The sequence below is a fragment of the Alosa alosa genome, chromosome 13 (genome assembly GCF_017589495.1).
Source record: "Alosa alosa isolate M-15738 ecotype Scorff River chromosome 13, AALO_Geno_1.1, whole genome shotgun sequence".
NCBI classification, from domain to species: domain Eukaryota; kingdom Metazoa; phylum Chordata; class Actinopteri; order Clupeiformes; family Clupeidae; genus Alosa; species Alosa alosa.
In genome coordinates, this window is record NC_063201.1 from 5,820,565 (window position 1) to 5,888,039 (window position 67,475).

Consider the following 67,475-nt stretch of genomic DNA (forward strand, 5'->3'; position numbering starts at 1 on the left):
CCAATTATCACCACTTTTGTTCAGAAATTCTAAAACAACAATGTTTTTTAACACTTCAAAATAACATTTGTTAAATGAACCTTACATTTTTCAGTAGCCGTGTAGATTTGACCAAAATCTGGTTTGGTTCTTAACGGGAGCATTTACTGCCTGAAATATCCGATTTTGTTTGCCACGCTCGGAGTTATAGTGCTGGCCTGATGGGTCGCCTATTTACACCGTTTCAACGGCACATGAACGGTTAGACCGAGAATTCTCGTCATGAAATTAAAATTCCACTGGAGCTCCAAGCAGTTATGTACACGCAGCCTTACAACACTGTTTACAGCTCTTCGAGTAACGATAAAGTGTCATTTTTGGTACATAGCTAATTTAGATACACCTATGGTGTGGGTGGTAGCGTTTCTTTAGGAGTCCGCCATCTTGGTTTGTATAGAAATGGTTATTACGTGACACATACACGCAAGACGGCGGGAATACGGGACCGACGGTAATAGGGGGAGTTCCGATATATACAAACCAAGACGACGGATTCTTAAATAAACGCAAGCACCCAAACCATAGGAGTCTCTCATAGACTGTATATATAGAACTGGACAGTTTGGTTGCATTCAGCAGTGTACTATGGAATTGAAGCCGCCGAGGCGACGCCATCTTGGAAAATTTGCAACCAATTTAAAGTGCGGCTGCGCAGCAGAAGTTGAAGCAAGCGCAGTGAAGAGGCGTCATGCGGTCAGGCACGCCCATTCGGCGAAGTTAAACACGCCTTTGTCGAAAGTGAAACCCGCCCCCTTCTCCTTTCCACAACGCAGGTCGATAATGAGGTCGACTCGGCGCCGAAGGCTAGCTGGCTGGATGAATTTTGCGGCTGTGAGTTAGCTAAACAGTACAAACAACAATCTTCGGTATGTTCTTGTCTGGTAAGTGTTGCGTATCAACTGAAACGTTTTTTTTTGTCTATTGTTGTTCTTAAATACGTCTAAGAGGGCTTATTATGTTGATTATAGACTGTGACAATTTAGTATGGTGAATACTAATGAGCTAACAACAGAAATACGGACAGCAAATTACATGCTAACGTTACAGCTACATTAACGTTACCGTCAACGGTAGGCTAAGTTAGTCGTTGAAGTGATGATTAGCACACAGCTCCCGTCGATGCATGATTTACTCGGTTTTATTAGTTTTTGCTGTTTTCAAATATCTCAATCTTAATGTATGCCATTAGCCTGGCTAGCGCCACCACTTCTCAATGAGACGTGGTCTGGGAACCAAACGTTAATTTTCTCGTATTTGAAAAAAATGCCCAGATCCGTTTATTGGGTGCCACGGATGTCTATCAAATGCGTCTGTGCATAGCTCATCATTGTCTTGCTTTGTCCCTTGTTCTGTGATTGGTCCCCTATCTCAGGCGAAAATTTGCTCCATGGTCTCCAGGCTGCCTTAGCAGCGTGAATCAAATCACGCGCAAGGCAGCATGGGAACACCCAGGCTAGTATGCCATCTCAACATGGAGTAACCATTGACTGTACATGGGGATTACTTACACTAGACAGTCAGTATAGTTATGATGTGATAAAGCAACGTAAGTTAACGTAATGTGAAGCATGGACCTTATCAACCTGTCATGTTAATGTGCCAGCGTTGCATTTTTTCTAACGTTAACGATAAAGACACCTCCGTTAGAGCTACTTCTGTGATGGTAGGTCGGTAGCATAGACTGTAAAAAATAGATCGGCAGGTCGGTAGTTGTAGACCGCATAAGTGAATGATCAATAAATGAAACGCCTGCATTTAACACTACGTCAAGAACCAGTCACTTCCCAGCGATATCGGTGAACATTTAAGAAACACCTTAGTTTGTCATCTAACGTCCATGATCAGTCATACTGATAACGTTATTTTTCAAGCTGACGCAAGTTAATAACATTCACGCCGCATATTTAAATGTGTAGTTAACATTAGGTGGGCTGTGAAGTTTATTGCACACATATATTTAATTAATTGGTATTACTAGTGGTGTTGAGTGCTTGATTAGATGCTTTGTAATGTTGTAAAATTGTCTGACTAACTTTATTGTAACTTTCCTTTTTTGCAGATGAGGTATGGGTGATGGCTGAATACACTGAATGTACTGTGTTTAGGGGGCAGCCGTGGCCCACTGGTTAGCACTCTGGACTTGTAACCGGAGGGTTGCCGGTTCGAGCCCCGACCAGTGGGCCGCGGCTGAAGTGCCCTTGAGCAAGGCACCTAACACTGCTCCCCACTGCTCCCCGAGCGCCGCCATTGTAGCAGGCAGCTCACTGCGCCGGGATTAGTGTGTGCTTCACCTCACTGTGTGTTCACTGTTCACTGTGTGCTGTTTGTGTTTCACTAATTCATGATTGGGTTAAATGCAGTGACCAAATTTCCCTCACGGGATCAAAAAAGTATATATACACTATACTTATACTGGAGGTGGCGGCAAGGTGGTCTCCATGGTCTACATCGGTATGCCTACGTGAAGTGGTTTGGCTGGGGTGGTCTGAGGTGGCATGTCCTCCCCCTTTCTCCAAGTCCCCTGACATCCATCTCCCTGACATCATCACCCACTGTCACTCAATCAACCTGAAGCCCCTTATACATGGGACATGGCACAGCACCACTACGCTCTGAAAACACATGGCTTTCAATAACTTACACCACTTGGCACCAAGAAAGGTCTGCCACTGTTCTTAACCTTCTGTTAACGTGACATTATTCATACTTGAGGCTGTACACATCACTTTGTTTCTATTTTCTTTATTGATGTCACCCAAACTTCAACTTTCTGTATGCCCCTGAACTCACACAAATTGTAAATTGCAATGCGCCATTTAACCAGTGGTGTAGTCTAGTTAGCTGTAGTGGTGAGTATACTGTGAGCAACCCCAAATGTTATTTAATATGTATCCTTGCCTATTTTAAATGGGTACACTGAGATGATGATGCTTTTTAAATGGGTTTACTGTGTAGTCCTGTGTATCACGTAGACTATACGACTGCATTTAACTGCTTTGGTATTTAAAAGTCAGAGGCCATTGCTTAGTATTTAACAGTAGCCTTCACAAAGATGTAGAAGTTAGAAGAATATTAATATCAGAATAATTATTGGTTATTAATTCAATGATCAAGATGTAAATCCCCCTCATTATCATTGTTTATTTCATTAGGCTTTTGATTGATCTCTGTTTTAAGTATTATATTGTTTTGTATTTCTATGTCGCTTTGGACAAAAGCGTAACCATAACCATCATCATCATAATGTGGTATTTTCTTGTGCACTTGAAAAAAAGAATAAAAATAAGTTTCTTTAAATGTAGTACAACTTTAACACATCACACACTGAACAGCAAGTACCTTCCTGATTATGTGTAAAATGTTTACAGAGTATCCTGATGTAGTAGGTCCATGTTCTCATATTTTTACATGACATGAAGGCTGCAATATTACATTTTTGATTTATAATGGAGCACCCTCTCTGGTAAAAGACTAGCAAGCCTGTGGTAGAGGCATATGATTACAGACATATTTAGAGAGCCTATCAATGAGTTGTCACAGTTTTCAATTTAGACGTATTTTGAAATGGAGTACGTCTACCTACCATCACAAGACCTGATCAAATCATACCAATGCAAAATGCTTCTCCAGCAGTGCAATTGCAGGTAACAACGATACCTTAACTCAGCATTTTCAGATACCGCTGTTCTGAGCATACTGTAACGATTTGATAGCGACACACAGTTGTCCAATCAAAAGGTTTATTAGCTGAGAACGAGAGTAAGGACACAGACACACCAAGGCCAAGATACAGAACACAATACACACGGGGCATGATGGCAGATCTGAATAGCCTAGACTCTGCTGAAAAAAACAATATATAATATGTGTGTGTGGAACTTACAATGACCAGAATAAATCCTTATGAATAAAGGTAGTAGTGGGGTACGAATTGTATTTCCGTAGGATTTTTTTGCTAAAATTGATTTTTTTGTTTTATTTGCTTTATGTGGGGTCCTACTGTTGAAAAATGACGGGGTGCAAATTTTCTGACCCCGTTTTGCCCCTCACTCGGGGCTTTCACCTTGGCCAGGATACTGACCACACATGACATCTACTAATAATGATCACATTTTCACAATCTTGGTGTCAATTTAGGGGTTATTGAGGATGCTGAGTCCATTTATGACAGTTTCATTGTGATCAGAAGTTGTTATGACTCATTTATTGCAGTAATAAAGGCAAATCCAATGGGGCAAAGTCGCCAAACAGTAAGTGAGCTCATATCTTGGGAACACTTTGATGTATGTTAACGAAACTTGGTCACATGACAACTGACCCCCTCCCAAGGGTACACAACAAATTTGGTGTAATTCGGCCACTGGGGGCGCTATAATTAGCAAACCTGCATTTAGGGGTTATAGTATATCATGATGACGTAGGGTTAGCAAAAAAATTCCAATGGCTAGTCATACTCTTCATACTCATATTAATGATCATTGCAAATTTTCCCCACTCATTATAAACAATTGGCCATTTTGGATTTTCCTTAAAGAGAAACTAAATCATCAACAGTCACAACTTTATTTGGCCCCCTCATTGCTGCTTGCCAATTTTTCTCAAAGATAACTATTTCAACACAAGATATATGTGTTTTAATTCTGTCTAATGACACAAAGCTGAGAATCACATTGCTAAGATACAGACAGAAGATACAAGAAGACAAAATTATCAAATGATGCCATTTGTAATGGATGCCAGCTAAAAATCGGTATATAAAAATCGATGAAAATCAATATCGGATGAAATGAGAAAATATGATCTTTTTTTGTAAACAATTTAAGTGTGACAAGCAGTATGACACATAAATACACCAGAAATGTTTTGTGGGCGTCAGCAAAAAGACCTGGGTTGATGCCTACATGAAACTTGATGATGATGATCCTGTCATCAGTTGCTTTAAGAAGCTTGGTGAAGGTCCATTGCCATCTAATCTCATCAATGGTGAACTTCCCCAACAAGTCAGAGGTCTAGAGCAGTTTGTCTGCAAAAAAATCCTACGGGACCATTATTTCATGACAATTCGTACCCCACTATAGTGAAAATGCCCTAAAAACAGCTTAGGGTTCTAAGGGTTAAGCTATGGTCTAATATGTGTTCACTACAAACCAAATAACGTTATTTGTCAGCTAATTAATAAGTGGTAAAACCGAGGATGTCGACCTAGCAGGCTAGGTGACGTTTGTTGCCATTCCTGCAAAACTAAGCAAGAGTTAACATTAATGAAACTTAACATCGCCTTCTCCCAGTGACTTAAGTGTATTCAAATGAAGTTGCAACGATGATGGCGGCAATCACTAGTTACGTTAAACCATTTTAAACAAGTAGGCCTAGGACTGTAGCCTAAATGATGGTGAGTATGGCTAACGTAACTTCGGATCAATATAGCAGAGCCCTTTTACTTTACCTATCAACTGGCTAATGCTAGCATGATTTAGCATGCTTTGAGCTAATATACTTAGCATCTATGAAAGAACAGCACATATCTTTTTTTCACAAAGAATCTGTCACAACTAACAACGATGTCTCTTACAAACAACTACACAATGTATGACTATCAATATGTATTTAGTCAGACTCTGATAAGATATAGCCTAATGATAATAACAGCAACACTTAGATGCAACAGGTTAGATTATGTGTCGAAATCTGGTGTCGTTAAAATAAGGGAGTGATGACGTGGTCGTGTCTGCAGCCAGCCGTCAATCATAGGTGTAAACACGGCCTTTTTAGATTTGTTAATATAACATTAAAAAAAAATATTTCAGCGAGAAAAGAAAAATTGTGTGTATTGAAGCATCTTGAAAACTATTTTTTCGAATAAAAAGTTGTAGATACAAAAATAGTTTTAGGTGAGAAAAGTGAAACGGAAAGTTGGCTTCTTGCACTACATGGGGATGGGCGGAGTTACACATTGTACTGCAGCCAGCCACCAGGGGGCTCTGGACTAACGCTCGCATCACTCTTAACAGACGGCACACTATCCAGTTCTATATACAGCAGGGGTCAACACCCGGCCCGCGGGCCAAATCCGGCCCAATTCCGGCCCGCGACGTATGTCAAAATAATCCGGCCCTTGAGGCTATTTTTAATTGCGACAAACAACGATACTGATTAAAGTAGACGATAGATCCAAGTACGGTGACAAATCTCATTTGTAGCCTACTCTGCTCCACTATGTGCTAGACATCCAGAGCTTGATTCAAACCCAAAATCGCCAAGCGCAAAAGTTTTCAGGAAAAACTTGTATTACACGCCGAAAAACACAAAGACGCAGCATTTGTAATGACGCCAAAGCGATGCAGGCCATAGTTTTGCACAAATTGAAGCAGAAATAGGCCTACACCTAATGTTGAAAAACGTTCACGTGTGATGAAGTCTTAGGTAGGCTATGTTATTCACCTATTCTGATTCTGAAGGAGATTTTGATCGATCGTCTATTGACAGTGATAGTCACAGTGCGTCTGTGAATGGAGGTGCGTCTTTGCGTGTATACGACTGTGTCCACTAAGCATACCATGCTTATTTCGACCCTCTGCCCAACGCTTGGAGGTTGCAGTGGTAATCGTGATGAAAGTGTCCGTAATGGACGGGGTACAGACAGCAGGGCTAGTAGAAACAGGGCTCTAAAGAACTGCAAAGTCACCCGCAATATGATGCGAACTTCTGGGTACTCAGATTACCCGCGATAGGAACTGATTTGACCAGAATACTTTATTGTAGGCCTTGTGGTTTAGTAATACATCACTAAACCATATACATCTTAGGTGTTGGTATACATCTTAGGTGTTTTCCTGTTAATTTGTTATGTGGGTAATATGAAAAAAGGAAAGTAAACCTGCTCAAATATGTTCATCCAGTATTTACTGAAATGTGCATAATTTGAGGTGCTTGCCATCCAGTGATGGGTACATTTACCCCCTTCATAAACTTTTGTTTATACTCAAAGATTTTTTCATTTACAGTAGGACTTTATCTCTGACCACTTTCAAGCCATGGCCTTTTGAAATTTTGATATAAAAATCCAATGGTGTTGCTTTCTTAACCCTGATGCCTAGTTTGCCAGGTTTAAAAAAGTTATGAGAGGAAAATATTTTTATTTGGTGTGAAACACACACATACCTGTTTTTATGCTTTTGTTTTTTATGCGTTTATGCGTTTGTTTTATAATTTGTATTAATATTTATTTTATCATTATTTTATTTATAAGCTAAGGATGCTAGCACAGGTGTCTAAAACTAGATAAAAACACTTGCACTTTCCGTTTGCAGTTTTGTGTGGTATTTGAAAAAATCATCTCCAATCAGATGACGTTGGCAGAAGTGGCCCCCAGCTCATTTGAGTTTGAGACCCCTGATATACAGTCTATGGAGTATCTAAATTAGCTATGTACAAAAATGACATTTTACCGTGACTCGAAGAGCTGTAAAGAGTGTTGTAAGGCACAACACAGTCTATGGTACACAACCACTTGGAGCTCCAGTGGAATTTTAATTTCATGACGAGAATTCTCGGTCTAACCGTTCATGTGCTGTTGAAACGGCGTAAATAGGCGACCCATCAGGCCAGCACTATAACGCCGAGCGTGGTAAATAAAATAGGATATTGCAGGTAGTAAATGCTCCCGTTAAGAACCAAACCAGATTTTGTTCAAATCTACACACCTATGGCTACTGAAAAATGTAAGGTTCCTTTACCAAATGTTATTTTGACGTGTTAAAAAACATTGTTGTTTTAGAATTTCACAAAAGTGGTGATAATTGGGGGTGTTACGATAGCCTACTGAGAGGCAGCTGCAGACAACGATGTTCAATGGGTTCAACTCCTCCCTTGCCTACCAGGTGGATGTAAACAAAGCTATAGAACCTAGAATACGTCACATGAAAAACGTTAATAATAGAATATCTTACAGTATTCTATTTTATTTTATTTCTTTCCTTCACTTCTCTATCACCTCCACCCATCTTGTGCAGTCACTCCACATGCAGTGCTCTTGCAGTAATTTCCACACAATGTTTTCTTTCCACTATGCCCTGTGTCTGTGGATCCTTGTCCTCTGGTGTGCAGTGTCCTCTGTGTGTAGTGTATAACATCCTTGAACTTGCAATTGTACAGTGTCCTCTGTTTTTGTGCCCCTATTTGTATGTGATGTATAACGACCATGGATATTTTTAAGTGTTCAATGTCCTTAGGTGACTTAAAGGGCGCCGCTAATAAATAAATTAATAAGTATTATTATTATTATTATTATTAGTAGTAGTAGTAGTAGTAGGCTAGTACTGTAGTAGTAGTATTGTTGTTGTTGTTGTTATTATTGTTATCATTGATGCTGTAGGTGTCTGATTGTATTTCATTTATTGCACTCAGTGACATAAGTATTCACTAAACAATTGGGATTGACGTCCATTCTTCATTTTCATTTTCATTTTCAGGGTTTGTTACTCCGCAGGATTCCAGAGTTCCAAGCATAGCAGAGTTGCATAATAGGGAATGGCAAAGCATCTCCTTATCCCCATGAATCTTGGTGCTTTATTTCATGTCTGTGTTGACATGTTACAGCTATACATAAAACAGCTCAAAATAGAAGTGTACATGGAATGCCGAGGTATGTTTCTATTGGTGTCTCCATTATTTTTATTTTATTTTATGTATCCTTTCTTTATCCAGGAAGGTCCCATTGAGATACAATATATTTTTGCCAGGGAGTCCTAGCCAATTAGATCTCTCTGCATTACATCATCAATTCTGGTTTCACCTTTAATTGAATGCCATTAAATGAATTGCACTTTGAAAGAACAGGGCATAAATCATCAGACTGGATCCCTTATCTCAGTGAAATATATGGATGGCCTGTGGTCTACCTTGCCTACAGACAGACAGTCAGATATCCTGTGGTTGCTACGGTGACGTGTCTGAGGTGCAATAGACTTAGGACGGCCTTAGGAAACGTCCTAAGGTCCACTGTTCAGTCCACATTGCGCAACGCTGGGCGGATGCTTATCTGTTTTGGAGCAGGGGTAGACTAATGAGTAAAAGTTACTGAAGTATGGCCAAAGGCATGACACACCTATCGAACTCAACAAATCCAAATGTGGATTCCAGTCAAAAAGAACAAACACACATGATCAACAAACAAAAAAGAGAAAGAAAAATAACCAAAGCCCGGATAATATTTTTTTCAAAGCTGTTTTTTTTCCACCCATTGAGTCACTCACACATAAACAACTGGCTCACTTTTCTTCTCTGAGCCATTATCACTGTGGACTGCACTTTGACATCAGAGCTGACGAGTCAACACCTTGTGTTTGTATATATATCAGGTAAGCCAGTGATAGCCACCGCTCAATCTACCAGACGCATTAAACTGTGAAGGAGAGACAGTAAGTACTGACAGTTTAATGCTTCTATGCTTTATGTCTTTATTAGATCCAAAAACACAATTACACAAAAGATCTTTAGAAAAAAAGAAAAACAAAAGATTTTTAAAGATGCTCTTGGGTAATTTCTCAGTGATTTGTATCTGTACCTGCAGATGAGATAGGCACACTGAACCTTTCCATCTTAGGGTCATTTATATTTTCAGTCAGTGATTCAATCAAGTAACAGTGTTATTTCAAAAACAGGATTACAGAGCAGTGAAGGTGTAGTGTCTAAGAAGGGCATATCTATATACATATGATTACATATGATTTAATCTGCACAGTCCAGGGGGAACAGTGTTACTTGTTTATGTTGTGCTCTTATGCATCCGTCAGTATGAGAGAATATCTATATACTCTGACTTAATTCTTCCCACAATGTTTGGATAAATCTTCTTCACTGGAGAAACAACAGCGTGAGGAAATGCTGCCATCTTCTGGACGCTCTTGCTCGCTCTCACTATCGTCTCATTGAGTCAAATCTCTTGTTCCACAGATTGTGCAGTCATCTCATCATGAGGAACGTCTTGGTTTTTGCTGTGCTCATTGCACTTCTCGCCGTCGGTAGGTCAAGATGTCCATCCCATCCCAAAATCACCACGACATAACACCTGTCTCACTTCAATACTTTCGCCTACTATTTACTTTCAACTATTTACTTTCGAGTACACTATGGAATTGAATTAATAATCAGTGGACCCTAATTTCATGTGTGTATATAACGATATGTATCATGATAGACTTATTTGATAAGTAATATCAGGAAGAGTAGGAACCTGGTGAACCTATAAAGTCCATAAGGGTCCAGAGACGGCGTTTGAATAGACAGGAGATAAATAATTTGTAGTATTTTTTAATACTATTTTAATTAAAGTATTAAAATGTTGGAGTGTTTTAGCCTTTATTTAATAGGGCAGATAAGAGGAAATGAGAGATTGTGAGTGGGTTTGGGAAATGACCTCAGGTCGTTGACCTCGCACTAAGCCCCTATAGACCTCTGAAGTTCGCCTACAAAAAAAGCAGCCATCTTTTGTCCTATGGGGATTTTGAATTATCGCACCTGTTAAAGTCTCGCAGGAATGAAACTGGATCTCCTTATATGGGCAAAGATGGCCGTTTTGGTTCTTTTTTGTAGGCGAACTTCAGAGGTCTATGGGACACCAACACTACCACTGTGTTACGGCCCAGACATGTTGCCAAATTTTGAGAGGAGGCCTGCAAATCCATTCAACAAATTGTCAAAAAGAAAGTCAGCTACAATAGACCTCTCCAGAATAAGTCCCGCCTCCTAACTTCCGTATCCATCCAACCTTTGGTAGTCAAATGTCTATGGGAAATAACATGGCGTTTTGAAAGATCGTACCTGTCAAACTCTGTAGGTGACAAAGTAGAAAAAGCTGCTGGGCAGATTGGCCTACACACTTCTGCCATCTAGTTTAGTAGTATAGTCTATAGTATACTACTTAAACGGCACCGACAATAAAAAAATCCAGTGGAAACTAGATGGCAGAAGTGTGTAGGCCAATCTGCCCACCAGCTTTTTCAACTTCGCTACCTACAGATGTTTTACCGGTATGATATTTCGAAACGCCATGTTATTTCCCATAGACAATCCAAAGATTGTTAAGGCAGAGCAAGATAATTTGTCGTAGTTCATGTCTATGGGCGCGAAATGGGGATCGAATCCTGTCTGCATAAAGAGGCGTGTCGATGACGTATTGACGAGCGTAAGTTGCAACCGGCCAACAGCAGCGGCAGAAATAACCGGCGCACACCTGATATAAGGTTGATTTTCTCCAGACTGGAATGCTCAAAAATGCTAAAAATGTACCTGAAATGTTCAGAAGGGTTTGAGGATCATGAAAATGTGCCCGAAATTCACATTCCTAACTCTATAGAACCAAGACTTTAGCATATGTGGTGAAATTCTGAGCTATGCCCATAGACTTCAATGGAGCAGTCGCTGCCTCTGCTCTGCATAAAGGGGGATTTTGACCCCCCCCCCCCTCGTGCGATCCGGGTTCCCGGAAGTGGCTCCTGATGAAATATCTTGCTCCGCCTTAACAATCTTTGGACAATCCACGCCCGGAAGTTGGATGGATACGGAAGTTACGGAGGCGGGACTTATTCTGGAGAGGTCAATATTCAAAGGGAAAAAAGACTTAGTCTGCATTCCTGCTGACCTCCTGTCTGATACTGCCCCCTACAGGTGCGGAGAGCTTCCGCATGCCTAGGCAGGCCGAGGAGGAGGAGGGCACTGTGGCAACAGTGCTGGTCACCCTAAAGTCCTACTATGACAAGGGCATCACCAGCGCCTCTGGATACCTGGACAGCATCAAGGGGATGAAGCTGGAGGAGAAAGCCAAGTAAGTCCAAATGGAACCAACTCAGATGCTGAACACATATGACTATTTACAGTACCCTCCAGAATTATTGGCACCTCTGCTAAAGTTGACTAAAAACCTGTATATAAAAAAAAATCTGTTGGTCATTTATTGTAATCTCACAATTTAAAAAATAAGGAAAAATCCAACCCTGAAGGGAAGCAAATTTATTTTGAGAAAAAGGAAAATAAATATTTTTAACTAAAACACGTTGCTCACATAGGTGTACATATAGACGATACATAACACCAAATTCGCAACACCAAGTCCAAATCACCAATACAAATCTTAGGCTCCTATGGCTTCAACAAATCCGCATTTTCACCAAGAGGTTGAGAGATTTCTTTGTATTTTATTTTTTATTTTATATAAATCCAGCACACTGACTCATAACTGACTTCACCCTTTCACAGGAACTTGTTTGGGGAGACCACCGCTGCCGTGAAGACCTATGCCGGTATCATGCAGGACCAGCTGTACCACATGTTCGGGTCCCAGTAAATATCCCAGACCTTCAGACCCTCAACACCCATGGCCCACTCCTGTTTCATGAGACCGGACCTCTGATGCTGCTAGCTGGCTTGTTAGCTTGGCTTGGCTCTTGACGTCCAGAACCATACTTGAGGCCTTTCTTTCGGCACACCCATTTTCGACAAACTCAGCAAACTCTCACTGCGACGGCAAACTTTCAACAAACTATTGATAAGATTTCAACTTCAACGTAATCGACTTCAAACTCACAACAAAACATTACTCCACACAGGACTCACTGACACTGACTTGAAGTAAATCCACAGCGCCACCCTGTGGTGAGCCGGTCTATAGAGACGATTGGCCACTTCTTCATGTGAACTGTCCACTCACAACTTGCAATAAAAAAAACATGTGTTTGTTATTAAAAAAAAAGCCCATCTTGTCTCACTCGGTTCTGTCAACCCGGACCCACACCAGCTTTTTATACAAGTGTAACTAATATTTGATTGATTCAATGAGTGTTTCCACATTAGCACAATTACCTCAAGTCATTTATATGGCATGTCTTGATGGTACGGACCAACCTGTTTCGAGGCCACTGCAAAAAAAAGGAAAACAAGGCTGAATTGTTCACATATATTTATTTATTGAAAAGGAATATGATTGAATTATTAATTATTCTCTCTAAATAATCTCAAAATCAGGCCTTGGTTTCAGGATATGAAGAATGGTGGTCTAATAAGAATATTATGCAGTTTGCTCAGATTAACCCCTCATCGGCCGAACAGTTAGCTAAGATTAACCCCTCATCTGCCGAACAGTTTGCTCAGATTAACCCCTTATCTACTGAACCAGTTAGGTTCCATGTTTCTGTTCTCATGTTAAGTTAAAGTATTTGTTCTGAAGGATATTTTCCGTGCACATGCATGCACACACACACACACACACACACACACACACAGTAACTAGTTTTGCTATTCAGCCAAGACATGGACATAACTCAACTTTGTCATAAAGTTCTATGGAGCCAATAACTCTTTACATGACATATTGAAAACCTCAGGGCAGATCTGAACAAAGAGGTCAAATATTCAGTCTTATGGACAATAGACATGGGCTCTTAACTTGAAGCCATGCCCTAAAAATCTACATCTGGACAAAGACTATCCAAGATTATGGAGATATACTAACAAGACAATCATGGAACCTCCTAAATCTACATTTAGCAATGTATGTATATAAAATGAGAAAACAATAATAAAGAGGCACAATATAATAGTGCTAATAGACCACTAACAGCCCACTTAAATTCACTTGCCTAAATGGTCACTTGCCAACAGATGGTCAGAACGCTACTCTGCATAAATGATGAAAATTTTCCGATCCAAATTTTTTTCCTGTACCTACTTGTCATTGAACAGTGCTCTGGTGGTTGAACTACCATGCAAACAACCAACTGTACAACCAACTGTACTTAGTAGTCCTAGTCATTTAAAGAGCTGAACTTCATAAGGTTGACTTCAATATGGTTGAGTGCTGTTGACCTTGTATCTAACTAATTAATTTGTATAGCATTATGGTATTGCACATGGCTATTGTTAATATTCTGTTCGATTTGATTTAGTCTCTTACCAACAATTGATTTTTTTTTTTTCATTTTATAATTTTATTATAATATTTTATTTTATTTTGATTTAATTTTATAATTGTATATATATATATTTTGTTCATTTTGTGATGTTTATTGATTTTAGTGTAAGTCGCTTTGGACAAAAGTGTCTGCTAAGAACCATAAACATGAATATAAACACATACTGTCATACCTATAAAATGTAAAAGAAAATATAATAATAATAATAATAATAATAATAATAACAATAATAATAATAATGTTACTATTTGTATTATTATTATTATAAAAACTAAGTTCTGATGGAAGTGCACAACCCAGCTCAAGCACTCTAAATAACCAGAGTATGTCCTCAAGTGAAGATGGTCTCACCTGGATCTCTGCAAGTCTATGATCCTGTTTGTAGTTATCTAAATGTTGTTACAGAGATATGTTCTCTAAAGAGCTGGGTTTTCAGGAGTTTTTTAAAAATGGAGAGGGATGACCCTGCCCTTGTAGGAACTGGCAGTGTGTTCCACCAATGAGGAACAACAGATGAGAAAAGTTTGGATTGGCCTGAGCGTATCTGTTGCAATATCTGTGTGCATTCCTATATTAGGTATATTTCTTTGATAGTCCTTTGCTACCACATAACAAATACCAAATAACAATACAAAAGTTTCTTACAAACTTTTCTGCATACTTCTTTATTGTGCTGCAGTCAGATGGGTGCCCTAAAGACATAACTAGATCTTGAGCATCTATAACCAGTGTTGAATGAGTAGTATTTGTAGTGATCACTACTGGACATTCCACATTGCTAGACAGCACTTGAGTGAGGATGACTTATTTCTACTTCACAAATAACCATAGCTATCTGCAATAGCTACAGTACAGGGACATTAATCAGTTCATAGCTGAGGATTTGTTCTAGGTCCACTTCCCTTTCAGCATCATATGCAGTAATGATGCACTGGAGAATGTTTCTTTTTGTTGCACTAAAAAGGATATCTTGTCTAAATTTTATTTTTATTTGCAAATAATGCAATCTCCATAGCACTCTTCAGCAACCCTCAAACATGCACACTCTTCCATTTTTTTGCATGGCTGGGATTTGAATGATAGGAAAGAGCACCAGTGATGTTTTAACTAGGCAAGCACAGTCGCCTTTACAGTAAAAAAAATACAGTGTAAATCCTCTGTAAAGCCTGACAACTCTTCATAATAGTTAGTGACAAAATACTTTCTACAGAAAAATGAGCAGTCACCTACTATTCTATCAATTTATTGTCAAGGAATCTATTTTGCTTCTAAACGTCATACTGAATTTTAGCTATTATTTCAATTTATATTTTAATTTAATTTAATTTTCATTTGCTACTTGAGGGTCATTGGGGTAATTCCTGTCCTGTCCTACAACATATCTGATACATAAAGAGTATATTAATGCCTTATTTTTTGCAATTCCTACGATATCTGATGGCAAAACCAAAAAGTATGTGAATTTTGCTAACTATACTCAAATTATGCTAACTATACTCAAAACCTGCATAGCAAGCTTAAAACTAAAAATTGAGCTGGTAAACAAAATTTTGTTTAAATTTGAATTAAATTTGAATTCAGCACCCTCAAATTGTGTGAAATAGCCCCTTTACCGACTTTTCCTCAAATTTGCCAACAGGACTTTTTCTAAACGTTTGTTAGCTAACTGCTCTCCCTCTATTATGGACCCACGCCCTGTCCCGGCTGCACTGAGTCAATAGTAACTTGGACCAACCTGTCTATGCACTGATATAGAAAGGCCTGAAGGGGGCGCAACAAGATGTAACGATGCAAAACACACCATGAGATGAAAAGATGTGTGTGTGTCAGTACATTAATTGGCTGATTACATGAGAAGCGGTCTTAATAAATCACAAGCATTTTCAGTTTGTATTGATTGAAAATGGAGAAAAACTCTGATAAAATAGGTCAATGTAATGTGGTTTCTAATAGACTGGTTTTTATCTCTCCTAAATTAAATCCCAAAGGCCCTCTTAATAATCATTCCTACCCAAACCGAAATGTATCACAAAAATGTCTTTCCTGTCTCACAAGAAGTAAACATCTACTTTTGTTGAGATCTCCTGATACTTCCAAACCCTTCTTTTACAAATGAAGAGCAAACTGAAAAATAGCCCTTCTCTTGTCTCAGCCCAAGAACAATTCAAGTTCAATTTAACATCTTAGGATACTCTGGATTTTTCTCCTCAATCTATCCATATAGCTCCTAATGTCTCCTACAGGGGGTTAGGAGAAATAGGTTCTCATAGAGATCTCATTAAGTTTCACTTTTCTTTGGGTTAATAATCAACCGGAATAATGGCAAGCTGAATCGGACGTACCTCTAACATGCTGTCTGTGCGCTGGCACACCTAGGCTACTGCAAGGTGAATAGAATGGCGTGGTGCTTTGATGTCTTTAAAAGAATGAGAAAATAATTGAGGGACATATATGAAAATACTTTTTATGAAACAGCACAAGTGAACGTTTTTAAACTTAGTTTTTCAATTGTTTACTTGTAAATCCGCATAATCCAAAATATAAATGGTGATAGCAGGGTGTGGGCCATTCGGTCCACTTTTGCTGATTATACCCACGGCAAAATCTTTTGCAACTGCAGTACTTTGGGACTTTGCAGTACTATGGGACACACCCAGGAAATGCAAAAATAACACATTTTCAACACCTAACATTAGAGTCCTGGTTGGGTAAGACGAAACATTAGAATGCTTTTTCACATCAAGGTCTGATTAAAATGGAGGTGAATAGAGTTTATTGCACTCAAGTTGGATTTATTACCATTTTATTTGTTACTTAATATACTCCTAAACATACTGTAAAGTGTCTATAAGCATATGATTGTTTTGCTGGTTTCACTGTAAAGGTAATATTGTTGTGAAAGGTCAATTGCACCTTTCAGAGTTTCAGAGATTGACAGAAAGCAATAACTGCACTAACAATCATGAAAAGATTTCATCAGTGGTGAGTTATGGGATGGACTGTGGTCCCTTTCCCAGATCATGCCTCCCCTCTGTCTGACCCCTGCCCCGTGCCTTACCCTGTCCCCCTCCCCATTTGCACATGACCATTTAACGCCGTCAGCAGCTGTCTTTCCTCCGTCTCCCCTGGCAACGGAGCACAGAATGTTCAGCGTGCACTGCTGATAGCAACAGCAGGGCACAGGCCATGGATCATATTGTACTGTAAGATGCGTTCAGGGTCGACATGAGAGATGTAGAGATGGGGGACAGCTAGGCTGACAGTGGAGATGGTGCTGATAGCTAGGCTGACATGCCCCTATAATGTTCTTTATTTATAGTGTTGATAAGTAATAGATGGAAACTGATTTTCTATTCATCATTTTCAGAGAGGAAAGTATAAAGTGGAAACTGCTTCTAATTCAAAGTATGTTGCACATCAACAAGAATCCGTTACATTCTCCGCCACAAACTGTAAAGCTAGATCTTCTGAACATTTGCTCCCATAAACTTGACTTTTCACTTGAAGCATGGTTGGATCAAGCAAGAAGTGACAATACCCTCGACTCTCACAAAATTAACTTTTATGAATGCTACCTGATGAGAACTACCAGCTCTTCCATATTTTGTTTGTTACTACTTAAAACCAAGAATCTTGGTTAAAGGTTATCCCGATGAGGCAATCTCTCGTTGACCATTTGTACAGGTTTTGACTGGATGTCTTATTATTTGGGGGTTACAATTTGAGCCCAGATATCCAGAAAGCAGTTATGAAAAGGAACAAAATGCACAACCTGATCCTTTCAGTGAGTACAGGGTCCAACGGACAGTGTGTACAAGAGCCCAGCAAGAGTTACTGTATCCCAAACAGTGGAAATATCTATCCAACTGTAAAATGACTCCGCTGCCTTATCTGATCAGTTGTGTTTGTTCCCACTTTGTACCCACTCCCAAACACTCAGAACAGATCTACAGTATGACTGTAAGGGGGGGTCCTAAATTATTACACAGCTGCTCTCTTTGAGCAGACACGTCCAAGTGTCTCGAGTCAGCTGTCCGACTCAGTTATGACAAATGTTAATGATGACTTTTCTGCAGCAACAGTTAATACAGAAAAAAAAAGAAGACACAGTGGAACCATATCCCAACCGCTAAACTCAGTCACTCTACAGAGACAGTGTTGGAACACTGAATAACAATGGCACCAATACAAACATCAGTTCCACTATCAAATCCATGAACAGATGCTCAACACAATTATATTATTGCTCTCACAGTTGTATTATAACAGGAAAAGAATATATACACAATACTTGTGAGCTATTCATGAAGTTAACTACCCCTCCTTCAGAGATTATACAAAGTTAAATCTTTTGGTGGCATCTTTTTTTCCAAAGGTGCGAAGACTCAAAGCTGCAAAGACTCAACCCAAGCAAAATAAAGGTCACTCACTGTCCATTTAGACTCTATCAGCACAGTTAAACGTTGGCGCACATAGAGGACCTGAATAGACAGTCTGACACTGAGCAGATGGTACCTGAGCCCAGATGGACAAACCCGACCCCATACAGGCTATCACTGGCCTTGATACTTAAAGCAACACCAAAGTGTTTTTTGTACCTTAAAATAATGTTTCCAAAATTGTTTCAGTGGTTCATCAACTCACTATGTAAGTTTGCCAGATCGGGTAGCGGATCTGTAGTTTGATGGAATAAGACATGAGATACTACAAATTTGACCTGCATCTTATGTCGCAATACATCATACTTTATTTTTTGTGATCAAATGTTTTTTATTAGGTAATGTTACACAGGGTTATTAAAAAACACCATCATACAGTCATTATAATTTCCTAATTACACACAATATGCCCAAGACATAGGAACGAGTCCCAGGACAAAAAGCACAGAGAAGAAAGCAGGAATGAGGGAGACAACACCACAATATCAAAAACATAAACAAGCACACAACGATGGACAAGCACAAACACACAGACAAAACAAAAAAGAAAAGAAAAAACACTTTTTCACCAAAGCAGAAAGGATTAGCATAGGCCTACAGCAGCCGTTTTAAAGATTATGCAATATTTTGCCAAGTGTCTTGTGTCTTCTCTGACGCTCCATTGATTCGAGCTGTAGAGAGCTCCATATAGACGACATCCAAGAAAAGTAGAGTCCATGTCCGTACAGACAGATCATGAGGTGGTTTCCAGCGAGTTGCAACCATTTTCTTAGCAGCTGTAAGTCCAGCATATACAGTACGCTTCAGCACTTTGGAGACATTCAAGGCTGACAGGTCATTCAGAATCAAAACACTAATAGTAACAGGTACAGTGTAATTAATCAAGGTAGATAGATTGGATGCAATGGTGTTCCAAAACTGATGGACAGGAGAGCAATCCCAGATCATATGGAGATATGTACCTTGAGCTTTTAGTGGGCAGAAAGTACATAAAGGACTATTGATTATTTACATGTGATGCATTTTCACAGGGGTAAGGTAAGTCCTATAAACTAAATTGTAATGGATCTGCTGGTGGTCTGGATTGCGTGAGACTTCTGTGATGTTAGACCATATGTCATGCCAATCAATTTCGTCAACCAGACCTGGGCAATCACGTTCCCAAATCCTCTCTACAGGGAGGCCAAAGCGGTGAGGTATCACCAGAAACTGATAAAGCCTAGACACCATACCCTTGGTTTTTGACTGTACAGAAAATAATTGCCTGATTGGATGGGTGGGCAGAGATTCTTGCCAGGGAACACCATATGCTTTAAGTGCTGATCTTAATTGAAGGTAGAAGAAAAAAGAGGAATGTGGCAGACTGAATGTGTTCTGCAAATCAGAGAACGGTAAGGCCATCCTTAAAAATATTTTTGTTTGCAGTAACAGCCAAAAAAAAATAAAAATGGGTCGGTAGGTAGGTCAATATTTTTTTTTTTTTTTTCAAGATTCAAAGTAAAAAAAAAGTTCAATTTTGGTCATGGTGATTACGTAGGAATGAATTTACACAAATGTGCATATCGTGACGTAACTGACTGGGTCTTCAACCCGTGCCTTCAGGCGCACCATTGCAAACATCATTCTGATGCAGGTTATATAGACCAGCCTTTCTCAAACTTCTTTGACCTGAGGCCCGGTCATGGCAGACTTTTGGGTCATAGGGCTCATCTACATGTACCCAGAAAGAAGGCTACAATAGCTCTTGGCCACGTTATATTGAAATTTGACTATACAATACTCAATGCTATACAGTATATTATACAGTCTCTGCTCTGTTTCTAAGGAAGTTCCAAAAAACAACGTCGTTCTATTAAGTTTCGTTAAATAAATAAATAGCCTTCCAACAGGTTGAAGCGGAGCTTTGATACCAACGTTATCGATTAGTTTCAGTTTCTCTCGCGCAGACGCGCGCATTGAATGAATGCTCATACCACCACTTAATTGTAGGGCTCCATGTTTAATGACATCGATAGCAGAAACGTTTGTTTTCTTTTTTCGTCGATCCGCGGTTTCTTGATCAACTGCGCAGCAAATTATCAGATGAAGCATCGGGCCTAATTTCACTCCACGACTCCGCGAACCAGCAGTCTCCATGTTGCGGACCCATATTTCGAGAAATGCTGAATAGACCACAACCAATTTCAATACTCCGACACGGTCACTGCTAGACTAGGGGGAGAAGGGATGAGAAAAGATCTGGCCACAGTTCTTCCAGAACTTCGTGCCAAGTAAAAGCGTTATCAGTTTGGGTGAATGAAACGAAGCGTAGGCCATAGTGTGACATGCGTAAAACCAATGGTGTAGAGATGACGCCAAGTGAGCCACGCAAAGTGAGCCACGTTTGCATGTAGGCAATTTATATTCACAATACTTGGGCCTACTAAAATAAATATTATTTTATTGCATTTGTATTGGTTGTTTAGAGTAAAAAAAAAATCGGGTCGGTATTAACGCAAGTTTACAACCCGGCAAGTCGGTCGGACTAAAAGGGGGAAAAAAATAAATATTTGGGTCGGTTCTAAATTGACAGGGTCGGTCGGGTTACGGCAAACGAAAATATTTTAAAGGATGGCCTAACAAGCCAGCCTCAGTAAATATGTCTTTTAGATAATGCACCCCCCTCTGTTCCCACTGTGGAGCCACTATAGGTCTACCACCAATCAAAAGTGCTTTATTATTAAATAATGGAGAAAGTGTGTGCCAGTTACATGAAATATGGCGATATGTTTCGACCAATCTCCAAACTTTGATGAGATAAGAGATAATGGGGCCAAACCGTAGCTGACATTGTTTAGCAGTAATGTTGGCAAAGAGAACATCATGTAAAGACCAAGGTGCTGTCATAGCACTTTCTAAAGTACGCCAGGAAACAGAGGCGTTTGGATCAAACCAGAAAAGGAGAGGTCTTAACACAAAGGACCAAAAATAAAATTTTAAGTTGGGAACTGAAAGGCCACCATCTTCCTTCCTCCTCTGTAAAGTAGACATCTTAATTCGCGGCCTTTTGCCTTTCCAAATAAATGTAGATATTGCTGATTGCAGTTTATGCCAATAACCATACGGAAGAGAAAGAGGTAGCATGGAGCTCACAAAATGAATCCTGGGTAAAACATTCAGTTTAACCACAGAAAGAGTAAAGATCATCGAAGTGACCTAGCTTTCGAACTGCTGGCCCATGACTTTAGAGCACTAGTGGCCTGTGCCTGCTCCCCTGTAGCCCTAGCACTAGACCAATCAGAATTCGGGTCCCATACAGCATTGAAGTCTGCACCAACAATAAAAGAACAGTCTGTTAACTCCAGCATTTGGTTGGTGAGAATACTGTAAAAATTGCAATCAAAGTTATTTGGCGCATAAGATGAGACCAGAGCAACCTTTCTAGTACTAAATTATATTGTGGAGATAACAATCCTGCCTGAATCATCTGACCACGTGGTGCATCTGACCGTCATCCTTTTGTTTTCGTGCTCACTGAGGAAGATGCAATTGTATGATAAAACTTATTAGCCAGACGGCTATTATCAGCCTGCAGCAGATGTGTCTCTTGTAATAATGCAACGTCAATGTTCCTACTTTTCAGTAAGCCCAGAGTGCTGGCTCGTTTATGAGGAGCATTCAGTCCACCACAGTTCCAAACTAAAAATGAAAGTTCACCCATTATCAAAAACGTAGCGTACTAAATTAAAGTAAACATGAAGAGGCGTATTGCCATTGGCCTTAATTTCAAGTCCTGACAGTAGTGCATCCAAGATTAAGTCCCTCCACACACAAAAACCCACAAACAGACGAAACAGTGATACAAAGGGAGAAACGAGAAAACAGGGGAAAACATAAAGCCAAAAGGCTAACACTCAAAGTCGGTCTGTGATCAAGATTGGATATGGGCCAGCAAAAAGGAACACCAGCCCAGAACTATATATGGCTACAACAGTAGTTTCATTCTACCTTAGCTTTAGATAAACATAGGCCACTCTTATCATAAATGTGTCAAAAACAAAATCCACAAAAACCATACAGGCACATAAAAGAGACGAAATAGACCTGATTAACGGAGAGCAATATCAAACGAATTCGACCATAGAGTTACAGCATTCGGCATCTCAGTTAACCTACTGCAAGCATAGCACATAACAATGCAAGAGATGATACATTGAGAGATTAAAATAAACCGAGATACCAGGAGTCCATGCACATCAGGTAGGCTAGTTGGTTTTAATCCTCTTCTTCCATTGCACTTCCAGTGGTAGATTCCGAAACGTCGGGCATCGCTGAGGCTGGATGGGAAGCAGCGCGGTTTACGTAGTCTTCAGCATCCTTAGCGGAGGTGAATGCTCTATACTGAGTGCCCTCCTTAATCTTCAGAGTTGCTGGGTAGAGCAGGAAGAAATCCATAGCTTGATGGAAGGCTTGACGCCGTCTGACCGTGTAGTTGCTGTAATCCGGAGAGAAGTGGACTCTGCGTCCAGAGTTTTCCGCGCAGCCTGTAGAATCGCCTGCCGGGTAGTGTAGCGAAGTACGTTAAAAATCAACGTACGAGTGGTGTCTTTCTTCCTTGAGCCATCAATGTAAATTCGGTGGGCTCTCCTCTACCTGAACATCTACTAGTTTTGGGAACCACACGGGCAGCGAGCGCCAGAGATACTGGATAGCATTAGAGCCCTCCAGTCCCTCTTTCAACCCAATGATTCGGATATTGCATCTTCGATTTCTGTCCTCCATGTCAGCTAATTTCAGATCCAGTTCTTGAAGAGCGCTGCTATGAGTATCAAGTGTAGTTGAGTTGCTTTCCACTTAAGTTTTAAGATTATCCACATCAGACCTGATAGAGCTAAGGCTTCCCTTTAGCGATGCTAGCTGTGCATGGATAGCTGATAGCTTTCCGTCGTTGTCAATCCCAACCTGTTGGACGTGGCTCAAGTTTCTCCAATAAAGCCTCTGCAATGGCATCGGTATCGTGTCGCTGACCTTTGTTTTTGCTCGCCATTAGGTCTTAACTGTCTTTAACAAGCGCACAGTGGTACACTATCGAAATAAGAACTACACAAAACAACTATTTGGCAAAGTTGGGCTAGGAGCTAGATCTTAAGCCGCCATCTCTGTCCAGTTGATCACGTGACTCCCAATACATCGTAGGGCTACTTTCATAAAATCATGCAACATATTCTACCTTGTCTGTGGACATTGTTATTTCTAAATCCGGTGCTGGATAAACAAATAGTGCGTGCGACAGAGGAAAAGTTCTTTGGTGTTGCTTTAAGTCCCTTAAATTACCTGGCACAGGTGAGGCTGGCACAACCAGCACATTTCACCCCCCTGCATCACATCCAGCCCATGGCCCTGCCCGCTCGATGCCCACAGGCTGGGAAATGGTGTGTGATGTGTGTATCCAATGGCCCAGATGATCTTGAAACAAAAGGGGGACAGACAGTTAAGTATATATACTCTTTTGATCCCATGAGGGAAATTTGGTCCCATTGGCATTTATCCCAATCCGTGAATTAGTGAAACACACTCAGCACACAGTGAGGCGAAGAACACACTAATCCTGGTGCAGTGAGCTGGTGCTCAGGGAGCAGTGAGGGGTTAGGTGCCTTGCTCAAGGGCACTTCAGCCGTGCCTACTGGTCGGGGTTCAAACCAGCAACGCTCCGGTTCCAAGTCCAAAGCGCTAACCAGTAGGCCAAAACACAGAGATCTTAGTGTAAAACTTGCTGTGCATGTTTTAATAGGTAAAGCCAAGCGTGGTAGGGAATCATGACTTTTGTAGCAACTACATTCTAGTAATGCTCCTTAGCCAATACACTACCACCGCCCAAAGACTTAAGAGTTAAACTCATTGGTGTACGTGGTTTATTAGGTAAAGTCAAATCATGGCTTTGATTTCCAGTGAGCAGACATAAGTTAGCATTATATCTGAATCACCCGAAGGGTTGGACCTCCATTCGACAAAGCTCCGCATGTACTGTGGAGGTTGTGTCTGAAAGGAGCTAATAGGCTACTGATAAAAATGCAGAATGCGCTGCAGTTGCGCTGTTGAATAAAAGCAAATAAATGGATGAATGAAATGAGTCAGTGGCGTGTATCTCCACCCAGCCCTCGCCCACCTGGAAAAAAGACTCATATGTGAGATTGCTGTTTATAGACTTCAGTTCTGCATTCAACACCATAATACCACAACAACTCATCTGCAAACTTGACAAACTGGGACTCAGTACCTACCTCTGCAACTGGCTACTGGACTTCCTCTGTCAGAGGCCTCAAGTAGTACGTGTTGGCAACAATATCTCAAGCAGCATCACACTGAGCACGGGGGCCCCAAAGGCTGCGTGCTCAGTCCGCTGCTCTTCACCCTGCTGGCGCATGACTGCACTGCAACCTACAGCAACAATCACATAGTGAAATTTGCTGATGACACAACTCTGGTGGGTCTCATCACCAAGGGCGACGAGACTCAATACAGGTTGGAGGTCAACCTTCTGACCACGTGGTGCAGGGACAACAACCTCCTGCTGAACGTCAGCAAGACGAAGGAGATTGTTGTTGACTTCCGGAGAGGTCACACCCAACAGCTGCCACTGACCATCGACGGTGCTGTGGTGGAGAGAGTGAGCAGCACCAAATTCCTGGGGGTGCACATCAGTGAAGACCTCTCCTGGACCACCAACACTGCATCACTGGCTTAAGAAAGCTCAGCGCCCCGGCCTCTACTTCCCTCGCGGAACTCAGGCGAGCAAGTGCTCCACCAGCCATCATGACCACATTCTACCGAGGCACCATTGAGAGCATCCTCTCCAGCTGTATCGCTGTGTGGGGCGGAAGCTGCACTGAATACAACAGTAAAGCCCTGCAGCGCATAGTGAACACAGCTGGAAGGATTATTGGTGCTTCACTCCCCTCCCTGAAAGACATTTACACCACCCACCTCACCCACAAGGCGACCACAATTGTGAGTGATGCAAGTCACCCCGCTCACAATTTGTTTGATCCACTGCCCTCTGGGAAGAGGTACAGAAGCCTGCGCTCCCGCACCACCAGACTCACCAACAGCTTCATACACCAGGCTGTTAGGATGCTGAACTCTCTCCCCCCTCCACCCCCAGCTACATAACATCCTGGACTTTGGACCCACAATGGCTGCTTTGCACTACTCCACTTGTACACTTTGCAACTTGTTGTTGTTGTCCTGTTGTCCTGAAAACACAACACACTTCTGCTGCTCTTACATAACTTGCACCACTATGCCACTTGCTTACTTAGGTCAGCCATTTATTAGCCTGACTTTGCACTACTATATTGACTGTCTATGCACAATTGCACAATTTCAACCCAATTTTGCTGCTCTTATTTATTCATTGTATGTGCCTTCTTATTTACTTTTTATTGTTTACTTGAATGTTATGTTTGTCTGTGGACTTAATTGGTAAAATGATGTCTTGTCTCCACCGTGGGATAGAGAGAAACGTAATTTCGATCTCTTTGTATGTCTTGGCATGTGAAGAAATTGACAATAAAGCAGACTTTGACTTTTGACTTTGAATGTGTAGATGTGTGCCAATGATAATCAATCAATCAATATGTATTTACATAGCACTTTACAACAACCAGTAGGCGTCCAAAGTGCTTCACATCAGAGACTAAGAATAAAAACAGCATATCAAGCAAATGATGCAAAAGACTCTTGGTTATTCATACCAGGTGTTGTGAGTCATGGTCTCTGAGTTATGGCTATCACCACATGGAGTGCACTTTGGCATCAGAAGTCAACACCTTGTGTTTGTATAAATACTGTATGAGAACAGCCAGAGACGCGCACCACTCAATCTGCCTCGGGCTACTAAGCACGCATAAGCTGCAAAGGAGAGACCGTAAGTGCTGACCACTTCATTGTGAGAGATCATAAGTACTGACCACTTATTACACTCTAGGTCTTTGGTAATTGTGAAAACAAAAGGTATTTTCTATACATTCTCTTGGGCAATTGCTGGTGATTTGTATTATTCTGCAGACAAGATATGCCCACTCACAATCTCCATGTTTGGAACGGTTTGGCTTTCGTGCCATAATTAAATCTAAGTAACTGTGATTGAAAAAAAAGAGCAATAGCAGTGTCTCGGACATATTAGTATATCTGACCTTTATTGTTTGATTGAGTATGATTTTGATATCAGTGAACTGTAAAAAGTAAAAACATATTGCAATTGTAATTCACTACTTCTGTAACTGCAGTTTGGACTTCAGGGGCAGCCGTGGCCTACTGGTTAGCACTTTGGACTTGTAACCAGAGGGTTGCCGGTTCGAACCCCGACCAGTAGGCACGGCTGAAGTGCCCTTGAGCAAGGCACCTAACTGCTCACTTCTCCCCAAGCGCCGCTGTTGTTGCAGGCAGCTCACTGCGCTGGGATTAGTGTGTGCTGAGTGTTTCACTAATTCACGGATTGGGATAAATTTCCCTCACGGGATCAAAAGAGTATATATACTTATATATACAAATTGTAACTTCTGATCTGCAAAATGCAATCATTATTTTACATTTGCAAAATAATACCACAGGATTTGCATTTGTATCTAACCATTCTGAGTGCAATCTTATCATGTGATTTTTGGCAGCTTTCTGTAACATTGTGTGTGTGTGTGTGTGTGTGTGTCAAAAACAAAAGAACCACCTATTGAATTCTTGTGTTAGAAAAGAAAACTATTACAGGTTCTTGAGAGCAAGTTGCATGCCGTGATGTTTGCATTGTCCTCCAGCAGGGATACCATCAGCATGCATGACACATGAAATGTCCCTGTACTCAGACAAAAGGCTGTCATCCTCTTCCTCTCACTCTCGACTCATTGCGTCTCATCTCTTGTGTCATAGATTGTGCTGTCATCATGAGGAAGTTCCTGGTTTGTGCTGTGCTCATTGCACTTCTCACCATTGGTAAGTCAAGATGTCCATCCTATCCCATCCCAAAAATAATGCCTGTCCCATTTCAGTGCCTTCATCAATTGCTTATTTTCAAGTACATTGCCTTAGTAGGAGCTATTTAACAATCCCATTTACATTGAAAGTGTATACATATATTGTAAATAGTTCCTACTAAGAAGAAAGAAAGGCAGGTAAGGAGATAGAGATTAACATTTGATTTGTCTGCATTCTTGCTGACTCCCTGATTGCTGCTGCCCCCTACAGGCACGGAGAGTAGCCGCATTCCCAGGCAGGCTGAGGAAGAGGGAGACGGGATCGTCGAAGCTCAGGAGGAGGCTGTGGCCGCCCCAGCTGAGGAGGAGGCGCCGCATGCAGAAGAACACAGCGCACCCGCTCCAGCTGAAGAGGAGGCTGTTAAGCAGGGCACCGCAGCCAGAGTGATGAACACCCTCAGATCCTACTACGACCAGACCCTCAACACCGCCTCTGGATACCTGGAGGATATCAGGGAGTTGAAACTGGAGGAGAAAGCCAAGTAAGACACACAGAACTGCTACCATACAATGTAAATAAAAAATACACAGCTTTCAGAACACCAAGCCCATACTCATTTCCTATGAGTAGGAAACAATTACAGTCATGCATCACACAAGATCCTTACTTCAATAATACAGTACATGATCACAGACGCAGACATGATCACAGCAAGCACAAGACAAGACAATATAGATAGATAGATAGATAGATAGATAGATAGATACTTTATTGATCCCCAATGGGAAATTCAAGGTCTCAGTAGCATACAGATATCACACACAACATGCACTTACAGCAGAAAAAGTAATATATGTAAAAAAAAAAACAAAGGACGGAGAAAAAAAATACACAAATCTACCTCGACATGCTGCCACTCTCGTCAGTGCCGGTCCTGCCGGAACCGTACGGAAATCACCCATAAATGCTATACTGACACAGCTGACAGAGGACACTTTAACACATCTCTGACAGTCATGGCTCCTTAGCAAAAAATATCTATATTTTGGCTGAGAGGTTGAAAGACTTATAAGCATTCCAACTTAATTGTTTTACAACATGCTGTCCAGCACACACTTACTCTTAAATACCTTCCACCCCCTCACAGGAACCTGTACGTGGAGACCACCACAGCTGTAAGGACCTACGCTGGGGTCGTGCAGGACCAGCTGTACCACATGGTCGGAGCCCACTAAATTGACCAGGCCTTCAGGCTCCAAACTCCCGAGGCTCACAGATGATTTATGATCCTGTTTGAGGACCTTCCTCTCGCCACTCAGTTTCTCCATCAAACAGCAGTTTTGCAACTAATTGCAAAAGCTGCTCCATACTGGACTCACTAAAACAGCTGTAGTACTATTGAAGTGAATCAATAGCGCCAAACTGTGGTGAGCCCATGGTTATTGTGAGTGGTGGGAACAAATGCAGTGTAACCACAGCATTTCAAGGCTGTAGAAACCATTGGGAAATGTCATTTGTTCATGTAAACTATTCACTCATGTTGTGCAATAAAAAGAATATATTTAAGAACCAATCCAGGAGTGTTGTATGGGTCCACATTTAACATTTCTCAGGTAATTTACAGTATGTGTGTGACAATACACACCATGGGGTGAAAACATCATGTCTCTGTACATTACTGGACTGATTGCATGAGAAGCACAGCCTATAAAACTGTGGCCACTTAATCCATATATGTGCTTTTACAATTAACACATCATCAAATTCTTGAGTTAAATGGAATAGAGTGAATTTGAAGGAAAAGCTCTTACTCATAATCAACCCATCTCAAACATTGTTGCTTCCTAAAACAGTGGCAAGACTTAGACACACATTTTATCATGTTTAGCCTGCGCAGGAACTCTTATTTACACGTAGTGCACTGTGAATGGAGTGCTCATCAACGTTATCCCCTTTTGCTGCTGACTGGGCCTCCACCCCGATGGCTGAGGGAAACACCATTTGTTTCATGAAAATCATGCTGAACAGATCGTCTCTGTAATTCCAAATATATATGTTGAGAGGTCCATATACTATACTATTTCTCAGATCAGAATTAAAATTCTAAAAACTGCTTGTTCAAACTCCATATCATCTTTGTGCACATTAGAGTCTCTCCCCAATTTGAACAAATGGAAATGCTTAAGTACATCCATGCAACTGATTTTGATAAATGAAGCTGAGCATCGTGAACGCCACTGTTTATGTCTCCCGTTTCATAGTCCGTATCAAAGCTTACCTCGTTGTGTGCATCATTGGTGTGCGGGTGGGTTATATGGTGAGGCCCATCGGGCGCTAGAGGGAACCTTATTGTATTGGGTGGGTATAAGGCTACTACTAATACGCAGTAGCCTATTTGTACCAACAGTATGTCTACGTGTTGTAATTGTTTGGGAGCTTGTCGCTGTGATGTGCTTCGATTGCCTTCTAGACCTCACAGTTAAGTCAACAATCCAGGAGATAGTGGAAACCGGTCATTACAACAGAGCCCGAGTAGCCTTTGTAGCCTAGTAGAATTTCCCCATTATGGGTCTCCATAGCTGGTGGTTGACACCACAGGTGCCCCTGCTACAAAGAGTAGAAGTCCGCTATAAACCATGACCACCTAAAGTCTTTAAGTAGCTGCCTACGGTTATCATCACATTACCAATATGAACTGTTACAGACAGCTGTAGGCCTAGTCCATGTCAAGGTAACACGAAGTTGCCACCACAGCACAGCGAGCGGTGAGAAAATGTCGGGAATGCTCACAAATTATCACGACCAGAAAAAATATCACTTAAAGTGAGCTCTCCCGGGCTCCGTACAAAAGTGTTGAACTATCTGTCATATCTAGTTGTCATAAGGCCTTTTCACACAGAGATCACGCTAAATTTGCGGGAAGAGGGGACATCTTTTTGTGTCTGAAAGCGAGGTGAAAATTTGCCGGCCTGCTGATCTGTTCACATGATGCGGCATTTTGGGGAGCCAGGAGGCAGGATCAGCTATAGTAAATTAAATTGTGACGTGCAACAGAGGGCGTGTAGAGTGATAGTCGTACCTAGCGTTCATGGGCTTCGGAAAAACCTTTCTCCGAGTGAAAACATCATCATTCCGCGTCATTCACGTCACTTAATGTGTGAGTCAGAGGTCGGAAACTGGGGCTAGATTTTGCTAATAGAGTTGCCCAGTTAGGGGCTCGTCATCACTTTTGTCGTCACATTGTAGTTCGTTTGTAGTCCATGTGGCCTTTCATGTTCAACAGTTTTAGGCTACGTTTATACGGTGACGATGAAAAGAGAAGACGCAGAAGTGGCGTCTCGTCTTCATTTTTTTTATTTGCGTTTAGACGAGCATTCTCAGGGGGAAATCTTTGTTTATATGAAGACGCAAGAGTATGTGCTATTCGATTGGATATGCATTCCAGACCGCTGGGTGGTGGTGTGATAGAACCCCGGTACGTCATGCCGCAGACATTCTAATTTGACAGTTTAGCCAGAGAGGTAATCAAGGATCTTTGGTTTAGCCGTTTAGGACGGAGACGCAACCCGGTCGCCTTCAAAACTCTACACTCTGGAAGGAGTCTTCAGATTTTTGCGTCTTCAAGCCCCGATGGCGGGGTCGCCGTGTAAACGAAAGGCACTTATGATAAAATATTTTGTCCTCTTCCTTTGCAATCGTTCTTAACGGCCCCTTAATGTGAACTTGGGAATTTGCCGTTTTTGTCACTTGAAAGCTGCATATCTTTCTTTCTTGAGCATCTTACACTATATTTTAAGCAAATACAGTTGTTTGTTTAGGATTGCATTTGTTTGCTGTTGCTGTTAGAATGTTAAATTCTTGCGATAGATGTCTTCAGACAATAAAACGTAATTAAACGGAAATTGAAGAGAAGAGTTGCCCCTTGCGTTGGCCGTACAATGTACTGTGCATACAATTTATTCATGAAATCATTCAATATTACAACAATAAAAATAGCTTGTGTACTGTCTTAATTGAAACATGGTTCGCGCACAAATGATAGCCCAGGGCAAAGAGAATGGACATCTTAACATAAGGATACATTAGAAGATGATGATTAGTGTAAACTTTGTCACACGACGTGATAAGCAGTTCTTTAAAAACGCAACGTTCCATTCAGTCATAAATCATTCAAGCGTAGGCCTAGTGCTCGTCATGAAAAGAAAACAGCAGCTTAATATTTTTCAGGTGTTTAACAGCAGGCCTAGGCGCACTGTTAACAGTTATGCCGAAGGCAGTGAGATTATTAGGCATTGCATCCTGTCACTCAACATCCAAGGTTCCCACACCTTGGTGAACATCAAATTCAAGGACCTTTCAAGGACTTTCCAGGACCAATTTCCTCAAATTCAAGGACCACACGTGGCGGCATTTACCTACTGTGACCGCTGAATAGGTCATCATATTTTAATACAATGCAAATTCAATAAAAGACTAAACGGCATAGAAGTTGTTGGGTCAGAAGCAATGCAAGAAAGTGGACTGAATTTATAGCCTACATTGATATTGATCATATTCATAGCCTACATTCATATCCACAGTACATGGCTATGCCATACTACATTACATATAAGATGTACATTAGCCTACCGTTTCATGGAATTTTATGGAAAAAAGTGCAGCATTGAGATGTTCAGAATTATATCAATTTGTTTCACTTACCTTCATCTTTGATTAAGCTAGTTTTTGACTTCTGTTTAAAGTGCCACGGTTGCCAGAAAGCTGCTCAGAGATATATTTAAACCATTCTCAGGCTTTTGTTACCTTTGTTAAAGACACAATTTCAGTGCATTTTTTTACACCCAGTAACTATGCATGTGACAAACTTTCCTAGTATCCTTAACAAGTAAAACTGACAAATAATTGGCATAAACTCTGTTGGTTTATTCAACAACCCAACCCATACTCTACCATATCTTGGTATTGCACATAACATTCTACTATATAAAACAGAAGCAACAAATACTAAACCAATTAAATTGAAAAAGGAATAAATAATAAATAAAACTTGTTTAGTTCATTGAACATATTTAGCGTGACATTGTAAACAGCAATAACACACAACATGTGTTGAGAAACATTGCCCAAAAGGTACAAAACATTATACCATAAGAACACTAAATGAAATAAATTACAAATAATGTAATAAACTGTTACATTCTTTTCAGACATTCAATCTAAACACAATGTGTAAACGGGAGCATGTAAAATTAAACACGCTTGTAAACTCCTGTATGTTTCTTAAAAACAAACAAACAAAAAAAAACACACTATATTACATAAAGGTATTTATGTCAGCAGGTTATTTCAAAGTTTTCAGATCATTCAGCAGACTTACATTAAGTATAAATGAGAGCATGTTTTTAAAACACGCTTTTAAGCAAAAAATACCACTATATTTTACTCCTGTATGTTTCTTACATAAAGTGTATATATGCACATGGGCAGTTCCAGCGTTATGGATGTGACAATTGGACTCATATTGGTAAACAAAATGCCTTAGAGTGAGGGCAAAATTAGTATCAGTGAATTATTTGCATAACTTTTAATGTAACCTCTGTCCTCTGAATACTGAGAAATCCTCAAATTGCATATAATCAATTTCATCCTAAGAATACAAGGCATTTTATCAGCGTTATGGATGTGACATGAAATGGACACACTTTTGTGAGAGATTACAGGTTTTTTACAAACTCTGTGAATTTTGAAGGAAACTGCCGAAACTATGATATATGTAGCATGAAGGAGACTTGAATGAAAACAAAAAGTGTGTTTTTGAAACTATGCGTCATTTTCGTAATGCATTATGTAGGAAAAACTGGCGTTATGGATGTGACGGTTTCATGTTATGGATGTGACGTGTCTGAACCAGTCCTCGACAAACTACATAAAACACATACGGTAATTAAGTAGTGAATTTTGATATGAAACAATTGAAATAGTAATCATGAAAAACTAGCGATGAAATTGTTGCTTCCTCAACACATAAATACACACACACACACACACACACAGGCTCGCATACGCATGTGCGCATGAAAACACACACGCACACACACACACACACACACACATAAACACAGGCACGCATGCACACACACACACACACACACACACACACACTTATAAACAAAAGCAAACTCACATATGCACACACTCATTTACATGTACATGAGTTGCAGGAGTAGCAAATGGAGACAAATTGACAAGCGTGATTTATTTTTGTGAAAAGAATATGCAGGACTGAGAGGCGGTCATATTTTGTACCGCTATGCGGTACATCTAGTTTATTGCTGCCGTTACTTATGTTACTCTGTGGGTATTAGCTACAGAGGACCTGACACTTCAAATGCTGGCATATCGCGTTAAACTGTGTTAAGCAGACGTGAACGGCAGGCTGAACAGATCTGCAACAGAAGGAGGTTGCTATGTAAACTCCAGCTGCAAAGTCAGCCATCTTCACCAGCTAACACGATAATCCAGTTACTGTACAACAACAGTATGACAGTTACAGGAAGATAATCGCTCAGATTTTCGTTATTAGGCCACTTGAAAATAGGCTATGGCTAGGATAATCACTGGAGGTATTTTAATATTATGTTTGTTTTGCTAATGGTTAGGCAAGGCCTCCCTGTGGTTTTGATCAACCTAATAATCTTTGAAATGTCAATTGTAAACACTAAGGTGAAATGCGTTGAAACTGACATGCCACCAGAACAGATGTTTTTTAGGCTTTGGGGTATAATAAAGTCTCCAGTCTTGTAAATTCACATTATGTAACATCCATACATGTCACATCCATAACGCACCATTAAAGGTTTTAAAAGCAAGAAAGGGGCACAATTTGGTCATCACACTTTACAATCAGCTTTGCACAGACACTATGGACATTGTCGCATCAACACTGTATGTGTAGCATAAACTTTTCCTATGAAACGTTATGGATGTGACATGGCCATGGAACTTGCTGACTTAAAAACAAAAGCCTTACAAATGTAAGGAGTTGTGCACTTAAAGGCAAGATGAGCATAGACATTGCTCTACCATTCCCTTGTCAATCTGGAATTTGTCAAATGGCACAATTTGTTTGAACCTTGGGTCCATTTATTCACTTTTTAAATATGTATAATATTACCATGTGAAAAATGTTGTTTCTGTATGGTTGCACACCATATTTATGATGTAAAAAGAGTGTAATTCTTCATCAAATTCAATCAGATCAGTTACAAACAATAAAATATAGACCTAAATGAAGATTTTAACAACAGTTCTATTTGCGTATGCACAACTTTTTTTTCCCATGGTAAGGATAACCTTTGCATGGAATTGCCCACATACAAATTACATAAAGGCCTATTTTATTCCAGTAAAATATAAAAGCATTTGTCAAGAAGTTTTCAGAACAATTAGTAGACCTACATTCAGTGTAAACGTGCGCATGTAACATTGAACATGCCTGTAAACTCACAAACCAAAAAAAAAAACCCACTATATTTTACTCTAGTATGCTTTTAAAAAAAAAAAAGAAAGAAAGAAAACACCTTTCCCATATGGTACGAAACATTAGACCAGGGTAGCTTGTGACAAATCACCCCTTTTGGGTTTTTGAGTCCTTCATTTGCTTTTCAGTTCATTTAGTTTCTCATCAAGCAGTTTTCCCATTTCAGCCACTGCCTCCTTTTTTTACCTTGCTCCTTTTCGCAAACTGTTTGACTTGGCAATAAGGGTACGTTTGCCTGTTTTCTCTGCCTCAAGTGCTAGTTTATCGGCACTTGTCTCAAGAGCAGCCATATCTTCTTCAAGTCTTTTTTTTCTTGTTTTTCAGGTCATCAATTTCATCTAGGGCATGCTTTCTCTTTTTCTTTTCTTCTTCGGCTTTTTGCTTTTGCGCATCTTCCAGATGAAAGACATATCGCTGTCTTGCTGCACCAACACTCATTAAGAGTGGCCTGTCTATTACGACATTATGGAGGCCATCTACCGCCCTCAGATAGTCTAGTATGCACCTCAGTGCAACATAGGACTCCCCTGCCAAGTTCTCAACTTCAATCTGGTGGTTGATCGAGAATCCTCGTTCTACAGAAGCTTGCCCGTGCGAAATCAGGAGGAGTTGGCGGCAAAGCTTCCATAGCAGACCTGGCGGCAGACACAAAATCACGGACGGGCATTACACCTTTCCAGGGGGGGTAGTTCTATCATTTTCATTCTAATATGAAAATGTAGATGCAATTGTTGTAAAATGGTGCAGCTCCTTTAAGAGAGCCCCGTGCGCAGAGATGGAGAGAGAGAAAGCGAGAGGGGATATGTGTGTTAGAACTGAGATGTGTGTGGAAAAAGTAGACGTGCTGTTGAGACTGGGGCTATTCATATTCAAAATAATGCAAAAATAAATCCGCAGATAAAACCAAAATCCTCGTTCATTTGCTAACCACTTTCAGATAGAGTGTTAGGGAGTTAGCCCCGAAGTTACGGATAACTTCGGCCCTGTTCTCCGACTGACAGTATATATATCTATGTTCTCCGACTAGGTCAGAAGAAAGAAACAGTAAAGGTTAACGCTATCAAACAAACCCAGAAACTACTAGGCCTACTTCTACTAACTAACTACGATATGAGATATAGCCTACCTGCGAGCCGATAAGCTATTTGTCATCGGATGACAGGGGTTAGTGCAGAAGTGAAGTAGACTGCGCCACGTAACCTCCTCTCCATTTAGGTGATGGAGCTTACCTAATGTTCCTGATTGATTAGCTACGGAATAAGCTAATACAGATTTTACAAGTTTTATTTGCTACTTGCTAGATTGACAAAGAATTGCCCCCCCTTCGACCGTAGCACTTGTAGCTCCAGCCTAGCATTGGTCATTGATTCAAATTGTACTACTTGATTTGGACACATGGTGGGACTATTTTCACTTAATCTAATCTAATTCAATGACTTATTCTGGGCTGGAGTTAGACATTTCTAGGCAGAGCCAGTTTTTCGCATATACAGATGTGATGGTGGTTAAATGCTGATCTCTAGTGGTGACATAGGTGGAACTGCTTGGCTCTCAGTTTTGGAGATTGAGTAGTAAACTCTATGTAAACAGTACTTAGACGTCATTAATTATTCATGCTTCAGTGAACGTTCCACGTCTTCGCGTTCTTAGAGTGAAAACCACAACGCACGACTCACGAGGGTTAGACACACACACCTGAGTAGGATAACTGTAGGCTAATAATTTCTAAGACAACATAAACAGCTAACGAGTCTCCATAGATATCTGTGTCGAGAACCAAGAACTAGGCAGCTACTGGACATGTAGGGAAACCTAAATTCATTCACGTTAGCGCCACACAAATGTTAGATAGAAGTAAAGAAATGACCTACCTGTTTTCAGTTTCAGAAGCGCCTTTTTATGGTGAGCTCCTGCGGCATGGCTGGACAAGGCAGATTCGCCCATGCCCTCAACTTTGATGGATTTGAGGCAGGCTCTGCACCTCGCATAATGTTGGTCATTTGGGTCCTGGAATTTACATTTTGCGGGCATGACATTACGCGACGACTTGCAACTCTCCTCTGACTCAACGTGAATGTAGCCTATTGGACGCACGTAGGCCTAAACCGTAGCCTACCAACGAACGAAGAAGAGCGAACGTACTTTTGCAAATTAAAAGTGTGCGGAATCAACATAATTTTAAAAGATCGTGTGGTAGTAAAATAATGACACGAGTCGTCATCCGTGTGAAATTTCAACCCCACAAAAAAATTCAAGGACTTTCAAGGACAAGGTGTTTTTTTGGCTGTTTTCGAGAACTTTCAAGGGCCTTGAATTTATTTTTTCAGATTCACAAACTTTCAAGGATTTCAAGGACCCGTGGGAACCCTGAACATCGCAGTTCGGATTGATAAGATTCAGTTAATGCGAGTATGGATCGTCTCAAAGTTTGGGACAACCAAACAGCAGTGTAGGCAAAGCAAATCCTAATTGTTAGGTTACATAGCTGTCTTTTCTCTAGGCCTGGGCCTATCGGAAATCGCGACATAAGCACATTGGTTTCTTTTTTCTTTTCTTTCTTGTTCGCGTGTTGGGTAGTGAAGCGATAATGCATTTAAAGCAGTAGCCTACTGTACATCATGTGAGCCAGAGCCGATATGGCCAGAACTGCTGCTCTGTAAAGGTATTTCTGTCCCACCCAAATTTGCTGAACTACTTGCAAAGAAGCCTATTCATCACAGACATCACATGTATCACACAAAAGAGCTTTTTTTCAGCCTTTAAACGATGTTAGTGGTTAGTTGTTATGGTAAACGGTTTGCGAGAAAAGTAACTTTAATTTAATCATATTTTTTGCGCCCGTCGCCCTAGCCATTCATCTTGGTGGAATACTTCGCGAACTTTCCCTCAACACATGACAAACCATATATCAGAATAAACAGCAGACTTTACCGAACATAAAGGTGTAAAGCATTCCCCTGCACAGTTAGCCATTCCAGAGTAATCAGGTTTTAAATTTGCAGCAATGTCTTTATGCATGTCTCCAACTTTGCGGTTCCTAATGTGTTTAAATTGTTCAATAAGTCTACATGATTTTATAACAGGCCAAATACAAAATAAATGTTACAAATATCGCCTAGATATCTGTAAGCATTACAAGGATATACATATAGGGCAGACAGACGCTCATGAGTTCATGCTTTGTTTTATCGCTGGATTTTAGGATAGCCTATAATGGCAACTGATTGCATCCCAAACTACAGTCAACTCTAGCAGGCATTGAATGACTGGAGACTTTGTGAATTTATAGATTGACATAATGTACTGTCTCTGCTATTGCTGCTTTTGATCAGTTAGATTTATTTTCAATCTCCTGTGGTGGGCTGGACATAGCATTGAAATGCCCGCCGCCTTGACCCATTCACACTGGTGGTGGAACGAAAAAACTCGGCAAAATGTCTAGGGGGCTACTTTGTCCCGCCGTTCCGCCTCGGTCTATGTGAAAGGGATAGTGTACAATTTTTTTTCTAATGTACAATTCTGAACATAAATTGTTTCTAAGCGTAGTTTTGTATTGTTTTCACTATAGGTAAAGAAAACAGTATTGTTGTGTAATTGTGCCTTAGAGTTTCAGAGGATTGGCAATCTCTTCAGAAGTGATAAGTACACTAACAAAGGTGATAAGATTTCCTCAGGCATGACTCAGGGGATGGACTGTGGTCTCTTTGCCAGATCATGCCATCCCTTTGCCAGGCCCCTTCCACATGTCCCCCCGTTCGGACGCGTCTCTTAGGCCACATCGACACTGTTGGAGGGGGGAGCAGAACAGACTGTTTAGTACTGATAGCAGCAGCAGCACTGTACAAAACACTGATTTCATTCAGGGTCCCTGCCGGTACAAATGGTACCGGTGTAATTTGTGTCTATCATCTGGCCATAATGTTTCGTATTCTGTTGTTGATTAGAATTAGAAGAAAGCATTTTTCAGAGATGTATAGTACTGTATGTTGCATATAAACACTATACACTCACTGTAAAAACAGCTCTTCAAAACATCTAGATCCTTTCTAAATTAGTTGTTTTTTGATTGATTATCATTAGGGCTGTCAAAATAACTGATTAATTTCGATTAATTAATTTCAGAAAAAATAACTGATTAAAAAAAATTAGTGCAGATTAATCGATTCCGTATGACCTTTGACCCCAAGCTGTTCTAGTCCGCAAAAATTAGACTGTAAAATGAAGGAAAGAAGAAAACGTGCTGCCTGAATCATTGATTGGAACATTTACTTTTAAAAAACCGCCTGATGGTGTTGATAAAAAAAATAAAGTGTTGAAAATAAAGTCCTTTGCAATGTCTGCAGCAAGGAATTTGCATATCACCGGAGTTCATCAACTCTATAGTCGCACATCAATGCAAAGAAATAAGTGTAGACATTGAGGGGAGTGTTCATTTATTTTCATTGTGTCCCCTAGGTTATATCTGTGGCCTGAAATGCCTTGTATGTGAAAAAAAACTTCTTCCTGATGCACTTTTGAATTTATTTCCTCAGCATATTAGGTCATATCATAGATTATTATGGCAATTATTTGAACAATGAAAATAATAATAAAAGAGTCTTTGAACTTTAATGTCACTAATGCTGATTATTCAATGATTCATTTGAATTTAAATATTTAAAATACTTTCACAGCAAAAAATATATATGCGATTAATTTAGATTAATTAATCACAGAGTATGTAATTATTTAGATTATTTTTTAATTGATTGACAGCCCTAATTATCATATTTACTCACATTGACTTAATATTTTACTTTGACTTTAACCATAGGGGTTCCTAACCTCATTGAATATGCTCCCTCAAAACTCAGAGCTGCAAGAGCAGAGGGAATAGCCCCATCATTCAGAGGAAATGAAATATTTCTATACATCCTGAAGAAATGTATACAATTTAAATTTATTTATGATTCTGACAGCTAGTTATGACAAATTGTTCAACACTTTTCTAATGATCTTAGTGGTTAATTAAGGCCCATTTGTTTTATGGAATAAGACTATTCAGCATGGAACCAGTATAGTACATTTTGACCGACATGATATTCACATATGTAAAAAAGAAAAAAAAAAGCAGACATTTGTACACAATCAGTTGCATAGATGTACTAAAGCATTTGCTGTTTGTTTGAGATTGAGAGTAATTGCTTTTATAAGTATAAGTCTTTTGATCCCGTGAGGGAAAATTTGGTCTCTGCATTTATCCCAATGTGTGAATTAGTGAAACACACTCAGCACACAGTGAACAGACAGTGAGGTGAAGCACACACTAATCCCGGCGCAGTGAGCTGCCTGCAACAACAGCGGTGCTCGGGTAGCAGTGAGGGGTTAGGTGCCTTGCTCAAGGGCACTTCAGCCGTGCCTACTGGTCGGGGTTCGAACCGGCAACCCTCCGGTTGTCCGAAGCGCTAACCAGTAGGCCACGGCTGCCCAAAGTAGGCCACGGCTGCCCAAACCCTTTTATGATGCACAAGTGATGATATGAAGTTTGAACAAGCAATTTTGAGAATTTCAATACTGATTTGAGAAATGCACCAAAGTGACTGAGAAAAGAATGTTTTTTGGGTTGTGAACTGTTGGAGTTGAACCGCGAAAAGCTGCTTCACCATGTTTAGTTCTATCAATGCAAACAATAATTGCTTGGTGACTTTCTTGTCAATTTGTGCTCATTATCTTCCTCATCCTCCTCCGCTTCCTCATCCTCCTCCCTTACAACTCCGTAACTATTTACAGGCCTCCAAAAACACTTTTCTTGAGCTACATAAACTCTTATCAGTAAGTACTGTATGTCTTCAACTTGCATCAATTGTATGTCTTATTACATCAGGTGATTTCAACTTGCACCAACCACACAATCTGATATAGCCTGCATACAGGGCCAACTCACGCTATACTGGACCATGTCCACCCATCACAAAGGATGCAGTGAAACAGCTCTCTGAAGGTTTTGAATGGCACATGTCTCCATACTACACCTCTCGGATCACTGGGGGAAAATGTGTTAGTAGCTTTCAGGTGCTCTATTCCAACAGCAGACCCAACTGCTCACAAGTTTACAGGTTTTCTCAGTCACTTTGGGGCATTTCTCAAATTAGTATTGACATTTTCTAATTGCTTATTCAAACTCGATATCATCATATCACGTGTGCATCATAAAAGCAATTTCTCCCAATCTTGAATAAACAGCAAATGCTTTATAGTACACCCATGCAACTGATTGTGTACAAATATCTGCTGTTTTTCTTTTTTACATTTTCAATTGCTGTCATGTCGGAAAAATTTACTAAACTGGTTCCATGTTGAATATTCTCATTCCATACAGTAAAACAAATTATTTCATCGCTTAAATCATTACATACAAAAGTGTTGAACTACTTGACATAACTAGCGGTCATGATCTGTCAAGCGAATTGTACTGTATACACTTCTGTCCTGACAGACAGAACGTCAGGATGTATAGAGAGATTTCCCTACACAGTAAATCTGGCTACAACACTCTGCCAAAGGAGTGTTTACTTTGTTTTGTTTGTTTGTTATTTGCCCAACACTGTACAAGCCTTTGTTTCATTATAGTGTAACAATGTCTGTCAATAAATGGCTGTATGACCAGCAATATGCAATTTGAAACATATCCAGTCTCAATCAATCCCCACACACAATAATGTGTAACTTATTTTGGTTTTGAAATAGCTATGCCACACAATAGATAGTGCTGCCTTACAAAGTAAAACAGTCATATTGACAACATGACAAAGCAGATTGCTATCTTCTTTATACACAATGGTGTAAGAACTTGTCATCCTGATTGTACTGGCCATTTCATTAGCATAAATACTTGCTTTTGAGCAAGATACATGCTTTTGCAGGTAATCCAGTATTTGCACTAATTGCTTTGAGAAATGCACTGCTGTGCCAACTGTAATGATGCTTCAAGAAATTAACCGAAGTGACTGAGAAAAACTGTAAGACGCAACTGATCATATGCACTTTAATTTATTTACTTTTTATTTATTCAGCCCCTCTATTCTGGTCTTTTCATTCTATTCTTACTAAACATAATCCTGGAAATAATTCCCAGTGGATTGGGACTACAGTGGGCTAAGCTCCATTTCGGGCTTCTCTCTGGAAATATCTTTATTGGGCTCTATTGCCAATATCCCAGGTGAGCTTGAAGATACTGTAGATGAGAGCCAGATAGAAAGACAGAGATCTGAGTTACATGTTGAACACATTGAGTCAAACACATTCCTGTGACTTTCTTGGACTACGTGTAGACTAAGGCTAACAACACCAAACTTAGGGCCTTGATTCCCAGCAAACAAACATAGGCTACAGATGTAAATGTATATCTACACCGTCTGTCTCTCAATGAATGAATACAATAACATCTGGGAACAGGTAAAGGGAGTGATAAGAACCAGTGACGCAAGGATGTAAAACACTCTTGGTTCTTCTTACCAGGTGTTGTGTGTTGTGAGTCGTGGTCTCTGAGTTATGGCTATCACCACATGGAGTGCACTTTGGAATCAGAAGTGACAAGTCAACACCTTGTGTTTGTATAAATACTGTACGAGAACGGCCAGAGACGCGCACCACTCAATCTGCCTCAGGCTACTAAGGACGCATAAGCTGCAAAGGAGAGACCGTAAGTGCTGACCACTTAATGCTATTACGCTCTAGGTCTTTGGTAGCTCCAACAACAAAATTGTGAAAACTAAAGGTCTTTTCTACATTCTCTAAGGCAATTCTCAGTGATTTGTATTGACCTTCAGTGCACACTTACTATCTCCATTTCAAGATTGGTTTAGGTTTTCAATCAGGGATTAAATTCAAGTGACAGTGTGATTTAAATGACCATGATTGGATTAAATAGCAGTGAATAGTGTCTGAGATGGACACATTGCAACACCTGGCCTATAGGTAGGCTAATTGTGTCTGAGATGGACACATTGCAACACCTGGCCTATAGGTAGGCTAATTGGGTCATTAAAACAAAGAAGTGCAGAGTTACTATTATCACAGGTGAAGTGGAAAAGGGAAAAACTAATTACAACTGCAATTCACAACTTCCAAAACTGCGATATCACACTTGCAAAACTGCCGGGTTTGTATTTATAACCTCCTTTCAGAGGAGTTTAATCCTATCATGTAATTCTGATACCTTTCTGTTATATTTGTGTGTGCCAAAACCAGAAAATCTGTGTCTGTTTTAAAATCTGTTGTCTGTCTGTGCTATTGCTCTCAGTGTTGTCTCATTGAGTAAAATGTCTTGTGCCACAGACTGCTGTCATCATGAGGAAGCTCCTGGTTTGTGCTGTGCTTCTTGCACTTCTTGCCTTCGGTAGGTGAAGATGTCGACCTCATCCAAAAATCACCAGGACAATTTCCCATTCTAATACTAGAATCAATTACTTCCTTTCAAATTCACTATATAATTTAATTAGTCATCAGTTGGCATATTTTTATAGATAAACCCCAGTTTCATGTAAATGTATGGATAAGTTAAGATTTACAACTAATTGTATAAGACCCTTTGTGATGGACCACATGTGTGAGGTCTTGCCATGGGCTGTTGGAGTTGAGCTAGCCTGTAAGAAATGTGAAAAAGTCAATAAGTCTCTAGAACTTTCTATAGTGATTAGACATCTGTCAGAAGTGAAGCCAACTGAGTGGACAGCAACGTTTGAGAAAGAAGAGGGTGTGTTTGGATTCACACAGTGGCTTACAGCACTGGCTCATAGCATGCATGCTGGACTTCATACAATGCATTATTGGTATTGCGTAGAACCTACCATGTATTGCTTTAAGCCAGCTCTGTAAGCGGCTATCTGAAGTCGAACACACCCAAAGACTTTGTCTGCATTCTGCTGACCTCCTGTCTGCTGCTGCCCCCTGCAGGTGCCGAGAGTAGCCGCGTGGCCAGGCAGGCTGAGGAGGAGGGAGATGTGCCCCAGGAAGAGGCTGTGGCCGCCCCAGCTCAGGAGGAGGCTGCACCCGCTCCGGCTGAGGAGGAGGCCCCACATGCAGAACACAGCGCACCCGCTCCAGCTGAAGAGGAGGCTGTTAAGCAGGGCACCGCAGCCAGAGTGATGAACACCCTCAGATCCTACTACGACCAGACCCTCAACACCGCCTCTGGATACCTGGAGGATATCAGGGAGTTGAAACTGGAGGAGAAAGCCAAGTAAGTCCAAATGTAACAAATTATACATAACTCTTCAGCTTTCACTACACCAAGCCCACACAACCAATGTGTCATATGCAATAAAAACAACTTTAAAAACTATTAATCTACTTCATTACAGTACATGCACTACAATCCAGTACATGTTCAGTGTAACTACATATTGACATACAAACACATTTGAATATGGAACTAGGGATACAGATGATAGAAACACAGTTTCTGACAGTGTGATGTTCTACAGGAATAAATCTCACATTATACCCCAGAGTTTGGTGTTCTACAGGAATATATCTTACATTATGCCCAAGAGTTTGGTGTTCTACAGGAATATATCTTACATGATGCCCAAGAGTTTGGTGTTCTACAGGAATATATCTCACATTATGCCCAAGAGTTTGGTGTTCTACAGGAATACATCTCACATCAGTTTGAAAAATTCCAAAGCATTTAATTTCATCTCTTTCCTCTCCACCCCCTCACAGGAACCTGTACGTGGAGACCACCACAGCTGTCAGGACCTACGCTGGGGTCATGCAGGACCAGCTGTACCACATGGTCGGGTCTCAGTAAATATCCCAGACCTCATATACCGACTCAGTCCAAATTTAGGACAGACCATCTCTGATGCTGCAAGCTAGCTAGCTAGCATGGCTTGGCTGACATCATCTAAACTATAGTTGAGGACCAGTGTGTTGGCACACTCATCAACAAGGTCTCAACAGTTTCTCACTGCAACAGGAAACTCACAGCTAACCTACTTCACATAGAATTCAATGATTCAACTGTATTGATATTTACATCAATCAGTCATACAAATATGGTGGAAGCACATCAGTTCTGTGGAAATGATTGACACAAGTTATTCCATGCCATGAAGTTATTTGTTCAAGTGAACTGTCATGCAATAAAAAAAAAACATGCTGGTTTGAAAAGACTTTCTGTTTCACTTTATGTCCCTCCAGCAGCTTATCCTTTCATTTTCCTTGGTAGAATTACAGTAACCTAAGATTCGATTGAGTTCCAAATAACCCAAAATCAAATCTCTGAATGAATGAGAGGGTTGGGGAAAGCTCTCTTAATCACAATCAACCTCTCTCGCTAGTCTTTCGGCAGCGGCAAGCTCTCAGGAACACTTACTTACACTTACACCTTAAAGGGACACCAGGCAAGCCTGATGCTTTTTCTCTACGAAACTCCCCCTCGCTCGGTCTGAAGCTCTTTTCCTTTTCTTTGCGTCTTCTGTCAAGGGTTTTCGCTGCTTCTTCGCCGGCTCTGCCATTATACACACGTTTGCAACAATCTCTAGCGTTTCATTAGTCTGCCTGCTTCGGTTGGCGGATAGGATACACTGAACTTGTCATTTAACCATATACCGACTTACGAAGATGAGTAATTAACACGAAAACGTTGCCTGGTGTCCCTTTAACTCACATCACATCCTACATCCATAGGCTACGCTGCTTGAGGACCTCTGTATCAGCACACCAATTAACGAGCTCTTTAACTTGCCACTCCCACTGACAGAAATCACTTCACAGAGAATGCTCTGAAATCACTTTGGTAGCACTACTTAAGTGAATAGACAACGCCACCTGGTGATGAGCCCATTATGACTGTGAGTGGTATGAGCAGGGATGGGCACAAATACATCAAAATGTATTTCCAAATAAAATACCAAATACCCACCTTAAAAATGTATCAAAATAAGCTACAAAATGCAGCAGCCAAAACATGTATCAAAATAAAATACTGTATTTTCAACCCGATCTCACAAGCAATGTGTATGAAATCGTACGCAACAATAACACCGAATTGCGTATGAATTCATACGCAAAACCAGCAAGTGACAAATGCGCAGTAGCCTACATATCCACTCACTCGAGCAACACGGCCACCTGTCAAAATCATTTTTTTTATTTCAGAAATAAGTTTCATTAAAAGAAATAATGGTCTGATGTAGGCTAATTAATGAAATTTCCATTTGATAGCAGTACTTTAAATGTGATAATTAGGTAACCTTTTGGTCATGATGCCAAAGGTTTACGTTTGTAATACATTTTTAAAAAATCCAAATCCAAGTTTAGACCCATGTTTTATTTTCTTTTTTTAAAATTGAGAGCTAATATATCCAGGACGATCAATATAACGATTTTAAATAGTCTTTATATAACATCATTAAATATCCTTTGTGGCGAAAGTCTAGCTAGTTAAAGATGCCCTGCCACACGTATTTCATTACTTTGTGGTAATGTCTGAAGTTCTACCATGGACTCTGTAACATTTTTTGTGCAAAACATGCCTTGGTTACCTTGTTTCAAGCCATTCTAGCAGTATTGAAAGCCTGCATGAAGACTCAGCTCGATTTGCGCCAGTTCTCATTAATATTCAACGAGCTAAGCTGCTTGACTCTGATTGGCTAACAGCTAGTAGGTTTCATCCATAACATGACAGCTGTTATCAACTAATTTTAGCTTCATGGCATGAACTTGGCGAGTGCTAGCATTGTCCAAATGTGCATAAATAAAACCTGCTAGGCTAGTGAGTTCATTAAACCTGTATAGCACTTCCTTGAGTTGACAATAACGTTTTACTTACGGCACTGGTCGTAGACTGCTGCGATGGTAGCCTACTGCTCCAGGCTTCAACAGCAACCTTTTTGCAAAGCATGTAGCATTGTTCCAAAAAATAAACTGAAGCCATTTGATCCTCAAGTCTGGGTTCTTAGGGCAAAATGCATTGTTGAAGTTCTATTCGTGCATAGCGCACAAGTCCGTTGACATTCAGCCATCCTTGCATAGGCCTACAAAAACTGTCACAGAGCTAAACTAATTTTGTGGGCATGGTCTCAAGTGGGCGAGCTCATGAATAGTAATGAGCTCATCAATTCCACGTCAATCTGAAGAGCTTTTGCAATTGGCCTAATTTCTCTGCTTATTTATTTTCAGTGGCTAGAGCTGACAGAGGAGGTAGCTGTTTATTTTCACATTCACAACATAGCACAAACACATATGGACCTAAAAAAAAAAAAAATACAAGTCAAAACGGTTTTGTGTGGCAGGACACCTTTAAACTTTGAAAATTTGAAGTTCTTCCGGATGTCATTATTTTGCGACACTGCCAACTTGCTGATTTTTGATGGTCACAAGTTTACTTTATTAGCGGTTTATTTTTTTTGATTATTAAAGAGTGTTTTTCACTCTTTTAGTGCTCTCCCCAATCCCAGACGTTCACATTGCATGTTTGTTTGTAATGGATGCAAAACAGCCTATAATGCTAGATGTCTATGGCGGGGGACGATTGAAACACCTGTTTCATTTGTCGACCAGGCAGTAAACCCCATTTATTCTAAGTCAATGCACACATATCTGTGTTTATACTATATGTTATGCAGGTGAGACATGGAAAAGCAGTTTTAGAAAGATGCAAATATATTTGGGGCTATCAGATAGGGGGTCGAGTTTTGCCATGTTAACCTATGGAGACCGACGGCCTGTCGGTCATGAAGGGCACTTATTTGGATGTGTGGTGGCTTTAACCACGTAAAAACAGAGTGAAATAACATTTTGTACTATAGAAACATTATATAATTCGAAACATGCATTATTCTAGCTATATTAATGGCATAGTGCATGCTATTTCCATAACCGCAAGATAAGCGCTTTACCATGACGTCAATGAGTTGTTAACAGACATGAACCAAGACATACCCAGTAAACAAAATAAAGTCCTGGCGACGTCCCCTAAAGGTCCCCTGGCGAACGTCACCTCCTCGACATTGTGTAGGGTTCCCTTTACGTCCCACGGACCTCTGTTCGAAGTCTAAAAAGACGCCCACGAGACTTTGAGAGGACGCCCTGTAATGGTCACCGCGACGTTATCGCGGCGCGCGTTTATATTTCCGCCGATGGTAAAAAAAAAAAAACAAACATGAAGCGCGATTTAGTATGGTAGGCTATTACATCCTGTAAGTCTCAGCGTTGCTAGGAGAGAGGTAGACGGAACTAGCCTAGAAATCTAGACGCGCCCCTAGCGGCAGCGAATTACATTTGCTGCCAGGGCTAGTCTAGCAACTCTCCGTTGGCTTGTGAGCTCCAGAAATCGAAACTTAATCAGGCCAATGAAATCGTGTATAGAGTCGTTAGGTGGGCTTAACATAATGATTGATGGCAGAGTTGCAACGGTTTGGCTTGAATTCCCTGCTACTTGAAAACAAATAAGATGGATGTTGCTGCTGGCGAACAGTGTGACACGAGTTAAGCTTTTATTAAGTTGGCAAACGTTTGAACTAGCCAACTAGCTCCGCTGGTGGGAAACGCATGGGACTCATAGCGCTGCCGCTGTCCTATTGCGTGCAGAGGGAATTTGAAAGACAACTGATTATCCCGCCCCTCGGACTGAGCACTGCGAACGGTGAGTGTCCAGACCCTACATTTTAATGTGGGTCTGGCTCGTCAGGCTAAGACGGAACATGAACACGCATTAATGACTTGTTCTACAGCTACACAATCAACTTCACTCACCTCATATTTTCACGCATGTGTGAAATCACGTCCTCCGAATGCATTACACTTATGACGAGTAGACATGGACATTTATACCAGGCAAGGATGTGCTGCTTTCACATCTACGGTGTCATCTTAATAAACTTTCTTAATAAAGTAATATGACGTTTTAATGGGCATATCCCGTAGCATATTGTTCTTAAGGATGTCTTCACAGACATCTTTAACACTTCCCTGAAGCAAGCCATCGTCCCATCATGTTTCAAAGCTGCCACCATCATACCTGTGCCGAAGAAAACTGCTCCATCCTGCTTTAATGACTACCGCCCTGTGGCACTGACACCCATCATCATGAAGTGCTTTGAGCGGCTTGTCATGTCACATATCAAAGCCATTCTCCCCCCCCTGGACCCTTCCAGTTTGCATACCGAGCCAAGCGGTCACAGAGGATGCAATCTGCTCTGCCCTCCACCCAGCCCTCACCCACCTGGAAAAAAAGAGACTCATATGTGAGATTGCTGTTTATAGACTTCAGTTCTGCATTCAACACCATAATACCACAACAACTCATCTGCAAACTCGACAAACTGGGACTCAGTACCTACCTCTGCAACTGGCTACTGGACTTCCTCTGTCAGAGGCCCCCCAAGTAGTACGTGTTGGCAACAATACCTCAAGCAGCATCACACTGAGCACAGGGGCCCCCAAAGGCTGCGTGCTCAGTCCGGCTGCTCTTCACCCTGCTGGCCGATGACTGCACTGCAACCTACAGCAACAATCACATAGTGAAATTTGCTGGCTGACACAACTCTGGTGGGTCTCATCACCAAGAACAACGAGACTCAATACAGGTTGGAGGTCGACCATCTGACCACGTGGTGCAGGGACAACAACCTCCTGCTGAGCGTCAGCAAGACCAAAGAGATTGTTGTTGACTTCCGGAGAGGTCACACCCAACACCTGCCACTGACCATCGGCGGTGCTGTGGTGGAGAGAGCGAGCAGCACCAAACTCCTGGGGTGCACATCAGTGAAGACCTCTCCTGGACCACCAACACTGCATCACTGGCGAAGAGCTCAGAGCCCGCCTGTACTTCCTCGCGGAAACTCAGGCGAGCAAGTGCTCCACCAGCCATCATGACCACATTCTACCGAGGCACCATTGAGAGCATCCTCTCCAGCTGTATAAGCTGTGTGGGGGGGAAGCTGCACTGAATACAACAGGAAAGCCCTGCAGCGCGCCAGTGAACACAGCTGGAAGGATCATTGGTGCTTCACCCCCTCCCTGAAGGACATTTACACCACCCACCTCACCCATAAGGCGACCAAAAATTGTGTGAGTGATGCAAGTCACCCCGCTCACAATCTGTTTGATCTACTGCCCTCTGGGAAGAGGTACAGAAGCCTCGCTCCCCGCACTACCAGACTCACCAACAGCTTCATACACCAAGCTGTAAGGATGCTGAACTCTCCCCCTCCTCTCCCCCCTCCACCCTCAGCTACATAACATCCTGGACATTGGACCCACAATGGCCGCCTGCACTACTCCACTTGCACACTTGAACACTTGCACACTTGTACACTTTACAACTTGGTGTTGTTGTCCTGAAAACACAACACTTCTGCTGCTCTTACATAACTTGCACCACTATGCCACTTTCTTTATTACTCAGGTCAAACAGAACTACCCAAGCCTCTTATTGGCCTGACTTTGCACTAGTTTTTTATTGACTGTCTATGCACAATTTCAACAAAATTTTGCTGCTCTTATTTTTTCATTATTATATGTGCCCTCTTATTTACTTATTTACTTACTTTTTTGTTTACTTGAATGTTATGTTTGTCTGTGGACTTAAAATTGGTAAAATATGTCTTGTCTTCACCGTGGGATAGTGAGAAACGTAATTTCGATCTCTTTGTATGTCTGGAACATGTGAAGAAATTGACAATAAAGCTGACTTTGACTTTGACTTTGACTTTGAAAACATCATCAGAGTAGGCCTAGGCTAGCCTAAGATAAATTGTTCAAACCATATTGTTTCAAAATATTAAAAACTAATAATAGCCAAAAATACTAAATGAATCGCAATGCATGCTGGGAAGCAAAACTCAACATGAAATAAAGAAACATAACTAGAATGCATTGACGTTATATCCACTCGTTTTCTTGGACCTGTCATCAAACAGGGACAGCCTATAAATATAAGCCTATCTTCCTGGAACATTGCAGATAAAGAAAAATGTATCGTTTTCTCTAGACTATGAATGCTCTTTGTAGCCAACTTTAAGATGAAATAAATAGATTCCAGATGTTTCTATTTATCATTGTTTTGTTAATAATCAGTAAGGCTCTGGTGAGGCAGAGAGCTTGCTCCTCGTCAGAAATCTCATCGGATGCACTCTTTGCTGTTTCCACAAGGAGCTGCTGTAACATCGGGGACAGCTATGCGTGACACTTTTAAACGCGAGCATGCGTCAAATAAATTACAATGACATTTAAACAAGTCATGAAGAAGCAGTATCCTTAATTCTTCTGCAATGTAGAGCTAGATCGTTTTGCTTTACAAATTAACCCGTTTAATCCCAAACTTTTCCCAGACTTGAATATATCAAAATCATGTGTCTTGAGTAACCATTTGAAGTAATCAATTACTATTTTTTCAAATGTTCCTGAAAAAGTGGGTGAAAAGGAGTGTTTTATGCTTGGTCACAATTGTGACCGTTGGGAAACAACATAGTCCGATTTTAGGGATTTTCACAGATTTCATTGTGCAATCATCTAATTTTCAATAAATTCCAGTCAGAGATGATAGGGGGACATTGTCCCAGGTCTGTTCTTTACTTTTAATTTTGTATCACAATACAATACTCAACATTGCCTCTGCAATTCTCTATTATATTATAAGTGTGCCGATTTTTACATAGAAAAGGCATTATATCACACTATTATGACTATAGTGTAAACAACACCACCCTACAATACAACAGCAACCACAAATGTTACAAAAAGTGATGTTGTTTGTCTGTTTGTTTGTTTGTTTATTGTTGTATTATTTCCTAGGGTTAATTTTATAATTCTTTATTTAATTATTTGATTAATTACACAACAGATTGTCCTGCAAGTTTTGGTGGGTGCTGTTAAACATGTTTTCATCACAGCATGCAACTAAGTAACTTGTCATCTTCATAAGGCCCTATATTCCCAGTGTCCTATGTATCCTGGGACCTATGCTCATTCGGGTACCTATTATGTGCTTTCTAAAGCTGGACGACCCTGGAAACATACAATGCTTGACCTGGAGAACACAGGACCCCTGTCCATAATGCTATTACATATAAACCTGAGGAGCATAGGAGCCTGCTCTGACCTCAGATATTGGCTGAGTTAAGTAAGGTTCTAAATGCATAATAGGAAACATTCTGTAATTTGGACATACAATAGTGTGAGAGCAGATTTTTGAGACACTTGATCTTTATTTTTGATCACATGAAGCTTTGCTTCTGGTTCGTCTGACTGGTCCCTGTGGTAGAGGCCCTTTACTGTACATAAGTGGAGGGGGTATTGTTGGGAAAAGGGGTGGGGAATACATTTTCTGGTAAGGTTGTTCATATCTACATATCAAGTCTCTGCATAAATTCAGCCAATATGCCTTCAACAGGCTGACTGGCAAGTTGATTATACCCCCACCACCTTGTTTATATGTGACATATGTAATATAATAGTCAATAAGTATAATGATTTACTTTTTTGAGGTGTGATTGTAAAATCTGGGCAGTCAGTTAGATCTGATATGTGCAGGAAGTGACTGAAAGTGAAATTAAAATAAAGAACAACATAGAAAATCAGCAATTACAATAGCTATGTATAATAGTGTGGTATAATGGATTTTCTATGTAATAATTGGCACACTTAGAATATAATAGAGAATTTCAGAGGCCATGTTGAGAAATGCCATGTGATACAAATTTAAAAGTAAAGAACAGACCTGGGACAATGTCCCCATATCATCTCTGAATGGAATTTAGTGGAAATTAGATGATTGTACAATGAAATGTGTGAAAATCCCTAAAATCAGACTATGTTGTTTCCCAACGGTCACAATTGTGACCGTCATCATGTTCACTTATGCTATGAGAACGCTGAACAAAGTTCATATATTTGTTCATCAATTCATCCCTCCATACTAGACACCTTAAAGATGATGTGTACCAAAAATCTTTGTCCTATGTTTACATAAACATACTTTTCTAAGCTTTAGTTTGGGAGCTTTTGGGTGGACATTTTCTGGTCAGGGTGCAACCAAAACATAAGCAGCTCTGGCCATGTGACAAATTACACTACACATTTGGCACTGCACATATTTAACTGAGACCCTTTCAGGTTCTATTTTTGGGAGAAATGTATTGATAATTCATCCAGTAACAGTTTTAAAGGCACACAAGAGCAAGATTGTTTTGTACGGTCACAATTGTGATAAAACGGGTTAAGTAGTCACTTCTGTTGCTAGACAACCCTAAACAAATGCTACGTGGTCTGTTTTTAAAATTTCTCTAGTTTTATTGCATCGTATTCAGCTCCAAAAGTCGGTTCAGTCCCAATTCGGCCGTGTGTGTGTTTCTGAAAATAAAACAGATAATACGTACGTGACTATGTTAAATAAACCACTGCCTATTTAGAGCATGTTACATGCATCACGTAATGACAGTTATCTGAAGAAATGCGCATTGTAGGCCTATAAGCTAGAAGCTAATAGCGACTTTGCTAACGTTACACCAAGCATCACATCAGCTAACATGAATTTGATAAAATCCCTTCCCTAGTTTGTAACATTATACATTAAAGTTAAACTCAAAATGTATGTGCTACATAATTCAGCATGTAGCTATACATTTTGAGTTTAACGTTAACGGCCTTTTCCCAGTTTATGAAGTTGTGCGTCTATGAGCAAAGTAGACATATACTTTGCTCATAGACGCACAACTTCATAAACTGTATGATATGTTGCCTTAGACTACGGTAGGCTAATGCAGCTACTGCTAGAGACTATATAGATAGATACTTTAGTCATCCCCAGACGTGTAACGTGAAGTCCTGCAGGCGGTAGCCAGAGCGCTCTCAACTCCGCTGCCATGTGTGAATAAACAAACGCCCCCTTAAATTTGAAATGACCAAAATCCAAATGTCATCCGAGGGACCTGACGGTGACGTCCCCAGAAAGTCCTGCACCGGACGTCACGCAATAACCAAACGATAACTTGCTCCAGACGTCAATAAGGTCACCAGAACGTCCGCTAGAGAACATGACGTTCGGGACCAATCGGGGACGTCGTGAATGTCGGCATAAGGTCCGGGGGACGTCCCTTGTTTGTCGGGTATAGCCCAGCAGCAATCTATCTAAAATAACACCTACTTGAAGTACTATTCATGATATGTTGTCAAATATTGAAATTGTGGGAAGTTTACATAATTTAAGCTGTATGTTTCATTCGTCCCCCATGCTGTTTCATTAGGCCCCAGCCAGGAGGGGACGAATGAAACAAAACGACGCTCGACTTCTCCTTAAATAACTCTTGAACGGTTTTGTTCAGAGCTGTAGATGCAACTGTATTTGACAGAGGATAGATGTAGGTTGCTAGAGACAAAATATTAACTTTCAGTGTTTTACGATGTCTTTGTAAATTACATTTTTAAAACTTCTTTAAAAATGCTATTGTCAGACCAACACTGAAAAAACCTGGATTGGATTCTGACTTCAACAATTACAGGCCTATTTCCAACTTGCCTTTTCTCTCCAAAGTTCTTGAGAAGATAGTGGCAACTCAACTCCAGGATCACCTGAAGGACAATGACCTCTTCGAGCCATTCCAGTCTGGATTTCGTCCTATGCACAGTACTGAAACGGCCATGATTAAGATTACTAATGACCTCCTCTGTGCAGCTGATGATGGACTTATTTCCATTCTGATTCTCCTTGATCTCAGTGCAGCCTTTGACACCATCTCCCACCATCTTCTCCTGGAACGTTTAGCCAATATCGGAGTGCGGGGCAGTGTTCACCAGTGGTTCACCTCCTATCTCTCTGGAAGGACACAGTTTGTACAAATACAGAGTTGCAAGTCTGCGAGCAGTGCTGTGACAAGAGGGGTACCCCAGGGGTCTGTGTTGGGCCCTCTGTTGTTTATTATCTACCTCCTCCCACTTGGCACTATCCTCAGGCAACATGGTGTTCAATTTCACTGCTATGCTGACGACACCCAGCTCTACTTATCTACAAAACCCACTGCCACTCTTCCTCCAGCTGCAATTACTGCCTGCCTGCATGACATAAACTTGTGGATGACACCAAACTACCTGAAGCTGAATAGTAGTACTCTGAGCTCTTAGTGGTTGGCTCCAAATCAGCTCTTGCTAAGATGGAATCTTTCACCCTTTGTATAGATGGCAGCACCATCCCTTGCTCCAACCAGGTCAATAGCCTTGGTGTCATACTGGACAACACACTTTCATTTAGTGCGCACATAAACAGTATGTCTCGAATTGCTTTTTTCCATCTAAGGAACATTGCACGGCTTCGCCCAGCACTCACCCAGCAGAGTGCAGAAGTCCTTGTAAATGCGTATGTGACATCCCGCCTTGACTACTGTAATTCCATCTTGTCCGGAATCCCTAACAAGCTACTCCATCGGCTACAACTAATTCAGAATTCTGCAGCAAGGATTATTATAGGCTCCATATCCACTAGTCATGTAACACCATTACTGATGCAACTGCACTGGCTTCCAGTTGCCTACAGAATACATTTCAAAGTCCTACTCCTGGCATACAAGGCCCTACACAATTATACCCCCACCTACCTCACTGACCTCCTAGAAGTCTACACTCCTGCCCGCTCACTGAGATCCTCCTCAGCAGGCCTACTGCATGTCCCTAATGTGAACCTCAGCACCCAGGGAGAGAGGGCTTTCAGCTACATAGCCCCCAAGCTGTGGAATTCACTGCCAGACTACATGAGACATTGTGACTCAATTACTGACTTTAAAAGCACACTTAAAACATATCTCTTCAAGATGGCTTATGGACTGACTGACTGACTGATTTTTACTTTTTTATTTTTACTTTTAATTTAATTTTTTGAGATGACTATAACTTCACAACCTTTTTGTTTTTGTTTATTTGTAAAGTGACCTTGGGTGACATGAAAGGCGCTCTAAATAAAATGTATTATTATTATTATTATTACATTTAATTAAGAAGTGTTTCATTCGTCCCGGTTCTCCCCTACTCGCCTCATTAGAAAGCATTAGGCACTGAAGTAAATCCCTAACATCGTCAAGGAAAATGGTTAATTATTGCCGTGTTTTAGGTTGTACCAATAGGTCAGACTGAGAAAAACATCTGGTGTAAGTATCGACTTCCAAAAGTTATTAAAAAAAACAGGGAGAAAGGAGAATAATGCCAGAAGTTATCAGAGGAAGGGGGGCGCTTGTGGTTGAACTTGGTACTTCGTCTCCCTCACCCAACTCATATGGATCTGCGCTGCCAATAAACCGTAATTTCTCGAAATATCGCGCCTTTTCTTGTGGTCCAAGTCTATGTCCAAGTCCCGCCCTATATGCCTTTGCATCTTAGAAGCATTTTGATGAGCTTTTCTGTTGTTTAGACACGGCTACAATCTATGGGAAGATATCCCATAGACTGTATATATAGAACTGGACAGTTTGCCGTCTGTTAAGAGTGATGCGAGCGTTAGTCCAGAGCCCCTTGGTGGCTGGCTGCAGTACAATGTGTAACTCCGCCCATCCCCATGTATTTCAATGGCCAAGTAGCCAACTTTCCGTGTCACTTTTCTCACCTAAAACTATTTTTGTATCTACAACTTTTATTCGAAAAAATAGTTTTCAAGATGCTTCAATACACACAATTTTTCTTTTCTTTTCGCTGAAATTATTTTTTTTAATGTTATATTAACAAATCTAAAAAGGCCGTGTTTACACCTATGATTGACAGCTGACTGGCAGCAGACACGACGCTTTGTCGCTCCTGTAGGTACCCGATTAATGCTGCCTGCACGATCCAGTCTGCGCATGCGCATAATTCTTTGTTACGACGATTTACGACACTGCCCGATCTAGTCCACACTCGCGCACCGCGGGAGTTTCATTGGCGCTCTGGTATAGTGTTTCTTTTGAAGACGGACGGTCAGCAGTGAAGAAGTTGCGAGGAGAAGCCAAGTTTACAATTTGAACAAAAATGAATGAGAAATTCACCTTTTACGTTGCCCTTAGGCAATCTTACTTGAAGGGTTGGTGGATCCGGCGATTCAGAAGAAGGTGAAACAGATGGCAGGGAATTTTGTTATAAGAGGTAAATTAGTTTGGGTTTGTGAAATAATATTAGTAACGTTATTATGCTACTAACGTCAACCTAATGTTTGACAACCTAATATATGTCCTATATGTCCATGGATCACGACGATCAACTCAATGCATGGAGGGTGTTGGAGGAGGCGACTGAGTGGGACTACATGGAGCCATTTATGTTCCTGTTTGAAAATATGCAACACATGGAGAAGTTCTTAGTTGTTTTTAAAGACACCCTCAAACTGAGAGTGAATGGTGGGTGTGGGGTGCACAGTCCCCCAGATAACAGGTTTGTGTGAGTGAATGAGTGACCATGTTTGTGTGTATGACATTGAAAATACTCATTCACTACTATGTCTCATGTCACTTCTGTGTTCACACCATGCAGTCTTTCAAATAATTTCCTTTCACAGATTGAAATAGTCTACAATGTTTCCCCAAAGTTGTTTATAGTTCTTATTCGATTCAGATTTAAGTGCAGATAATATGCATTTCTGCCTGGAATATGTTCTTTGTGTCTTCTGTAAACCACTGATGGCAAAGACTGCACATTCAACTGTTAAATTAAATTTGAAGTTCACAATTAGCATAAGGTTTTGAACAAAACAACACGAAAATTAGAACCCACGTCGTTCGACTCGCAGATTTTGACAATGCAGCTGATTGAAACAGGTAAGTTAAGTAGCCTAGCCTAGTAGTTAAATATCCTCTATAGTCAGTCCCTCCAGGATTTCGCGAGGATTTTTTGAGATTGTTGCGATCTAAAATGCCTGATTTCGCGACAACTTTTCTAAAAAATTGCGATGGAAGTTGCGAAGAAATTGCAGGAGGAAGTGAAAATTGCAAAAATAGTTGCGATTTAAAAAAAATAAATAATAATAATTGAGGGCAATTAAGGTTAGTAAGACCAAAATTACACTGATCATTTTGATGCTTATTAAAAAGGATAAGTAAAGGTAAATAGTATGGTTTACAGAAAATCAAAGTAGGCCTAGGTTACTTTATTTGTGTAAATTCTTTGACTGGGGTAATTCACAAAGCAGTATAACCTTTCGTAGAAAAGGCAGCCCCCTAAAGAGATGGCATCATGTCATTCATTATGTTTCAATACATTTATATATGTTAATCATATTAAGTTCATATCTTTTTAATAATTCATATTCTGTGACCTGCATAATTACTAATAGCCAACTAAGTATTAATTTCATATTGGTTTAAACTATTAAATTACACTTTTCTTTAATGTTATTACGTGGTGTTTAAGTCTAATTGACTACCTGCCACTTTAAGGGCGTTTTCTAAGTTGATTGGAAGGCTTGCATCTCACTGTGTTCGGCTACGAGTGGAAATAACTTTAGTGCATTACGATATGTGGATGGAATTCGGGATGTTTTCTATGTCATTAGTTAAAATAAATGTTAAAAAATAACTCGAATGACATCATTCTTGGATCATAGAAGAGGTAAATGTATTGCAATGTTATTAATTTCTATGATTTTGGTGGCACTACACAAACTGAGCCCACAAGCTAGCAAACATGACACGAGCTAAAAGGACATCTCCAGGTGAAACGTTTGCCAATGGGTTGCATACCGTAGCCTACTAAAATGTCAGTAAACCAAGTAGGCCTTAATTAATTTACTTTCATAGCCTAGGTAGGTTAGCAACACCAGGTTGAGAGATGCAAGTAAAGCAGATTATTAACGTAAGCCTTCTATTTATTGTCATCAAAACTGCAGAGGAGTGAAAAGTTATAGGGCAGTCTCTGGTGTCTGCAGAAGTGAGTATGGCATCTGACTCAATATTCTGCGCGAGGGACTGTTGTGGTAGGTGAAATTTCACGGGGAAACCTGATTGGTCAAATTTGCGAAAAAGTTGCGGTGTTTGGACAAAATTGCGAGGTCGCCCAGAATTCACGAGGATTTGCTGAATTTGCATTAATTGTTGCGATCGCAACATCGCGAATTCCTGGAGGGACTTAGCCTGGGTGTTCCCATGCTGCCTTGCGCGCGATTTGATTCAGGCTGCTAAGGCAGCCTGGAGACCATGGAGCAAATTTTCGCCTGAGATAGGGAACCAATCACAGAACAGGGGGGAAAGCAAGACGATGATGAGCTATGCACAGACACATTTGATAGACATCCGTGGCATCCAATAAACGGATCTGGGCAACGTTTGGTTCCCAGACCACGTCTCATTGAGAAGTGGTGGCGCTAGCCAGGCTAGGAGGGACTGTATAGTAATAAATCGCAAAGTCGGAATTGTAGAGAAAACATGCCGACTTCATTCATGTAATGTAATGTTAATGTAAATTCTCTTTCATTTTGGATTGTCCACGTAAACACACGTGTCCACAAATGCATATCCTAGCATAGCGTAAACTACTTTTAAAAACATCATATCCCCACACTACCCACAAATAACAATGTTAGTAGCTAGCCTACACAGACGGTGGTTTTAGATCGATGACAATAAGTAGCCTATTTAATTTAAATATCTTTATAAAACAGACTTGCCGTGAACTGCGTTACAAATTACATCAAATGTAGCCTACAAAAATATGCCGCCAGTTGTGCCGCTTGCCGTCAAGTGTTTCAACGAATGCGTGAGAAAAATCGGATAAGGAAATAGTCACGTGCATGCGCAAACTGGATCGTGCAGGCAGCATGGATCGGGTACCGACAGCTATGCGCAAACTGGATCATGCAGGCAGCATGGATCGGGTACCGACAGCTACCTTATTTTAACGACACCTGATATCGACACGTAATCTAACCTAAATAAGTGTTGCTGTTATTATCATTAGGCTATATCTTATCAGAGTCTGACTAAATACATATTGATAGTCATACATTGTGTAGTTGTTTACAAGAGACATCTTTGTTAGTTGTGACAGATTCTTTGTGAAAAAAAGATATCTGCTGTTCTTTCGTAGATGCTAAGTATATTAGCTCATAGCATGCTAAATCATGCTAGCATTAGCCAGTTGATAGGTAAAGTAAAAGGGCTCTGCTATATTGATCCGAAGTTACGTTAGCCATACTCGCCATCATTTACAGTCCTACTTGTTTCAAATGGTTTAACGTAACCAGTGATTGCCGCCATCATCGTTGCAACTTCATTTTAATACACTTAAGTCACTGGGAGAAGGCGATGTTAAGTTTCATTAACGTTAACTCTTGCTTAGTTTTGCACGAATGGCAACAAACGTCACCTAGCCTGCTAGGTCGACAACCTCGGTATGACCATTTATTAATTAGCCCGACAAATGACGTTATTTGTTTTTTAATGAACACATATTAGACCATAGCTTAACGTGAGGAGGGATTCAAAGTTACAAATGGCCAATTTGCTTAGAATGCTCAGAACAGCGGTATCTGAAAATGCTGAGTTAAGGTATCGTTGTTACCTGCGATTGCACTGCTGGAGAAGCATTTTGCATTGGTATGATTTGATCAGGTCTTGCCAGTGATGTGTAAATCCTCCCGTAGACGTACCCCAAATAATACGTCTAAATTGAAAACTGTGACAACTCATTGATAGGCTCTCTCAATATGTCTGTAATCGTATGCCTCTACCACAGGCTTGCTAGTCTTTCACCAGAGAGGGTGCTCCATTTTAAATCAAAAATGTAATATTGCAGCCTTCATGTCAGCTGTAAAAATATGAGAACATGGACCTACTACATCAGGATACTCTGTAAACATTTTACACATAATCAGGAAGCTACTTTGCTGTTCAGTGTGTGTGCTAAAGTGGTACTACATTTAAATAAACTTGTTTTTATTCTTTGTTTCAAGTGCACAGGAAAATACCACATTATGATGATGATGGTTATGGATACGCTTTTGTCCAAAGCGACATACAAATACAAAACAATATAATACTTAAAACAGGGATCAAAGTCAAAGCAGTCAAAGTCTGCTTTATTGTCAATTTCTTCACATGTCAAGACATACAAAGAGATAGAAATTACGTTTCCCACTATCCCACGGTGGAGACAAGACATATTTTACCAATTAAGTCCACAGACAAACATAACATTCAAGTAAGCAATATAAAAAGTAAATAAGAAGGTAGATACAATGAAGAAATAAGAGCAGCAAAATTTGGGTTGAAATTGTGCAATTGTGCATACAGTAGACAGTCAATATAATAGTGCAAAAGTCAGGCCAATAAATGGCTGAGGTAGTTCTGTTTGACCTAAGTATGCAAGTGGCATGTGTTCAGAACTGTTTTCAGGACAACAGGACAACAACAACAAGTTGCAAAGTGTGCAAGTGGAGTGCAATCAAAAGCCTGATGAAAATGAGGGGGGAAAGCAATAATAAGTAATAATGCCCATTCAATCAATAATATAATAACATGGTAAGACTACATCAAGGAGAATACCAATAATACACAATGTCAAATTAATCAACAGCCTAATGAAAATAAAACAGTACTACTGCATACAAACCATAACGCATAAGTGCTTAAAAGACTAGAACAAGAACGAAGAGCACTGGGCAACTCATTCCACCAACATTGAACCACTGGGGAAAAGAGTTGAATTTGACCTAGCGTTTAAGACTGGTCTTGATCATTGAATTAAAATAACAAGGAGCAGATCCAGTCAGTGTCCAATAGGCCAAAGTGAGAGATTTAAAGTTAATTCTGGCTACTCTAGGGAGCCAATGGAGAGTAACTAGGAGAGGAGTTACAATGTGTCCTCTTTGGCTGATTGAGGACCAGTCGTGTTGCAGCATTCTGAATGATATATCAAACAAAAGAAAAAAACATTCAATATTGATTTAATATCAACCAATAATTATTCTGATATTAAAATTCTTCTAACGTCTACATCTTTGTGTAGGCTACTGTTAAATACTAAGCAATGGCCTCTGACTTTTAAATACCAAAGCAGTTAAATGCAGTGGTGATACACAGGACTAGTACACAGTAAACCCATTTAAAAAGCATCATCATCTCAGTGTACCCATTTAAAATAGGCAAGGATACGTATTTAATAACAGTTGGGGTTGCTCACAGTATACCCACTACTACAGCTAACTAGACACACTGCATACAGAAAGTTGAAGTTTGGGTGACATCAATAAAGAAAACAGAAACAAAGTGATGTGTACAGCCTCAAGTATGAATCATGTCACATTAACAGAAGGTTCAGAGCAGCGGCAGACCTTTCTTGGTGCCACGCAAGTTATTGAAAGTCATGTGTTTTCAGAACGTAATGGTACTGTGCCATGTCCCATGTATAAGGGGCTTCAGGTTGATCCAGTGACAGTGGGTGATGATGTCAGGGAGATGGATGTCAGGGGACTTGGAGAAAGGGGGAGGACATGCCACCTCAGAGCACCCCAGCCAAACCACTTCACGGAGGCAGACCGATGGAGACCACCTTGCCGCCACCTTCAGTACATTCAGCCATCACCCATACCTGCAAAAAAGGAAAGTTACAATAAAGTTAATTTTACAACATTACAAAGCATATAATCAGGCACTTAACACCACTAGTAATACCAATTAATTAAATATATGTGTGCAATAAACTTTACAGGCTACCTAATGTTAACTACACATTTAAATATGCGGTGTGAATGTTATTAACTTGTGTCAGCTTGAAAAATAATGTTATCAGTATGACTGATCATGGACGTTAGATGACAAACTAAGGTGTTTCTTTCTCAAATGTTCACCGATATCGCTGGGAAGTGACTGGTTCTTGGCGTAGTGTTAAATGCAGGCGTTTCATTTATCGATCATTCACTTATGCAGTCTACAACTACCGACCTACTGATCTATTTTTTACAGTCTATGCTACCGACCTACCATCACAGAAGTAGCTCTAACGGAGGTGTCTTTGTCGTTAACGTTAGAAAAAATGCAACGCTGGCACATTAACATGACAGGTTGATAAGGTCCATGCTTCACATTACGTTAACTGCTTTATCACATCATAACTGTACTGACTGTCTAGTGTTAGTAATTCCCATGTACAGTCAATGGTTACTCCATGTTGAGATGGGATACATTAAGATTGAGATATTTGAAAACAGCAAAAACTAATAAAACCGAGTAAATCATGCATCAACTGTTACGGGAGCTGTGTGCTAATCTTCACTTCAACGACTAACTTAGCCTACCGTTGACGGTAACGTTAATGTAGCTGCTAACGTTAGCATGTAATTCGCTGTCCGTATTTCTGTTGTTAGCTCATTAGTATTCACCATACTAAATTGTCACAGTCTATAATCAACATAATAAGTTCTCTTAAACGTATTTAAGAACAACAATAGACAAAAAACTTTTCAGTTGATACGCAACACTTTTGTTGTTTGTACTGTTTAGCTAACTCACAGCCGCAAAATTCATCCAGCCAGCTAGCCTTCGGCGCCGAGTCGACCTCATTATCGACTTGCGTTGTGGAAAGGAGAAGGGGGCGGATTTCACTTGACAAGGGGCGTGTTTAACTCACTGAGTGGGCGTGTCTGACCGCGACTCCTCTTCACTGCGCATGCTTCAACTTCTGCTGCGCAGCCGCACTTCAAATTGGCTCCAAATTTTCCAAGATGACGTCGCCTCGGCGGCTTCAATTCCATAGAACACTGCAGAATGCAGCCACACTGTCCAGTTCTATATATACAGTCTATGAGATATCAGAGCCCGTCTACAGAGAGCCTCCCCACTCTCTATTAATTCCATACAAACCTAATTTGGCTGCAGTTCACCAGATTTCACCTAGATGGCGTCCGTGGTGGCGAACCAAAATACATGGGGTCCTATGGAGCTACATGGCTAAATTTATTGTTTTCACCTATTTAACAACCGAAACCCTCAGATTTTATTTTATTTTTCGCAAAATGGATATGGATTATCAATCAAAAGTGAAATAATCCGGGAGTCATGTCCTTTCGTTTTCTTACAGGTTGGGTCGTTGTTGCCCTTAACACGCTAGCATTGATGCTATGCTATGCTATGATCATGCTAATGAATGACATCATTGACACGTTTGAAAGGCTTTTTAGAACAATTAAGTGACTTAAAAAATATAATACTCAACCAAGTGTATTGTCTTTGACTCCCCTTTCGAATACAATATTCAAATTACTTGAAAAAAACAATTATATCCTGAGAAAAGTGGATTTTGAGGGGTACAGCTCCATAGACCTCCATTCATTCTGGACTCGCCCGCGAGCGCCCCTAGATGCAGTACCACACCGGAAGCGTTCCGAGAGTGAAAGTTCTTCCATTATTAGACATTCTCTGGAGATTTCGAAAGTGCATAATAGGCTAATCCATTGTACTGCCAATATGGACGCGCATGCTGGGTTACCAAGGTTACCGGGCAGAAAGTGACGTCCGTGAAAACCCCTAATGTTTGCTGCCCATATTGATAAAAGAAACTTCTCTCTGCTTGGTGTGTACTGTAAGTAGACGCAAAATATCTCTTTTGTGGTTTGTTTACATTCATGCACCACTTCCGAGGTTTGCCTATTTATTCATCCCTGCTCATTTTTTTTTGTCGTTGCTTGTTGAATTCCTCTTTTGAACATGAGCTCAACTATCATTATGCTAGCTATATACAATCCACTCGCTAGTAAGCATTGTATCTAAGTAACTTGGTTAGCTAGGTAATAGAGGCAATCAATGGAAATATTGTTTTCTTCATTGAAGAGTTAAATTCTGGAGGTTAAATGGCTAATATAGCTAGTTAAACCTGACTTGATTGTAGGTAGTTGACTTAGCATTGTTGCTAGCAGTCAAATCTAACATTAGTTAGATGACCTAGCCCCTTTTGTGAGTTTGTGCTCGCAGAGTGAACTATTCAGTTCTGCTTTCTCACAAGGCACTAGTGTAGGCTATAGGCCATAGAGGGTGTTGACCTGATAGATAGATAGAGATACTTTATTGATCCCAGGGGAAATTCAAGACATTTATTGGTCTTTAATACAATTTGAGGTTAACAACTTTTCTGTTTACATGGCTCTACATGCTATGTCATTGTCTTCGGTCTATGTTATTATGTACAATGTCTTTTTCCAAAACATCCCTCAATCAGTGTCAAAAGGGATTGTGGGCAAGACAAGTCAAGAGGAAGAGGTGCGGGTTGAAACCAAGCCTCAACGAGATCGACGGATCTACTTGTCTTATTAGTGAACTCAAACTTCATTCATTTACTTTTAGTAGGCCTACCATCTCCTGCGGATGTGCTACACTTCTGGAGGATTCTGTCATTCCACATCTACTGATTCCTCAAGATTAATTTTGGTAAGCACACATGTTGTACTGTCTGTTCATGAAATGCACAGGGGCTATTCGAATAGTACTAGTGAGGCGGCTAAAATCTAAATCTTATCTAAATCTAATCTAAAATCTTTGCTAAAATGGGTAACGATATAATACAATATGTACACACACTCAGTGTAACGATATAATACAATATGTACACACACTCAGTGTACGTGATTGGGAGGATTATTTGAAAAAACACCAACACCAAGTTCAGTCTGTGTGCATAGGAGTGCACAAACACTGCATTTGGGGCTACTTCTTTAACTTTAGCCTGAAGTCCGTTCAGAGAGGAAGCCATGACCGCAGCCCCATCATAAGTTTGACCCACAAGTTTGTCTTTATAGTTGTAGCCCTGCATGTGTTCATTTAAAACATCAAAGACAGACTGGGAATCTCGACCCCGTGAAACATAATAAAATCCAATAAATCGCTCCTGAATTTGGCCTGCAGTATCAACATATCTCAGTATCACAGATAATTGTGCATGACAAGAAATGTCAGTTGACTCATCTGCTTGCCATGCAAAAAAGGGAGCAGTGTGAACTTGACCTTTGATTTCATCAAGGACAGTGGCTGAAGTAGCTGAAATTAAATCATTCTGAATGGAATGGGACATGCCAGGAAACACAGAAGATGACTGGAAGTGTGTGGCCAAGACAGAATCATATTTGGTTAATGTTTCAGTGGATGACATCAATCAGGCGATTCAGAAAGGCCCTGTTTTGTTTCACTATTTCATTGTGTTTTGACACCTAAATGCGAACACCATCATTAATCGCATGTTCTACTCTGACCCTAGCCTGGCCTCAATGAGACGTGGTCTGGGAACCAAACGTTAATTTTCTCGTATTTGAAAAAAATGCCCAGATCCGTTTATTGGGTGCCACGGATGTCTATCAAATGCGTCTGTGCATAGCTCATCATCGTCTTGCTTTCCCCCTTGTTCTGTGATTGGTTCCCTATCTGAGGCAAAAATTAGGGCGGTAGTTTCCAGGCTGCCTTAGCAGCGTGAATCAAATCGCGCGCAAGGCAGCATGGGAACACCCAGGCTACTCTGACCCTGCCAAGACAACTTAACCTTGCACATGAATTCACATGTTCATTGCTTTTCTCATGTCTTTTGTATGCTCTATCAAAGTTAGCTAGATCCTCAAAGCCCATTTTTGACCAAACAACACATCCCTGAGACGGTTTCATTAAGAGACATGGCCAACAGTATATCCTCTTTTCATACCAGGACAGTTGAAAAGACCTGTTAAACATTTGATGTTCTTCCTTATGAAGAGAAGCTCAGAATTAAACAGCAAGGCAGACCAATGCCTAAGATTGATTTAGTTAAAAGCAAAGGGAAACATAACATAGCAACAGCTTTGCTTTTAACTAAGCATTGGTCTGCCTTGCTGTTTAATTCTGAGCTTCTCTTCATAAGGACGAACATCAAATGGCCTTGCCAAAATCAAGTCAACAGCACTGTCTCCCATCATGCACAGCTAGCTAGCTGGCTGGTTAGTTTACCCCCTACAATTGCAAATAAACAAAAAAAAAATTTAAAACTGAAATGAAAACAAGTAGCAAACTCAAGAACGCTATATATTCACGATTTTATTTTGACAGATGGAAATAGTGCGCTATATCGCAAATGATAATGAGCAGTAGCTTAGTATTAACCCTATGGTATTAACTTCACTCGGCAAATATCCGCATGGGAATGACCTAAAATCCTTCATTGAAGAAGTATAGTCTTAAAGCGCTGTCAATCACGAGTTCCAGCCACGTTAACAGTTCATCCAATCATCATACAGAGGCTCGGCGTCCTGGTACATCCCATTGCCCATTCACTCCCTAAGACGCCCGGCTTCCCTGGAAATGACTATTTTGGAGCGTTTGTCCAATAAATGTCTAGCTTTGTTGCCTGAGATCAGCCCATTCTGAATCCCCATTGAAAGTCCATTCGCCTATTTCGCGCCGTCATTTTGAATATCGATAAGCCGTAAACTCACTTCCGGTTAACAATGTCTTATGGAGAAACTAATGTTTTCGGAGCTATCTACAAGTTTACAAGGAATTTGCGGCATCTGCCAAATATTAATCGGTCACAGGTGGCAGATATTGTGTAACATCACACGAAAACTAAGCAATCCAAACTGGATCGGGGATATAAATTGTT

At 40.5% G+C, this 67,475-nt stretch overlaps 3 protein-coding genes across 3 annotated transcripts; all 3 read left to right on the forward strand.

Annotated features, from left to right (window-relative positions):
• Window positions 1-9,345: 9,345 nt before the first annotated feature.
• On the forward strand, window positions 9,346-12,797 carry LOC125306282 (apolipoprotein C-II-like). Its single transcript, XM_048261553.1, has 4 exons — window positions 9,346-9,458; window positions 9,994-10,061; window positions 11,707-11,863; window positions 12,295-12,797. The coding sequence occupies exons 2-4, from the start codon at window positions 10,013-10,015 to the stop codon at window positions 12,380-12,382; spliced, it is 294 nt and encodes a 97-aa protein (XP_048117510.1). The 5' UTR covers window positions 9,346-9,458; window positions 9,994-10,012; the 3' UTR covers window positions 12,383-12,797.
• A 13,489-nt stretch (window positions 12,798-26,286) lies between these two features.
• Window positions 26,287-28,964, forward strand: LOC125305378 (apolipoprotein C-II-like). Its single transcript, XM_048260069.1, has 4 exons — window positions 26,287-26,351; window positions 27,347-27,409; window positions 27,662-27,932; window positions 28,539-28,964. The coding sequence occupies exons 2-4, from the start codon at window positions 27,361-27,363 to the stop codon at window positions 28,624-28,626; spliced, it is 408 nt and encodes a 135-aa protein (XP_048116026.1). The 5' UTR covers window positions 26,287-26,351; window positions 27,347-27,360; the 3' UTR covers window positions 28,627-28,964.
• A 13,546-nt stretch (window positions 28,965-42,510) lies between these two features.
• Window positions 42,511-45,088, forward strand: LOC125305380 (apolipoprotein C-II-like). The gene is made up of 4 exons (XM_048260070.1): window positions 42,511-42,612; window positions 43,248-43,308; window positions 43,866-44,151; window positions 44,637-45,088. The coding sequence occupies exons 2-4, from the start codon at window positions 43,260-43,262 to the stop codon at window positions 44,722-44,724; spliced, it is 423 nt and encodes a 140-aa protein (XP_048116027.1). The 5' UTR covers window positions 42,511-42,612; window positions 43,248-43,259; the 3' UTR covers window positions 44,725-45,088.
• Window positions 45,089-67,475: the final 22,387 nt, after the last annotated feature.

Excerpts from the sequence above, each read along its gene's own strand:
- LOC125306282 (XM_048261553.1), top strand. The coding sequence starts at position 10,013 with ATGAGGAACGTCTTGGTTTTTGCTGTGCTCATTGCACTTCTCGCCGTC. Across the intron at positions 10,062-11,706 it reads CATTGCACTTCTCGCCGTCG|GTGCGGAGAGCTTCCGCATG; the intron begins GTAGGTCAAGAT and ends TGCCCCCTACAG. Across the intron at positions 11,864-12,294 it reads AAGCTGGAGGAGAAAGCCAA|GAACTTGTTTGGGGAGACCA; the intron begins GTAAGTCCAAAT and ends ACCCTTTCACAG.
- LOC125305378 (XM_048260069.1), top strand. The coding sequence starts at position 27,361 with ATGAGGAAGTTCCTGGTTTGTGCTGTGCTCATTGCACTTCTCACCATT. Across the intron at positions 27,410-27,661 it reads CATTGCACTTCTCACCATTG|GCACGGAGAGTAGCCGCATT; the intron begins GTAAGTCAAGAT and ends TGCCCCCTACAG. Across the intron at positions 27,933-28,538 it reads AAACTGGAGGAGAAAGCCAA|GAACCTGTACGTGGAGACCA; the intron begins GTAAGACACACA and ends ACCCCCTCACAG.
- LOC125305380 (XM_048260070.1), top strand. The coding sequence starts at position 43,260 with ATGAGGAAGCTCCTGGTTTGTGCTGTGCTTCTTGCACTTCTTGCCTTC. Across the intron at positions 43,309-43,865 it reads TCTTGCACTTCTTGCCTTCG|GTGCCGAGAGTAGCCGCGTG; the intron begins GTAGGTGAAGAT and ends TGCCCCCTGCAG. Across the intron at positions 44,152-44,636 it reads AAACTGGAGGAGAAAGCCAA|GAACCTGTACGTGGAGACCA; the intron begins GTAAGTCCAAAT and ends ACCCCCTCACAG.